This window comes from Lottia gigantea (genome assembly GCF_000327385.1).
Source record: "Lottia gigantea unplaced genomic scaffold LOTGIsca_4, whole genome shotgun sequence".
NCBI lineage: Eukaryota > Metazoa > Mollusca > Gastropoda > Lottiidae > Lottia > Lottia gigantea.
The window spans coordinates 500,250-564,697 of record NW_008709379.1 but is presented as its reverse complement, the minus strand read 5'-3'; the positions used below and the strand labels follow the sequence as shown (position 1 = coordinate 564,697).

At 32.0% G+C, this 64,448-nt stretch overlaps 11 protein-coding genes across 11 annotated transcripts in view; 5 read left to right on the top strand and 6 right to left on the bottom strand.

Annotated features, from left to right (window-relative positions):
* Nucleotides 1–11,397: 11,397 nt before the first annotated feature.
* Nucleotides 11,398–13,788, top strand: LOTGIDRAFT_228706 (hypothetical protein; the record flags this gene model as incomplete). Its single annotated transcript, XM_009059614.1, has 3 exons — nt 11,398–11,698; nt 12,083–12,268; nt 13,027–13,788. 3 exons carry the CDS (start codon nt 11,398–11,400, stop codon nt 13,287–13,289), a joined length of 750 nt encoding a protein of 249 aa, XP_009057862.1. The 3' UTR covers nt 13,290–13,788.
* A 998-nt stretch (nt 13,789–14,786) lies between these two features.
* On the bottom strand, nt 14,787–16,423 carry LOTGIDRAFT_228705 (hypothetical protein). Its single transcript, XM_009059613.1, has 4 exons — nt 16,400–16,423; nt 15,905–16,052; nt 15,557–15,592; nt 14,787–15,033 (listed from the first exon to the last, which is right to left on the bottom strand). The coding sequence occupies exons 2-4, from the start codon at nt 16,041–16,043 to the stop codon at nt 14,873–14,875; spliced, it is 336 nt and encodes a 111-aa protein (XP_009057861.1). The 5' UTR covers nt 16,044–16,052; nt 16,400–16,423; the 3' UTR covers nt 14,787–14,872.
* A 1,298-nt stretch (nt 16,424–17,721) lies between these two features.
* On the top strand, nt 17,722–22,224 carry LOTGIDRAFT_153583 (hypothetical protein; the record flags this gene model as incomplete). Its single annotated transcript, XM_009059612.1, has 8 exons — nt 17,722–17,731; nt 17,858–17,911; nt 18,164–18,266; nt 18,557–18,664; nt 19,250–19,349; nt 19,875–20,007; nt 20,766–20,899; nt 22,021–22,224. The coding sequence occupies 8 exons, from the start codon at nt 17,722–17,724 to the stop codon at nt 22,222–22,224; spliced, it is 846 nt and encodes a 281-aa protein (XP_009057860.1).
* A 1,377-nt stretch (nt 22,225–23,601) lies between these two features.
* Nucleotides 23,602–27,950, top strand: LOTGIDRAFT_228704 (hypothetical protein; the record flags this gene model as incomplete). Its single annotated transcript, XM_009059611.1, has 9 exons — nt 23,602–23,619; nt 24,065–24,220; nt 24,458–24,537; nt 25,141–25,373; nt 25,621–25,916; nt 26,167–26,280; nt 26,522–26,590; nt 26,804–26,902; nt 27,543–27,950. The coding sequence occupies 9 exons, from the start codon at nt 23,602–23,604 to the stop codon at nt 27,597–27,599; spliced, it is 1,122 nt and encodes a 373-aa protein (XP_009057859.1). The 3' UTR covers nt 27,600–27,950.
* Nucleotides 27,951–29,700: 1,750 nt separating this feature from the next.
* LOTGIDRAFT_228703 (hypothetical protein) lies at nt 29,701–37,088 on the bottom strand (the record flags this gene model as incomplete). The annotated part of the gene is made up of 13 exons (XM_009059610.1): nt 29,701–30,785; nt 31,000–31,133; nt 31,640–31,697; nt 32,056–32,190; nt 32,675–32,797; nt 33,302–33,330; nt 33,618–33,740; nt 34,114–34,238; nt 34,526–34,632; nt 35,179–35,274; nt 35,935–35,983; nt 36,209–36,277; nt 37,015–37,088. 13 exons carry the CDS (start codon nt 37,086–37,088, stop codon nt 30,675–30,677), a joined length of 1,233 nt encoding a protein of 410 aa, XP_009057858.1. The 3' UTR covers nt 29,701–30,674.
* A 504-nt stretch (nt 37,089–37,592) lies between these two features.
* Nucleotides 37,593–38,375, top strand: LOTGIDRAFT_177308 (hypothetical protein; the record flags this gene model as incomplete). Its single annotated transcript, XM_009059609.1, has 1 exon — nt 37,593–38,375. The coding sequence occupies one exon, from the start codon at nt 37,593–37,595 to the stop codon at nt 38,373–38,375; it is 783 nt and encodes a 260-aa protein (XP_009057857.1).
* A 5,268-nt stretch (nt 38,376–43,643) lies between these two features.
* On the bottom strand, nt 43,644–48,780 carry LOTGIDRAFT_153579 (hypothetical protein; the record flags this gene model as incomplete). The annotated part of the gene is made up of 4 exons (XM_009059608.1): nt 43,644–43,855; nt 44,417–44,596; nt 46,853–47,094; nt 48,713–48,780. 4 exons carry the CDS (start codon nt 48,778–48,780, stop codon nt 43,644–43,646), a joined length of 702 nt encoding a protein of 233 aa, XP_009057856.1.
* A 2,915-nt stretch (nt 48,781–51,695) lies between these two features.
* On the top strand, nt 51,696–52,583 carry LOTGIDRAFT_153578 (hypothetical protein; the record flags this gene model as incomplete). The annotated part of the gene is made up of 2 exons (XM_009059607.1): nt 51,696–51,836; nt 52,284–52,583. The coding sequence occupies 2 exons, from the start codon at nt 51,696–51,698 to the stop codon at nt 52,581–52,583; spliced, it is 441 nt and encodes a 146-aa protein (XP_009057855.1).
* Nucleotides 52,584–53,604: 1,021 nt separating this feature from the next.
* LOTGIDRAFT_153577 (hypothetical protein) lies at nt 53,605–54,333 on the bottom strand (the record flags this gene model as incomplete). The annotated part of the gene is made up of 2 exons (XM_009059606.1): nt 53,605–53,699; nt 53,883–54,333. 2 exons carry the CDS (start codon nt 54,331–54,333, stop codon nt 53,605–53,607), a joined length of 546 nt encoding a protein of 181 aa, XP_009057854.1.
* Nucleotides 54,334–54,603: 270 nt separating this feature from the next.
* LOTGIDRAFT_153576 (hypothetical protein) lies at nt 54,604–57,540 on the bottom strand (the record flags this gene model as incomplete). Its single annotated transcript, XM_009059605.1, has 4 exons — nt 54,604–55,079; nt 56,629–56,790; nt 56,929–57,086; nt 57,269–57,540. 4 exons carry the CDS (start codon nt 57,538–57,540, stop codon nt 54,604–54,606), a joined length of 1,068 nt encoding a protein of 355 aa, XP_009057853.1.
* Nucleotides 57,541–59,831: 2,291 nt separating this feature from the next.
* The window catches only part of LOTGIDRAFT_153575 (hypothetical protein), a gene marked incomplete at both ends in the record, with an annotated part of 5,816 nt that continues 1,199 nt past the window's right edge, over nt 59,832–64,448 (bottom strand). Inside the window, 2 exons of the mRNA XM_009059604.1 lie at nt 59,832–60,064; nt 64,356–64,448. The exon at nt 64,356–64,448 is cut by the window's right edge and continues 87 nt beyond it. Of these exons, the coding sequence (XP_009057852.1) occupies nt 59,832–60,064; nt 64,356–64,448 (326 nt within the window). The remainder of the gene's footprint in view (nt 60,065–64,355) is intronic.

The window sequence follows — 64,448 nt, the reverse complement described above, 5'->3', positions numbered from 1 at the left end:
ACCGTACTTACTTCTTTATTAGGTGTGTCTAGATGCCAAGTAAAGTCTATAGAGTGTTGGTCAATAGGATCAACATTTCCTGTCTCCGGTACTTGTCCTTGATAGTTATATAGTAAATAAAACAACATCTCATGTATCAGCTGGTATCGTTTGAACTTAGGTACTAAACCATACCTACGCCAACTTTGCTGAAACATAATGGAATCATTCTTTCATTATTAAAGGAATATTAATGAGCCTTTCTTAACTTTTATGTGTATTGGGGACATATATTGGAATAGCAGTTTCATTTGATCCATGTAAAATAAAGCAATGTTTATTATCATTAATCAAACTAATGATTATTGTATTTTTTTGTTTTTAATTTTTGTTCTTACAGAGTACAATGCTACGTATTCCGTTAATAAAGACTTTAAAATTAATCTGTTGATAAACACTGCAATACTTTAAATATTCCTCAATAGAACATACCATATCATAAACCATGGGTGTATTGGATTTTATTCTGTTCCTATATTCTTGGAAACGTTGTATGCTTTCTGTTACCGATGGAATGGAGTGGATGGTTGGCTAGAAATATATATAAAAAGTTGTCAATGAAATTAAATGGAGTTTTACATATCAAAGTCTTGTAAAATACTGAAATTCTACTTCCTGTTTTCAGCATGAATATAAAAAAAGACAATCCATATGTAAATGGCTCACAGGCACAGCAACAAATGCAATAACTTATTCTGATATTCCATTGCATTCCATTAACAAATCACTATAGCTAAGTCATGGGAAATATCTGAGTATTCTCATCAATCATCAATTTGCTATTGACTCAGCTGGTAGACAACATTATTCTTGAGGTATTCTTTATCCTTTCTTTAAGAACATCTCTTGGTCCAGGACCTCATTATTATAATCATATGTTGATAGCAGGTCAGATTAAAACTGACCATTCTCTACACCTGATGCTATTGTTACAGGGTTTGTCAACTTGACGTCCCTATCATAGCTGTTGCTTGAGGGTTATTTAAAAGAAAAAATTATTTCATACAAACCTGTGATGGAGTCTTGTGTTCTTCTCCCTGTTTTTTATGTACCTCCATACTTTCTTTGCGGACTCCTATTAGACGTAGTTTAGCTTGTTCTATAGCCAGTTTTACAGCAGGGTCACTTGGTACTATTTCAGGCAGACAGATAATAATCAACTAGAATAAAATATAACTGCTATATACTAACAAATAGCTTCATTTAAAGGATTCAATACATCAATTATAGAGAACTATTAAAACAGACCCTGAAACATGTTACAGAGTTACAGGCTTCTCACCTATTTCAATACAGCATGAAACCCTTGAGTAAGTCCTGTTTTAATTTTCTACGATACTTGTAATACACTTAGTTTAATTCTAAATGTTACTCTACAGCAGACAACTAACTGTCAATCATTTCCATCTTGATTGGGTCAGGAAAGATTTTTGAATCATTTCATGCCATGAATTCGTTCTTGATTTTGATTTACTGGATTACTGCTTTGATAAGTTTGTCATTTTCTCTGTGTAATTTAACTGCTTGTTTGATTTCAAATGAATTACTATTCTTAAACCTTATCAATCTCTTTTATCTTCAAAAACATCAGAGTCATTTGTGTACATTGCTCTAGGAAGAAACACCCCCCTTCATAACCCCATTCAAGTGCAGAAAAAAGGGACGTAAAACTCCATATTGTGTCATTTTATGAGAGGAATCAATAATTTCTGAATACTTGTCATACTCAAATTAAGATAATAATAAATTTACTTACATCAATAGCTTGTCCTTCTTTATAAATAACACTTTTTAATAACTGTATTCTACCTTCTTGTTGTAACCAGTGTAAAATACGTTTTAATGAGCGTTTATCCATCTTCTCTTGAATACCTTGAGCAGACTCACGCTGCCATATTTCCTACAAAAATAACACAATTATTACTTTACTACAGTTTCATATTCAAAATTTACAGAGTGTTTACAACATGAAATTTAAAGTTTTGAAACTCCTTTTAACATAAATGCATTAATACCCTGGGCAAAATCAGGACAAAATATTATCAAATATTTCCAAAATGATACTTTTACCTTTAAAATATGAAATTCATTTTCTATCACTCTCGATTCTTGAACAGATTCTAAAATCCAGTTGGTTCTTCTCAATAGCCGAGATGATGTTTTACCTGGAAGTAGAAAGGCAACGATGAAAGTATATGTGACCAGAATTTTTTCCTGCTTCAACTAGTCTGTTGAAAAAAAATTCTATGTCGCCACATTTCTCAAACAAGATCATAAGATGAGATCTAAACAATCAATGCAAAATAGCATATTACTAATCCAATATTAAAATGAATACTTTCATCAACCAAAAATAAACAAAACACAAAGCGACACAATGTCAACTTCAACTTACGTTCATATGGATTTGTGAGCCATTTTAACTTTCGTTTTTGAACCTCATCTAAAGCAGCATAGCCTGAGTTATCTGCTCTTTTCTGAGGTGAATCACTATCTCCAGTCTCATCTTGACTTTCAGTTGCTAGAAAACAATAAATATATAATATATAACATAAAATCTATGATATACATAGTACTTTTAGTGCGTGGGCATTGTTATCTTTGAACCACAGAATTTGTCATAATTCAGATGTGATATTATGTTTACTGAAGACAAAACTATAGAAGATACATCCAGTCTATAACAAAAAAGCCAATGAAATGACCTGGTATCAGATCTGAGATCTTAGTAAATAGAGCAATCTCAAACATCAGAGATTACAGTGATAGATATTAATTCTGATTAATCAGAGATAAAGTTTGATCACAATAGAAGTCGTTTCTACTTAAAAACTGTGATGATGTCATTCAATGTTATATTGAACACTACAAGTCCTATCAAGGGTTGTTCACTAACGACATGAAATCTTTCCATGTAAAAAATAGAATGTAAACTATAAACTAACCAATATCTATAGGCTCTCCTATTAATGTCATATTTTTCTGTAGAGCTGATTGTTCTGCTTCATATTCTTTTAACACCTCCGAATTCTTGTACAGTCTCGCAGACACAAAACTTAAAATATTAATTTTCCATTTTGTCATGATTAAGAAAATACATTTTGAACAAATGTTGAAAATTAATCCCTTATACATGTAATAACTCCAATAAAAAAAAGTACTAACGATCGAAATCCAAAACAACATTTTGGCAATTCCGGTACATTGAAGAAGTAAATCAATCACAAGTGAGTAGGTATTTCATAAAGTGGTATCAGTTGTCTAGAAGAGTAAGCATACCCTGTTTTTTTGTGCCTATAATAATAAGCTAATTTAACACAATTTCTACATTTAATTGGTCAGTAACTTATAATAATAATAATAATAAAAATAAAAATAATAATAAATAATAATGATAAAAATAATAAATAGTAATAATAAAAATAATAAAAATAATAATAATAATAATAATAGTAATAATAATGGTAATAATAATAATAAATAGTAATGATAAAAATAATGGTAATAATAATAATAAATAGTAATGATAATAATAATGGTAACAACCACAACCACAACCACAACCACAACCACAACACCAAACCAAACCAAACCAAACCAAACCAAACCAAACCAAACCAAACCAAACCAAACCAAACCAAACCAAAACAAAACAAAACAAAACAAAACAAAACAAAACAAAACAAAACAAAACAAAACAAAACAAAACAAAACAAAACAAAACAAAACAAAACAAAACAAAACAAAACAAAACAAAACAAACAACAAATAATAAATAACAATAATAAATATTTATAATATAGTGATAATGATAATAATAATAATAATGATAATAATAATAAATAATAATAATAATAATAATAATAATAATAATAATAATAATAATAATAATAAATAATAATAATAATAAATAATTCTAATAATAAATATTTATAATATAATGATAATAATAAATAAATAAATAATAATAATAATAATAATAATAATAATAATAATAATAATAATAATAATAATAATAACAATAATAATAATAATAACAACAATAACAATAATAATAATAATAATAATAATAATAATAATAAATAATTATAATAATAAATATTTATAATATAATGATAATAATAAATAAATAATAATAATAATAATAATATTTGAATCACATTACGGTTGCAAAAGAACTAAATAAAAAATCTTACATATTTTTCCTCTGTCGTCCACAATCCATTTTATAAGTATGACACATATCAAGCCTGGACATTTTGCGTAAGACTGATCTAGCTTCGAGACGAGTAAACCCCATTACAACACCAAACTGAGACTGTGAGAGACCTGTAGAACCACCTGTTTCTAGTCCTGCTAGACATTGATGTAACATAGTCTTACCAAACTCCCATTCCATTGGCGTCACTGAAATTATAGAAACCAGATGAATCTTGTCATGAAATCTCAGGCTTGCTAGAGCCGCCCCTCACAGCCACGAAAGCATAAAAATGGTTCCAAAAATTAAATGATTGTCAAATGAAACAAAATACCTTATATGAAATAAGATAAGCATTGGAAGAGGTTCCATACTAACAGAACCTATCTGTTACAACATTCAAACCCCTCTTAGTCCCCTACCTTCAGTATCATCTTCATCAGAATCTGAATTATCAGAATCAGCTATATCATCAACACTAACACGGAATGGTTGGAGTAGAGTTATTACTCGTAGCTGTTTCTCTTTATCATTACCAGTTCTATAACAATGAAATACAGGAATAATAATAACTTGGCAAGAAACTTAACAACAAGACTTTAACAACGAAATAAAATTTACATTTTCAATATAGGTGTAGGAGACAGGGGGGTCAAATGATGCAATTTGATGCTATTCAATATATGTCCCACCCCACAAATATTACCTTTTCGGGCAGCAAAAATAATCAACTTAATATAATACTGTTTAAAATTCTTACTTGCAGAGATATTCTTTAGGTGTAGCATTAGGTCGTACATCAGTATACTTCATTACACTAGTCTTTATATACTTAGGATAGCTAGTTAATAATGATTTAAACGATTTCTTCATAAAACCCTGAAAAAAATATTATAGTTTGTTTTAACAAAAGTCCATGAGAAATAAACATAGAATGGTGAAATTTTTTTTGTATAAACAATATTTATTTACATAATAGGATTAGGGAACAAGCTTTCGCCTATAGTACCCTCTCCTTATGGTGAAATAACTTGCTAGATGACATCTGTCGAAAAGATTAGAAACCAGCTTGTTTTAAATGCAGCTATAACATTAAAATGATACAATAATGGTATTCTAAAAGCTAGGTTGGAGAGTTCTGAACAGGGTTCCGTCTACCTCCAATCAAACAGTATGAAAGCGGATATGTCACATTCTAAGTTTTCCCATCTATTTTCTTCACCATCGCTTTAAGTCTGTCTATTTTTTTGGCACATTTGGAATGTGTTCTGTACACTGTTCCAACTTCTTTTATTGAACGTTCTGTCCATAAATCCTGAAGTGCAGAACACACCAATCAAGCAGCCCCATAATGTCTACCTATTTCTAAAGCAATATTGTTAATACGTACCATATCTGATTTAAATACATTATAAACTTCAGTGTTATTTGGTTTATCTTCCAGATAGACTGACACTCTCTCCATTAACTGAGCATATTTATTTTTTATTGGTGTGTAAAAATGTTTGAGATGTATCAGTCTAACATTCAAATTCTTATGATTTTCAACTTGGGTTAAAAATTGCTAAAAAGAATCAATATAAATTGAATCAATACCTGAGGAAATGTTTATGTTATAAATCTTCTAGTCCAAGAGACATGCTTAATTTTCTGATTTTTATTTTCAATTTGACAATATTCTCTTTCTGTGATGTTTTTTTCTGAAATATCTCATCTGTTTCATGTTAATTTAATATTTATTTTAGTCTGCACACTTTTTAAGTAAGTATTTTTGCTTGGACAAGGTTTCCATATCGAAATGATTGAGCTTTTACAAGAAACCAAAAAAAAAACAAAGTACAATAATTTACATACCTGTTTGGTAATATAACCAAACTCTTGTAATTTTTTACACAGGTAATAAATCTGTGAGGGTATGTTGATAAAAAATACTTTACTTAAAGCATGGCTTGTTTCACCAGAATAACGCATTCTACAAAATATACACATAATATTTTATATCTCATTTGACTAAACTCTATAAAAATACTGAGTATCAAAGGATAAAGGCAATGGATCACATTCAAAAACCCCTACAAACCCAACCTCCCCGCCCACCCCCTCCCACAGTATTTTTTTCCTGTAATTCAATTGTGCTACATTAATATATATATATTCTTGAGCATAAAACAGCCAAATTCACGTAAGATGTAGAAATAAAAATATGAGTAATAGGTGAGACCACTTTTAAAACACATCCCATTATATATTATTTGGTTGATTTCATCTAGTTTTAAGAAAATTAGAAAAATGTGCGTGATCATACAAAAATTACCTGCCAACTCTTTCTAAGACACAATACATCATGTGAGTTAACTCTATTCTAGGGTCACGTTCATGTACCAAGACATCATATCTAGTCTTCTGATTGGCCACTAGTACAAACTTCTGACCCCATCTAAAATAATGAAAAAAATATGTATTAATTCAAATATTTTGGTTCCCTTCCCCATGAGGTGCACCATCTTGTCAATTCTGATTTATTAGATATGTTATGTGCATAAATTACTGTAATAAACACACTTAAGAGGTTTAAGAGTTGTTTTGAGAGGATATATAATCTGTTTGACAACACAGAGCAATTCATCATTCCATCATGGATTGAGGCTTTATATTTCAATAGAGAGTTGTCATTAAATTTTGCACATTCAGACATTGAAAGCCATGGAATGGTTAACCTATACTTGATGTCCAATAGAGGATATTGACCGTCGGACATTTTAGCATCCCTGTCGGTCATGTCCGGCATATAGAGCCAAATCAACAGCCCTGATTCCATGTAACATAAAAACATAAAAATAGAAATTCAAAATGATATTAACTGATTTTTGCTAAAACCAATTCATTTGCTCTCTAGTAATTCTATGCCAAAACTTTCATGATTTTACAGGTTTTAAAAACAAAACTTACTTAGCTAAGATCTCCTCCAGTGACATATTAACCTTTTTATTTTTAAGTGATCGAACCTTCATGGTAACATTCTTTCTCCTATCAAAATAAAAACACGAGCCCTGCAGACCTGGTTTATTTTCTATTATCTTTAATGGGTAAATATTCTGTTCTGCTACCTACAATACCAAATCTAGTAACATTAAATAAAGTAGGATTAATTATTGATGGCAAATGATGGTACTGTTACTTTTAATATTCTTGTGAATATCAAAGCCAAATCAACAAAAAAATCTATAGCTCTAATAAGGCAAGACACATGACAATATAAAATTTCATTTATCATTATTCCTTTACACAAATCAATAAAATATCATTTTATGTAGCCTATCAATTGATGTATTGAGTACTATTTCAACAGTGGTATTTCTATATCACTCTACAATTGATGTATTGAGTACTATTTTAACAGTGGTATTTCTATATCTCTCTACTATTGATGTATTGAGCACTATTTTAACAGTGGTATTTCTATATCGCTCTACAATTGATGAATTGAGTACTATTTTAACAGTGGTATTTCTATATCGCTGTACTATTGATGTATTGAGCACTATTTTAACAGTGGTATTTCTATATCGCTGAACTATTGATGTATTGAGCACTATTTTAACAGTGGTATTTCTATATTGCTCTATAATTGATGTATTGAGTACTATTTTAACAGTGGCATTTCTATATCACTTTATAATTGATGTATTGAGCACTATTTTAACAGTGGTATTTCTATATCTCTCTACAATTGATGTATTGAGTGATATTTTAACAGTGGTATTTCTATATTGCTCTACAATTGATGTATTGAACACTATTTTAACAGTGGTATTTCTATATCGCTCTACAATTGATGTATTGAACACTATTTTAACAGTGGTATTTCTATATCGCTCTACAATTGATGTATTGAGCACTATTTTAACAGTGGTATTTCTATATCGCTCTACAATTGATGTATTGAGCACTATTTTAACAGTGGTATTTCTATATCGCTCTACAATTGATGTATTGAGCACTATTTTAACAGTGGTATTTCTATATCGCTCTACAATTGATGTATTGAGTACTATTTTAACAGTGGTATTTCTATATCTCTCTACAATGTATTGAGCATTATTTTAACAGTGAAAATTTTATTCTATTGTATAAAGCTATCATATTGTATGTGTTTTGTTAAAATATTGTTTGTAAAAAGTACCGAGATGTGTTTTAAAGTAATATACATTGGGTATTATTATTATTATCATGTAAAATACTTACATTATGAACCCAGATACCAGTAGTAGGATCTTTAAAATCAAATCTATCATAGGGTAAGAGATCTTCTCTAGCTTCAGGCATCACATAGAACTCTAGGTTCGGATTCACTCCTACATTCTTCCAGATAAATTCCTTACTCTTCGGATCCAGTTTCAAACTAAACTCTTTTCGAGCTTCTAATCTCACCCATAGTGCATTGAATGTTATTCCTACAAGCAAATATTAGTTTGTATAAGTCTTTAATTTTTACTAGTCAAAATTTGTAATGCTGCTTTTATGTTAAGTAAAACTACATTTTGAGAAAAAAGTAAAAACATCTCACCATCCAAACCCTCTAAGGCAATCTCCTCAACCACATCAGCTGCAAAATTCATCTTCTTCAATTTTACTATGCCATTTTCTGAAGAAGGAATAAAGTTGTAATTTTGAAGATCATATTACAATGAAATCACAAATAATTAGTATAGTGGTGTAACCTATTTTCACGTAATTAGGTCACTCGACTGTATAGTAATGGCAGGATGCATCAGTGAACGTAGCGGCTACCTCATGATACCACATGCCTTAATTTTCATATCATATCATATTGTGTGTTCATCAAAAAATACAATATAAGGAATATCAGACAAATATCATAACTTGATATTTTAATGCAAAGGAAATCTAAAGCTGTAGTTCCATTTGTCGATAATAAATCAAACAGATAGGTAGCCTACAGTATAGGCCCTACACCTCATATAATTTTTATGATTATTTATCAACAAATATGCAGTTATAAATATAAATTCATAATAAGTTATAGTTTTTTCTATTAAATGCCATATCCAGATGCATATTGTATTGTTGCCTTTGTGTTGTGACATGCGTTGTATCGTGGCCATGGCATGATTGGCAAAACAAGCACTACATCGAAATAATGGACAAATCATGTTCAGTAGATTCGCTGACAGTAAAGATGTAACACACGGATGAGGTCCGGAGTACCGGACAATGAGAAAAATGCAGATTTCAAAGGCGTGTGTGTAAAAACAGGCGTGAATTAGTTCACATGACATTGAGCGGAGCGTGTTGGGCTTCGGGTTGCACCACTGTCATTTATAGCAAATGAATATACTTACAATGAGAGACGATCAAATCAAACTTTTTAAATCTCAAGCTTCTTTCATCAGCCATATTGTTTACTTCGGGAGACTACTCTAAGGTTATCTTAAATGGAGTTATCTCCCTTCGACCATAAATAAGAGAGAAAAGTGTTTGGTCGTTGTCATAAAAATCAAGGGTCCAAGTTTGCCCGAAATTCTCCACGAATTTTACATTTATTTTCCTGTGTTTTGGGTTGTTGCCCCATATTTTTCGGCGGATTTTCATTATTTTTTTATTTTATTATTTTTAGAGCATCACCGAAAGCACTCTACCCCCCCTCCTACGCCTGGACATGGGGCATGCCCAACCTATAGAAACACTTAATACTACCCTGTTTTAACTCAAAATCCTATTGAAGAGATTAATTACTAGATCTATACACTAGTCTCTGTTGAGTTTATCAACTATTATAGTATATATTTAAGGAAGTTCACTCAGCTAGTACTGTTTATTGAGCAATATTATTATCGGCTATCAATATAACTAAGATGTTCAATAATTTAAACAGATCAACATTACTTATTGTATTTTATATTGAAATAATGAAACTAGTCCATTGATTAATTGATGTACTTAACGAGGACCAATTGTTTACCATTACCTTCTTTTGCATTAAAGATTCCTCGGCAGATGAAAATCGAAAATGAATACGTTCATCATCTTCATGTTCAAAAAGGTTTCTCCCATTGCATACTTTATTTTCTTAATAATCTGAAGTTCTGAAAAGTCGAATTGGCCCTATTGCGATCGACAAAGCCCAATACATCTTTAGAATCAGATACAGAACGGGTGAAAATTTTAAGAAATATAATTTACTATTTAAATATGAGGATAATATTGGGCAGACACCCCGAGCCCTTTTTCAGGGTATTGATACCTTTAAACAACTATCTTATTCCAATATTGAAATAATAAGAAAGTATGAAAATATAACTTGTCCTGTGAATATTTAGCCTACAGATACAACGCAACTATTGCATTATTAACATTGGAAATAACTGAACGCTCTTATAGAGAGAATTGAATATTGCATATTTGAATCAATAAGGATAGCTCAGACAATTCTTCAATTATCAGCTCGCGTGACGCGTGCAATGATTTTTTGGTGGATTGACTTTATTAACTGTTTGCGAATTTTGCGAGGATCGGAGCATTTGAGTATAAGTAAACTTAATAAATGGATATTTTCAATACATTGTTTTGTTTGTGGACATTCTAAAAGGAAATAAGCTAGTTATCGTACAGTATTTTATGAGAGGAGAAGGTTGGATTTCAGTTTGATTATCCTGGGTACGCAGAACGGATTTTAGCTAAACATAGTACCACATCTTGGATAATTTAGGTAGACATTTTACGACATCCTGGATATTTGATATTTTAGCCAGACATTGTACCACATCTTGGATATTGAATATTTTAGCCAGACATATTGTACCACATCCTGGATATTTTAGCCAGACATATTGTACCACATCCTGGAAATTGGATATTCTAGCCAGACATATTGTACCACATCCTGGATATTGGATATTTTAGCCAGACATTGTACCACATCTTGGATATTGAATATTTTAGCCAGACATTGTACCACATCTTGGATATTGAATAGTTTAGCCAGACATATTGTACCACATCCTGGATATTGAATAGTTTAGCCAGACATTGTACCACATCTTGGATATTTTAGCAAGACAGTATAATTTATCTTAGAATCTGAGATATACTTTCATTGACCGGAGAAATTCACCACAGGTGTGTCTTTCTAATTGACAATGCTGTATTTAGTCCTTACCCTCCTTGCATCTTCCAGATTTGTTGTTTCTGACGACTGTAACGAGTTTTATACCGATAGCGGTGTGAATAATGTACAATATGACAACCCTACGGAGACCCATTCTAATCTCACAGTTGGCGAATGTACCAAGATTTGTATGAAATTACAGAAGACTGACCAATGTCTATCGTATGGGTATCAAACCATTACCAAGGAATGTTACATCTACAACCAGTTTGCTTCTGTTGGTGATGAAACAAAGCCTTCTGAGGGTCTCGTCTTTTTTTGGACTTATTCAAGTAAGTTTGCTCAAGAGGTCACGGTTGAAATGGACGCGTATAAATTTGTGTAAAGTCAGTCGCTTGGAAGATTTCAGAACGGTTATAAGTTATGATTGAGGTTCCGTAGACGGATCACGGAATTTTTTTATTTTCCTATAGATCAATTCGACCCAGATGAAAATGTACTTGGATGTCGATAGATTTGGTCAAAAGCTACATATACGTGATTTTTCAATATTATGGTTTCTCGATAGTTTGGAGGTAAGTCGAGTAGATGCATTGGAACAGTTTTGTGCTTGCAAAATACTCCCCATTGCACACTGCTTGGAGTTGTTTATATTATCTAAATTAGCTGTTGCAACACGGAATTTAATATCATTTATATTTTTCCCATCTTTTTAGGACCTTGCCCGCTTGATAAAGGTTATGAATTGATAGGAAGTGATGGATCCTGTGTAAAATTTTATAATCTGGAATTAAATGGTTGGGAAGCAAAAGAACACTGTCGCCGGGAAGGCGGTCATCTGATGATAATGAATACTGAAGCCAAACGACAATATCTTATTTCTAAATATACATCATACAAAGGTAAGGTTTTTTTTTAATTATATCAAGAATATTTCCATTTAAAGGTTCACTACTACCTCTTAGGATGGCCAAAAAATTGAAAATTTTAAACTTGGTCTTTGTTCATCAGTGGATTTACCTGGTGTCAAAACTATACAAAAGAATCTCTCTATAATCCAATAAATCCATAAAACGAAGTAATAATTCATTTAAACTAAGTCATTTTGAAACATGCTTAGCAACGAAAATCCAAAATTACTAATTAGTTTTATGCATATATCGTCTTCAATGGAGATTCCATTCTAATTAATCATGACAGTGATAAGTGATATAATTGATCAAGTTTGAGATATGTCCATTTCGAGGTAGTATTACTTTAAGGTTAAAAAGGTTTCAAGTATGTTCATTAAGAGCACTTAGAAGGATTCAAAAGAGATTTTCACAATTTAACAAAAAATAAGTATAGTGTGTAGTAGTAATTGAAACTAATAGCAAGTCGTATTTCCTCCAAATTAAAAACAAAAGTATATATATCATTCATTCAGAATTTCTTTTTTATTATCCATTCTTCGAGATAGTATTCCTTTAAGGTTCCGTGTATGTTTATCAGAGCACATATAGGGCTTGAAGAGACTTCTTCTCAATCTATTCTCTCTTAATTCAAAAAATTTAACCAAAAATATTGAAAGTACAGTGTTAAGTAGTAATTGAAACTAATAGCAAATCGTGGAATCACCTTCCGCCAAAACAAAAGTAGATGTAGAATTTGTTATTTACAGAGTATGTCTATGTTGGTGGAACTGACGTGCATGAGGAAGGGAACTGGTTATGGTTCGATGGAAGAAAGATAGACAAATTTTGGATGGAAGGAGAACCGAATAACTTTGGTCACGAATATGGTGAAGGGGAAGAATGTCTTCAATTGAGACATGATTTATCTGGAGATAAAAAATTCGATTCAGTTCTCAATGACTCGGGATGTTCTTCTAGACATAAATTGGCCTGTGAAGTGCCTCAACCTAAACAAAGATTTAATTATTAACACTGATTCAATGTTTTATTATCCCACCAGTTTGAACCCTATTTAATATACTGCTTGTTGTAAATTATATTGTTAAAGAAACCCCATAGTATGATGTTTGTAATAAATCATTTAGTTGAAAAACCTTATTTTAAGAAACACTATTATATGTAATAATTATAGTAAATAATTTAGTAAGAGAAACCTAATAAGTATGATGTCTGTTATAAACTATTTAGTAAAAGAAAGCTATGAAATATGATGTCTATTGTAAATCATTTAGTAAAAGAAACGTATGGAATGATGATTGTTGTAAATCATTTATTGAGAAAAACCTATTAAGTATGATGTCAGCTGTAAATCATATAGTGAGAGAAACCTAAGGAATGTGATGTCTGTTGTCAATCATTTATAGAAAAAACCTATGGAATGATGCATGTTGTAAATCATTTATTGAGAGAAAGCTATGGATGTGATGTCTCTTGTAAATCATTTAGTAAAAGAAAGCTAAGGAATATGATGTCTCTTGTAAATCATTTAGTAAAAGAAACCAAAGGAATGTGATGTCTGTTGTCAATCATTTATAGAAACAAGTGGTTGCCTATCAAGATACACCCACTCTTCTGATACATTTTAAGTATATCAAGGGCAGTCACCTATCTGTGTTAAATCATACCAAAAATCTAATTTGTGCAAGATATTGTTGATATAAACAAACACACATTATTTAATAAAATTCTGACATAAACTGTCACCTCTATCGCTAAGAAATTTTGACGCGTTTTTACTAAGTCATGGGCAATAACTCAAATTCTGTTGATGGAAAAATTTTCAAATTTAATCTTGACAAAGATCTCATCATTATAAATATTCACACCAAATTTCATTGAAATTGGATGAAAGCTGTAGTCTCTATTGTGTTCACAAACAAATTTTGACGTGTTTTTCATAAGTCAAGGGCAATAACTCAAAAACCTTTCATCGAAAGATAGCCAAATTTGAACTTGTCCAAGATATCATCATTATAAATATTCACGGCAAATTTCATTGAAATTGGATAAAAACTGTAGTCTCTATTGTGTTCACAACCAAATTTTGACACGTTTTTCGTAAGTCAAGGGCAATAATGTGGTCGTATAAAAACCTATGGAATAATGCTTGTTATAAATCATTTATTGAGAGAAAGCTATGGATGTGATGTCTCTTGTAAATCATTTAGTAAAAGAAACCTAAGGAATGTGATGCATGTTGTAAATCATTTATTGAGAGAAAGCTATGGAATATGATGTCTGTTGTAAATCATTTATTGAGAGAAAGCTATGGAATATGATGTCTGTTGTAAATCATTTAGTAGGAGAAAGATATGGAATATGATGTCTGTAGTAAATAATGTAGAATATCAGAAATATTTCATGTTCCCCTTTATATGGTAAATAAAAAGAAATGCCCCTTTTTGTTGCAATTTAGACAATTTTTTTTTCACCTGTTTATACTACATAAAGTCACATAAATCAAGCTAATAAAAAGAAAACAATTGAATTTAATGACAGAATTTTTTTCCCATATTTACAATTTGTACAATAAGCAATACGTTGTGTAGAATCTCAGGTAGGCCTGTACATTGGAGGCAATATTTTACCCTTGGCCTCACGACGTAACTTCTTCTTAGTTCTACTGTTCATCCAACTAGGGTATTTCCCTTTCTCATCTTTATATGTTTTAGGATCATATTGTTTAGCTGGTTTATCTGTTTCCATCGCTGTGTCTATAATAAATAAATACTTTATGAAAGCCACAGTAGATCTGTAAGCTGCTGCCATATGCCACTTGTGACCTTTGGAAAACACAACCAAGGATTATTCAGTTAACCACCAAGATAGAATAACAGCTTAATGTTTGACAGAAGTCTAATTTTGTGACTGATGTTAGTGCATGTAGTTGTGATCGATCTCTATTGCATAACAGTCAATATTTTGAACAATTTTCATCGCTATTATAAATCTATCCTCATTCTGGAGGCAATGATTTCCTTCTTTAAGTTCAGACAAACCCATGCTATAAATTCTCTCAAGGCTCTGTAATCCGTCATCAAGTATGTGAGACACAGAATTTTGTTTCACCTATAAAACACAGCTCTGACAGTACTATTCAAAGTTTGAAACTACACTTAACAAAACAACAAGGCATATTTTCACTGTTTATAAAGTTCTCAGTATTAATATAGGCCTACAATCCAACTTGGGCCTAAATCATGTTTCATTTTTATACAATTTAACCAGAACACTTACCTTCTTTGTCTTTTCTTAACTGGTATCCAGACTTCACTGAAAAATCAACAATTATTTATCAATTCAAAACAATGAAATATATACTAAACAGATACTAGAATAGTGAGTTGAACATTTATTTACAGTCAAACAAACCACAGTACTAGACCAACTATTTTATTCTTGCATAACTTGGCTAATATAAGAACCAAATTGAAGAAATATACCGAAATCCAATAAAATTGTAAAACTAAATTTAAAATCAATGTTAATGGTTGACCAAACAGATAGATGGCTGGAACACGATCTTAAAATAAGTTTTCACTTGTTTTGGGAGATAAGAAAGAGAGTGAGAGATTTTGTTGTTACCTGTACATGTGTCCAATCCCAAAGCCTTTTCTCTGATGGCTGCTAATCTTTTCAATCTGTCAATTTCTTTGTGTGCATTTTTTTCTCTTTTTATTCTACGATTAGTTCTCTTCCTCTTACTTCTTAAACTCTTCGCCATTTTCTGAAATTTTTAAAGAAAGAAATGTCAGTATTTTTAACTGAAGCAATACTACTTATGATACAAATACCTGTATTTATAATGATACCAGTGTATTGATCATCCCTGCCCTAAATATAGACTGTAAATAAGTACTCAATCAGTAGAGAAGACTCAGCAACTACTCGGGTTATCATTTCAGACTGTGTTGGTATGATATTACCATTGAATTATCAAATTCAAATACCTCAACGTTTATCAGGCAAAGATCACCAACTCTTACTCTCAAATTGCTACAAGTATCGGGAAATAGGCAGATATAATTCCATGCAAAACAGATTCTAAAATTCAAACAAATTATTGGCTTTTACCTTAAAAGTTTTTGTGTCTTCGACAAAAATATGTAAACAACTACACGTGCTTCCGGTATTTTGAGATGGTACTTCCGGTTATAAAAGTTAACAAAAAAGTCCGAATCATTCTTAAAGTTAGAGAAATTCTAATCAAAACTCAATAATATAGAGAAATCATCTTGTTATCTAATAAGAAGGCGATGTTATCTTTACAATAAACAGTTCGTTATATCTTTTAACAGCCGATGAAATAAATGACGACTTCCATACGTAAAATTTTAAAGTTAACTTTTCGGATTATAATATATATTCTACTTTCGTTTTATGGTAAGTATTGGAAGTTATAGTTTTTCAGTTTAGATCACCTATTCTGTTAGTCTATTGCACTTTATTATCCGTTGATGAACATTTAGTGCACAGTGATAAATGCAAATAATGATTAAAAAAACATTTAGGTTTGAGGGGGTGGACTTGACATTCAAATGGGAAGAGAATGAGATGTATATCCCATGCCCATCCATGGCACAGGTACTTGCAATTGTTTCTTCAAGACCTGTCGGCCCGAACTACCTCGGTACTTGTGGCAACGGTACAGTGTAACCTTTGGTGAAGCGTTTGAGCCTTTGTCGGTCGACTGATATGCATTATACTTATAAACAGTCCAACGACAAAATCTCAAAAAAGAGTCTCAACAAAGACTATGCCCTTGTTGGATGCCTTGGGTCTTCTTCAAATCAGCCCCTACTCTACCCCATAATACTAATAGCCATGTATTCATGTTTTGATTTGAATTTCTTAAGAATGGTTATGATAATATTTACACTTATAGGACAACGAATGATAACAATCAATTGACAATGACCTTGTTGAGAAGGTTGTCTAAGCTATACCTTCATCAGGGCTGTCGATTAATGTCACTATCTACAGCCCCAGACTGTAACATGACCGATTATTATGGTTTCAACAAGAATGATATATGTCAGAAAGATTTTCTCATCAACTGGTGTAAAGATAATGTTCTCTATGAAGATGGTGGGTTGAACTTTTTAAAAACTTTAAATTTGTCATAAGTAGGGGAGACCTATTAATCTAATGTCTGATGCAGCAAATCACTTTAGTAAGAGAAACTTAGTAACTTTGATATCTGTTGTAAATCATGTATTTTGTTTATGAATCTTTTTAGTTTTTTTTTTCAATAGCCTTGCGATTGCAAATGATTTTAGCAGCTTCCAAAATTGCCTTATAAGCCATCACTATATTCAATTAAGAAACATGTCTAAGAAAATAGATTGAAATGTAGGTTTAAATGTGAATTAGTAGTCTATATTGACAGACAAGTTGGCAGAATGGCATCAGGTATTTCATGTAGACATTTCCTCCCTCACTAGCATCATTATCCATCAATCAAAATTTATTAATGGAGAAAAAATTCAATAAAGATTTTAGGTTTAATATGAATGATTTTTATTTTTTTTGTTGTAGAAAATCTGATTGGTGTAAATAAACCTCCAATGACCCCACAGTTCAGAAGACCAGGTATGTTCCCCTCACGTTTTTGTAATGTCTTCTTATTTGTTCACCTTTTATTTCATTCTCATATATTATTAGGTTTCAGATGAATTGTCTTAATTAACCATAGATATAGCTTATAGTACTTATCTTTATAGTTTATTGAATAACTGTTTTTAAAAAATCATTTTCCATTTGTAAAAATTTTACAATAAAAAAAAAAAAATTTGGTTACTGTGTTTATACAAATGAGTAAATATACCATGTTGTTTTTTTCAGGAACAATATATAATGATAATTTGGTAACAATGGAGGAAATATTTCCACAGTTAACCAAGATCTGGAAAGCTGAAAAACTTGATATAGGTCTTCCATTCTCTAGGTAACATCTTTTATTCTCAGATTGAAAAATGTCGTAGCTCCCTTGCCAGCTGGGAATTGTGTAAGAGTGTCTTTTTGCATATAAAAAAATGGAACTGCCTGTTCATATCAAGAGGAAGATTTATGTAAACTCCATTAGATATTATTTCATAAAAAAATATCCTATCATAGCTCTATCTCTAGCTCTAGTATTGTGATTCATATAGTATCATTGTACGATTGGCAATACCTAGCACTAGTTTATAGCCAGAAACCATCACAATGTACATTATGAATTATAATCGGCTCTAGGATGCAGTCAGGAGTATTGGTGTTCACTAAAAACCAGAAATCTTACGAAAGATTAAAACAGATTCAACAAACAGCCAAAGTTTTAAAACATACTTTAATGTCACACATGTAAGTTGACAGATAATTCTATATAGGAATAGGGTTATTGATGATATTGTTAATGGACCAGTCAGGCATCTACTCCCTTCCGGCAATGTGCAATATCATAGTTTAGAGTTCGGCTCACATTTATTGATTTTTTGATGTAACACTATACAGCTTCAAATTATTGGACGTACTTTCAGCGCACACATACCGATTTTTGTCCCACTGGGGTGACTTGATTTGCTTTTTGTAGATCTACCGTAAACAATATGTCATCCAGAAGTGAGCATGTGATACTAGGTCACGACAATTTATCGGAAACACATGCACTCTTGCCGACAGGACACGCCAGATATCTCCTGATCACTCCTGATTTTGTCATAGGGCTGTTGTACACCTATGCACACTGGCCAATTTTTTTCGACTCTGATATTATCAAACATCAAAAAGTGTGGTCCAGCCTTAAGACATTCAACTGGATTCTCTTCATTTTGAGGCTTTTCTATCTATCCAAAAACATTTTGAAACAAATATTACCATATTGAAATAAAAATGGCATGGAATTAGAGAACCAAGGATTATATGGCCAAGGATGTATTTTTTTTATAGTATAGTAACAGTAGGGTTACCAAAGATAAACAAACCATTAGAAGAGACAGTCATTGTTCAGAAATCTCAAGTTAAAAAATATGGAAAAGTTATTCAAGAGGTAATCTATTAATCTGATTAAAATACATATTTGGATGTTTTGTTTTGTGTTTTATCTGCATATAACTCCATCTCTCATTCATGATCTGACGAGATCTGTCATGAAATCCTTTTCTGGGTTATGCTGGGTCATGTAATATTTACATTTTTTCAGTGATTGTTAACTTTGCTCAAACACAACAAATCTTAGTAATAGGGTGTATTGAGACTAGTATGAATGTCTTAGTATAAGAAAGATAACTACCTGCCCTGATAGGAACTTTATAACAATTATTTATATTTTTAAAGATATGTTGATAGCAACAAACGAAATTGTGACAAATTGGTTTTAAACATATCACAAAATAAAATACCACATAATTAGTGGAAACTGGCTCATTTCATTCAGAAAGGGATATAATAACAGGCAAAAATTTTGAATACTGCCCCTTTAGAATTATCACATATTGTAGGAAACAAACATAGATAGCAAAGAGCTCATTTATGTATAATAGTGATAAAACCTTTATTAAAAACTATTTTTCAGACAAATATTATACCATATCAATCTACAGCAGGTAAAAGAAGTGGAACACAGGTACAAGTTCACTATAAAAGTCAGTTGCTAGCAGCTAATGATAAATTAGGGGTTGCTGCACTACAGGTTCAATGTAACAGAAGTAAGTGTTAGTTTGCTATTCCCTAATCTGATTAATAGAATATCTTGATGTTTTGTTTTAAGCAATTTTTCTGTGGATGACTGCACTTGCAATTCTAGTCCAAAACATTTTAATATATTCCAACCTTTGATGGATATTTTGACAGTTGTCAGCTGGAGTAGAGTCAGAAAAAAAAAGACCCTGTTAAATAGGGATTTTCCACACCTCCGAAGATGCATTTTTTCTAACATAATATTAAATTACCTTTACGATGATTGTAAATTAGTGTTGTGCATCATTGTTACATTCATGTTGTTAGTATCATTTGACTCTGTGACCTTTGAAGTTTTGAATGCTAGATCATTTTCATGAAAAAAACTTTAATGGAACCGGAGATGTGACATAAATGGTGATGGTATGACTGAACTACAAAACTTTCCATCTCTCCAAATATATCTGGGTTTTGCAGAACCAAGTTAGTTAAATAGGTAAAAATACCTGCACCTGCGGAATGTTCCCATTTAACAGGGTCTACTTTTTCTGTCTCTACACCAGCCGACATCTGTCCAAAAAGCCATCAGAGGTTGAAATAGAGACAGATGTTTCAGTCTATTGCCATCCATGATCTGTCTATATGTATATCCTGTTCTGGGTCATAAAACTACTTAACATCCTACAGGTGGTTTGGAGCTCCATACTGTGACCTATACAAAAATTAAACTAGCCTAGCAGAATAGTACGTCTAAACTACATTAAAGAATATATTTTGTGCGTTGCAGATAGTTGGCATAGTTTAGAAGAATATTTACGTTGGAAGAGATGTCTAGTATTAGGAGATGTATATAATATGACTAGGATGAAAACCGTTTTAGGAGAGACGATTCCTGTAGACAGTAATACAGTGGAAGATACGGTAGGCTCAGTTTAATTGAAATTAGACTAATCTTATGTTCCCTCTTTTATTAACTTCAGCAAATAAACGTTTTGCCCTCTCCAAAGTTTGTGACACAAACAAACGGTGCATTCAGTGTCTAATCTTTCTCAGAATACACCTTCGTTTTTTGCCGTGTTAGGGCAGGAATTTGATTGGCTTGCTGTATGATCAAACTAACAAATATTCAAGAGGCCCATCTTTAGACTCTCACTGAAGTGGCTGAATAGATGTGAATACATCAGAATGCATTTGAATAGATGGGGGTAGATTTGAATTTATCAGGGTAGATTTGAATATAAAGGTAGATTAGAGTAGATTTGAATACATCAGAATGATTTTGAATAGATGAGGGTAGAATTGAATGTAAAGGAAGATTTGAATGTAAAGGAAGATTTGAATTTATCTGGGTAGATTTGAATTTATCTGGGTAGATTTGAATTTATCTGGGAAGATTTGAATTTTTCTGGGAAGATTTGAATTCATCCGGGTAGATTTGAATTTTTCTGGGAAAATTTGAATTTATCTGGGTGGATTTGAGTAGATTTTAATAAATCAGAATAAATTTGAATATATCAGAGTAGATTTGAATTGCCCAAAGTAGATTTGAAATAGATCAGAGTAGATTTGAATAGCTTAGAGTGGATTTTTATAGTTCAGAGTCAATTTGAATTTCTCAGATTTGAATAGATTAGAGTAGATTTGAATAGATTAGAGTAGATTTGAATAGCTCAGAGTAGACTTTAATAGTTCAGAGTTGATTTGAATTGCTCAGATTTGAATATATCATTGTAAATTTGAACAGAGATTGTGGATTTGAATAGACCAGAGTGGTTTTGAATAGCTCAGAGTAGATTTGAATAGCTCAGAGTAGATTTGAATACATCATTGTAGATTTGAACAGAGCATTGTGGATTTGAATAGATCAGGGTGAATGTGAAATCTTCTTATCCTTCTTCCTTGAACTTTTGAATTTTTCTCAAAATATCTCAAAAGAAAGGAAAAATGTAATTCAAAGCATTACAATAAAGGCACTCTTTGAGATGAAAAATTACTGTTTTTAACCAATCTTCATCTTTATTAGTGATATTTTTTTATTGCAGGGGAAATTTGAGCCAATATTCAAAACTTTAGGAATAACAAAAGAAACATCAGAAATAATGCCAGAACACATCCATCGACATGAGATCCATCTCCTACAGTTTCCACACAAAACTGCTAAACCTATCACCATCTCAGCTCCATTGCTTCCTTACTTTCTGACAACCTTGAAAAAATTAGACTTATATGATGAACATGTTCCTTAAAATTGGATGTGCCAGTAAAAGACAGTCAGGACTTGATTTATGTTTTTGTCGGACATGTTTTAACAACCTGTGAAAGCTGACTTTTATTTTCTAATAAGAATGTGTATTAGATATTGATACAGTGTTTGATAGTCCAATATTAGTGACTGGACACTTTATCAACAGCACTCTTTAACTTTGTCTTAGACTTCTTATCATGTGCTAGGTTAAAGCATGTCATAGACAAATTGGTAAAACTTTTTAAATGGGCATAAACAGATATGAAAGAAGAACTATCAGGGAATAGCACAAGATGCTCTGGAAGGTTCAGAATGTCTTATCATCAATCATATTGTAGTTATTTTAAACTATCCTATTAAAATTTTCAATTTGTATTAGCAACTTTTGCCATGGTGCAAATTGTTGCTATTGGTGTTCCTAATAGACACAAGAAGATCTCTTTACACTAAGTTAGGAAAAAGAAAGTCACTGACAAATTAAAGATAATTTTATTACACTAGTATTTGGGTTCATTTTGTCAGTAAAATAAATAAAATATTTATTTATAATAGAATTTGTCCAATCCATTGTAAACAAAAATCGTATAATTATTGTATGTAGTGATCTACAAATCAGTGGAATTCAATAGGTATATTATTACTGTATACAGCTTATTGTTAGTCTAGTATAGAATGAATGAATTACTTCCCTTGAGTGACCCCTGTCTATTGTTCTGGTTGAATAGACAGGGTGATAGTGTCTTGCCTAACAAAAAGTCATATAGGTGGGAAAGGTTTACAAACAAGCAAACCAATAAAATGTGTTAGGCAAATTATGCTTACTGTCTCTTAAGTTGTGCTTATTGTAGAAAATTAATATCGATAACCAATATATTGTTACCCTTTGTGGACAGGGTAAGAATTGGAGAACGGTAAGGCCTGTACGAAGGTTTTTCATAGAGTTATATAGTGTGATACCTCTGATCTTTGATATTGATCTGGAATTCATGAGATCTATCCAGTGTCGTCAGGATTATTCGTAATACAGCTTTGAAGTGGTAACAAATGGCATAATCACATAAAACTGTGCTATATAAATGAATGGAAACAAAGTCTGCCTTAGTCATAACCTAGCAACTAACAATATCACAAAATTGACAACAGCCAAACCCTCAAAGATAAACTTGAGCCCAGAGAGCTTGAAATCATTATTTGACTGTATCCCAGTAAAGTTATAAAGCTTATTGAATGGTTATACTATTTCCTTGATTTGTAAGTTTGTAAAAGAAGCCCACCTGAATACCACCAACTGATTGAGAGATTAGTTATGATTAGAAGTTATATTACAAGTTATTATTGTTATAGTGATTGAGATTAACTTTACACACTTTCTAACAAAATGGCAGGCAGTTTAAAGGTATGTCGAAAAATATTTCTTATTTTGCCCACATAAACTAAGTAGTTATTTAAATTTAAGATTCAAAGGTCCAAATTATAAGTTTATATTTCTTTATTTGATCAGGTCTTTCTCAGAAGAAAACTATCAAACATTATTATTTAAAATTCAAAAAAGCAATTATCCTACACCTTCTCACTCACATTGTCAAGCTATTACGACTCTTGTCTTATACCTTGACTGTAATAGCCTCCTTTCTTGTTTCATTGAATGCAGCAATGATTGCTGTATAAGATGAAGTTTGTCATAGCTTGACATTGTGAAGATGACACCTAAAATATTCACTGTGCATCTTCTAAGATAATTACTGATTATTATGCCTGTATATCAGATGGCCAGGTGGGTTGTCAGAGACCATTCCAAATTTATATTTTCATCAATGATTTACATTATATACAACTTGTAGAGCCTAAAGAATCAGCTGGATGTAATAGCCAGTAGATCTCAAGCTATTGAAAATGACATCAAGAAATTAGATTCAGCTAAAAAAGACAAGGATAAAAAAACAGCGACTGATAGTTTGTTAAAACAAGTTTCACAAAGTATACCAGTCGTTCAAAAGGTAGGCAAACTTCTTTATTCAGCAAAAACTCTTTCAGTTTACTGTTTTTATCAACATTTTTGAATAGGTCATAGATTTAACAAATTTCTGTGTTTTAGCTAGGTGACTAGGTGCACCAGCACAATCTCTCAATAAATTGCTTAAGACAAGGTTAAAAAGAATGTACTGCATTTGTATTCATGTGTACATGTTATTAAGTATGAAGTTAATTTCTATTTCGTTTCATTCTTTTCATAGCTAGAAGACAGATTAAAGAAATGTAAAAAAGAATTGGAAAATAATCAGAATGATGAAGAAACTACCAAAGACAAGACAAGGTTGGTAAAAGCCTATATATGAAGTATTTAAAGGGCTGATATTGTAATTGATTTTCCATGGCTGAATGTTATTTGGACAGATTTCCTTTCGATATATTCCAAATTGAATGAAAAGTTCCATTTGTGAAAATAAATTTGGAAATTCAACAATAAATTTACTGAACTAAGTTACTTATATACAGTAGTAAAAAAAAATCATTGATGCTTTGAAGATAAAGTGCTACTTTTTATCTATTGAAGATGGGTTTCATTATTTTTTAGTGTCAAATTAAGCAAACTATTTGATTAATTGGAGTTTCTAATGAATTATCATGTATTCTTAATCATATCATTATGTTCTTATTAAATAAGAGTTTTAACCAGCCATAAATGTCCCAGTATGTACAGTCTCAATAAACAAAAACAGACTTTTTGACCTTTCTTGATTGGTCACTTATTGGAATTCTGCTGGTATTTCTCTTGTAATTTTGCTCATTATGAATAAGTATGGACATGTGAGACAAACTGGTATTTGTCTAAGTCATTAGAACACCTCTACTAGCATTTTCATACATGAATATAAGGGAACCCATCTTTAATGCATATCACATTAATGTATTTCAGAAAAAATGAAAAGAGTGCAGAAGAATCAGAGTTAGAAAGTGAATTAAAGGCACAGTTAATGAGAAACGTTGAAGTTCATAATGAGAAACTGAAAGTAGAATTAGCGTTACAAGAAAAGATCCGAGAGTTAAAGTATATAAAACAAGAAAATGAGAGGCTGCAAGATGATTGTAAACATTCTCAGTCACAGGCTGTTAAATTTGTACAAAATTTTGAAAAGAAAGCCAAAGAAGGTAAGATCACCATCTTAATATTTGAAGTATTGCATTAATGTAATCATTTAAAAACTGAACAACACTCAATCGATTACATGAACTTATATATTTGATTTTGAATAATGAATATGCCAAATAAACATTGTTTGCTATGTGGACTTAATTCTCAAATTAAGACAGAGTTGCTAAGTTTTAATAGCTTAGAGCTTTAAGCTACAATAATTATACAATTTCAGACAAAACTCTCTTTAATCTTTAATTACAGCAAGTGCCAAATTAATCTCAATGCAAGAAGAGTTAAAGAAATCACAAGAGCTGACTAATCGATATAGAGATCTGTATGATACTGAGCGGCAAAAATATCGAACGCAGCCTTACGGCAAACCAGGTGGAGCCAGTGGTAGTAAAGAAAATGTTAAATCAGCCAATAGCGGTAAAGAATCTTTCCGACACAAAGATGATCGGTCAGTGGAATCCAGAAGTAGTTCTGAAGATCCCCCGAATTCACAGTCAATGTTGGCACATGGTGTCAGTGTCAATGATATTATTAGAAAAAATCAGGTATGAGTCTAAGGGTTTATATTTCATTAGCTTAATTGACTTAATTTTATTTTTAAGAATTTAAATTAGTTCTAAATTAATTAAATTAGTCAAAAAGTACCCAATTATCAATTATAATTTTTTGTGATTTACCGTATATTTGAGTGTATTTTTAGCAGTTTTTTACCCTTAAAAGAGCTTGCCAAACTTGGGGTGAGCAATATACACAGACACAAAATTTCTATGTTATTTGTGAATATTTCTATAACAGAGTCTATCAAGAGAAAAGAAAAGTCTAGAACAAGAAATAAAAGACTTGAGAAAAGAGAACCAAGATTTAATGAAGAGAGCCAAAGAAACCTTTTCTGATAGAGACAGTTTATTGGTATGTTCTGTCATAATATAGTCTGCTTTTCTCAAGTAATGACTGGAGGGCCTGCCATGAGAAAAGTCCTTTCAGAAGAGACCATAAATTGAGGACCCATGTGCTAAAGACCATGCAAGTTAAAGATACCTGAACAGATTGAAATTGTAAAGGGTAACCTTATGCCCCCGTCAAGGCAAAAGTTTCTTCACTGCAAGCATCATTTTGATTTGAATATTATTGTTATATTTTTTTTATTCAGCACCAGTTGAATTCCAGTGAAAAAGCTAAACAAGAAATCAGTAAACAATTACAGAAGGAAAAGGCACAGGTAATTAACATTTTCTTTAACAAATAAATATAAAATTCTTCCAAGTGAGCTGTTAAAATTAGAATTCTTGTGGATCATACACAGTTTTCATTTCCATTTATCAAACATCAAAAGGTTTTAGAAAAGGCTGAAATACTACATTGAATTTTTTCATCAATTCTGTTAGGATTTGGACAGATGTGTTTAATTTAAATGTTTATCGTTATATTTTAGAAACAGCAACTTGAAAAAAGTTTAACAAAACAAGCATCAGACTGGATACAGCGTAGAAAACAGGTACAACAATATGAAGATGAATATAGATGGAGTTTGGTAAGTTAGCTTCATCGGAATAATATCATGGGGTTTAATTAAATGATTTTATGTATTGATGACCAGGGTTTGATGAGGAGGGATGGCTGTGTATATCAAATAATAGGTCATTTGAGAGCAATGAGAGTAAATTTTATTGCGAGTAACTATCAGAGAGTTTGTGCTATCAACTAATATGAGAAATAGAACACTGTTCTATTCTTTGAGAGCACTCTCAAACAGAAATCGGTATTCGACAGTTTGTAGCAGACCCCCACTTGATAGAAAATCACTCGCCACAGTTCTATAGACAGCTGAGTTCGGATGCCTGACATTTTATAGGAGACCCCCTTACAGAAATCGCTCTCAGCAGTTCTATCGAGAGTTAGTTGTGACTGTCCAGCAGTTTCTCTCGCGAGTACTCTCGGAGAGCGAACTCGTGCTATAAAACACCCGGCTTAAGGAGATATCCCTGTATTCTCAAAGGAAGTCTGGTTCTCCAAACTAGCACAGATATACATTTGAGAATCAGTCTGTGATATTTATTCTTAAAACATGGCTGATATAGCAGGTACAGCACATCTATAAAATATATCCTTGTATTGTATTGTTACCATTTACAAGTCAGCCATTTTCATTTTTGTTTAAAAATCTTTTTTAGGTTAATCAAGACAGTAAAGATCAGAAATCAGAATCACCATACAAGTCTCTTCAATAATGTTCTATATTACCATCATAGCTGATATTAGTTACAACTCTTCTACAAGTCACTTCAATAACATCAATAGTTGAAATCTCTCCTGTATTTATATCATAGCTACCACTCTTTCATAGCATCCTGATGTTCAGACAGACAGATTTGATCATTATAAATGTCCAGCACAAAATTTCTAGAGTAACGAAGGATGTAGTCATTTTATATATTTGCTTTTTTAAGCTGAAAAAACTTGATCTCTGAACAGAGACTTCTTAGGCAGCATTTATTCTTATTATTTACAATTACCATGTTGTACTTTATGACTTTGTTTGTGATTGCTCAATCATTAGATTCAAAATAAAACTTAGCCACAAAGTAATACATTTTTTGGGGTGCCTATAGTTTTGGCAAATGACAAATGACAGGACCTAAACCATTTTCATTATTAGGAATTTTAGGTTGTAGCATTGTTGTTAAAAAATGTTTGAAAAGCACAGGCACTGGCATAACCTCTTGTGATTATTAGGAGGATTATAAGTTTCTAAACTTGACCATCATTTTAATAGCCCACATGAAAATTTGGACATATATAGCCACTATCCAATCTGATCAATATTTTTTGTATCTAATTACTCCACAGTGTTTACAAGATAATGTGAACAGAAAGCTTAAAAACATACATGTACAGTAACCGAAATAGACATGGACAGCATATATAAAGCATTAGGTATGCCAGGGTATGTAATGAGATATCACAGGGAATCCAATAATGACACGAAGCCCAATGATTGAAATAAATAACTCAAAATAATAATAAATTAATGTTATTACAAGAAAAGATAAAATACAAAATAAAAATATCTTAGTCCATGAAATAAAGCTATAAGTATTACAACAAAAAAACCTCATAAAATGTCTGTTTCTAACAATACTGTGTTCGTGAGAGTTTTATTCATCTGGGTGTCTTATTCTCGAAAACTTAATCTAACAAGATTTTAGTGTTCCTGTCATCTGATTGGTCGATCAGTAAAATTAATTTTGAATTAAGTCTTATTATCCAATCAGATTACTGTATTTTCTAAAATCTGAATTTTTATCTTAATTAAGTTTTCTAAAATAAGGCCACCTTGCTATTTATATAATTCCCTTACAAAAAATGTTTTAAATAGTTGGGATACCAAATGTACTTCTGTTAAGTCAAACCAACACATTTATCACATCTGAGTGCAATTTAAAAATTAAGAAAGGCAGTGTATTTCATTTTAAGGTTTTTAAGTCCAGTCTAGCTGCACTATTACTATACATCATTAGTATTATGTAGAGAATCTACCTACATGTGAATAAATGGTCTTTCACATTCCATCAAATCAAATTTTTAAACACTTTTCCATCTGAGCAGTTAAAAACCAGTAGTTTTGATGAACAGCCCTATGTCTATTCTCATACTCTCCCTAATCTAAGGATGCCCAGTATCTCTAATACAATCATGGACTTCTTTATTTACGACATACTAATAAGTGGAAAACATTTAAAATAACAGAAATCAAACTGGGAAATCAATTGAAATATAAAATAATGTATACTTGTTTATAAAATATATAAAAATATTTTCACAAAATCATGATTTGAGGTTTAGAAAAAACAGATTTATTCTTAAAGTGATAAACTGTCTAAATATTTTTAAGCTGATAGAGCTATCCATGTCACTTTTCAGATTTTTTAGGGTATTGCCTATTTTCATTTTAAACGGACATGTCTGGCAAATATAGCAAAATCAACAGCCCTATAGACCTTGTTCATGCCTCGTTTTTTTATTTTTTCATTACTTTATCCATTAATAAGATGGTGTCGTCATATAAATGAATGAATTATGTGATGTCACTAAACACTGGATCAACAGTGAGAAAATAGGCTTAAAACTGGCCTTTCTCAATAATGTATGATGGTAAAATTCATCTGAAATCATCATCAAATAGCTTCATCAATTCCAAATTTAATGATGTATAATATGATTAGTTTTGAATTAAAGGGATTGGTGATTTTATGCAGTGACACAAAATTACGTGTGTTTGCTTTGAATTATGAACCTTGTTCTGGATTCAACATGGCTAACTTGTGAATAAGGTCTATTAGGTAATGAATAATTCATCTATATTTTAACATGCTGGAAATGATGACAGTCTTAGCAGGCAATTTTGTGAAAATTTTAAATCTGAAAAGTGGTCTGAAAAGCTCTATCAGGCACCAAAGAGACGCAACAGTATCCCTTTAAGTCATAATGATTTATTTCAGCTGACCAAAGTGCAAAAATCTCATTTCTTCATTACAGACAAATTTATCTTTGGATAAGTTGGCATTCAGCATATGTTAGATGGTATTTTCAGAATTCCGGTGTCCATATGTGTGAACAACAAATTTTGGGCTCAATATTTCACAGAGAGAATTTGTAAATAAGTGCTGTTAGAGATAATAAGTCTTTGCTTTGGGGTAACTGTTAGGGTGTACTGAGACTCGTCTCAATGAAAGCACCGGTCTAGGTCACAGAGCAATAGATAAGTCTATTAATTATGTGAAAATTAATTAGTGTGAGCTATTCTACACTAAACAGTGAGGTTCTATTTGATAATATATTACGGTGAAATCAACAAGAACACCAATTGTATAAATTATACAAATTTGGCTGTCAGTAGCCTATATATATTTGTCATATGATTTTAATGATAAAATTTGACAATGCTCAGTGGAAATTACTAAAAATTTAATATGAAATATTGGTAAAAAATATTAAAAAATACATTTGGTTCTGATTTTTAATGTTTGTAATATAAAAACAATATTAAGATATTCCTGATTTTAACCATTGAAGAAAATGGAAATATATCCAAAGATATGTCACAAGACATTGGCAACACAATCCAAAGTTAGGTAGTACTTGATGCTTTAATCATCCAAGAACAGTACAACAGTGAACCATCTTGATTATAACCCAGAGCTAGATAATTGTACAACAGTCCAACTATCTTGAGTACCATCTAGAGCCAGGTGGTACTTTATGCTTTCATCAACTAAGAACAGTACAACAGTGAACCATCTTGATTATAACCCAGAGCTAGATAGTTGTACAACAGTCCAACCATCTTGAGTACCATCTAGAGCCAGGTGGTATTTTATGCTTTCATCAACTAAGAATAGTACAACAGTGAACATCTTGAATATAACCCACAGATAGGTAGCTGTACAACAGTGAACCATCTTGATTACAACCTAGAGCTAGGTGGTACCTTATGTTTTGTCAACCAAGAATAGTACAACAGTGAACCATCTTGATTACAACCTAGAGCTAGGTGGTACCTTATGATTTGTCAACCAAGAATAGTACAACAGTGAACCATCTTGATTACAACCTACACCTAGGTGGTACCTTATGTTTTGTCAACCAAGAATAGTACAACACTGAACCTTCTTGATCATAACTCAGAGCTTGGTGGTTGTACAACAGTGAACCATCTTGATTATAACCCAAAGCAAAATGTTTGGGCAGAGATGCCAGTATGACTAGAAGGAAAAAGCAAGAATTGAGCACACACTGTCATAGATATAAGCAGCATATTGTATTAGTGTTTGCCAAGTTTTTACCGTTCAAGCATGCACCTAAATGTAAATTTACTATCATTAATGTCATTACCAGTAATCATCTGTGATACCAACTGAGCTCATTATTTTGTCAAAATACATACCACAAAACAGTAGCCATTTTGAAATTGTAAGATTTACGAGTACGTTTGTGATTAGTTGGTTCTGTTTAAGAAAAATCTCATCGTAATCCATTAACAGACAATAGATTCTCCATTTTGAATCTGTGTACAAGATTTCCATAACTTTAAGCTAAATGTCTCAATGAACACTGTAGACTTTTGTGTAATGTCTCTGCAGATAATTTCTGCACAGTCATGGAACAGCAGCCATTTTGAATCTGTGTGCAAGATTTCCATTGGTCAGTAACTGAGTATAACTAAAACAGCAGAGATAAACAGGGAGTAAAATCTACGTTGCTACGTTACCACCATCATCATCTTCATCGTCAGGGTGATAGTTGTAGTCTTGAAAACTGTCTGGATTCTACATGAAAATGACAGAAATGAAATAAATTCAAGATAAACTTTCTATTTCTAGACTACATGTTGGCATTTAAAGGAATACTACCTCTTAGAATGAACATAAAACTTGGCCATAAAGAATGTACATGTATATAAGCAATTTTCAGTAATTACATTTTTTCATGGGTTTATCAGATTATACAGGGATTCCATGGTATATTTATGACACCAGGTAAGTCCTTACCATTTAAATGATCAGATGCAACTCATATAATAGTTGCCATCAATTGAGCATAATCTTACTATTTCTGATGTCATTGTGCTATTATCAGCACACCATGAAGAGACAAGAGGAGACATAAAAGGGGGAAAATACTCACCAAGGAGAGAAATTCCATAAGTTTAGCAGGATCATGACCTGAGGCCAGATCACGGAAGTCTACAGGCATACCATAACCAGCATACGGATTGGGTTGCAGAGAATCTTTAGATTTCACATAGCGAAATGCTGGTTGCTGTAAACGAATCAATTTGGGGTTTGAGATTGGTTGCATAAATAGTATGTCTTTAAGATTTGTACCAATTATTTATCACAGGCCCTTTATTTCTACCATTAGCCTATTTTGACATGTTTTATCCTCTTAATGAAATAACTATTTACTACACTTCAAAAGCTTTTGCTCATGTTATTGTTTGATCAGTGAAAAATTGGAAAAAAAAATTGTTGCACTCCCACATTCCAACAAAGAAAGACTTGATACACAAAGCATTTTACTATAATCCATGACGTTCTATCAAAAAATTGGTAAATCAAAGAAAAATTAAGGTATTGGGTTTTATAGAAGATATTCTCCTATAAAAGCATTGGCTGAGGTCACAAGAAGAGAACATACATAAGGTGTAAAAACTAACAACAAAGTTACAGCTTGGTCGTATAATTTGTGGCTCTCTAACAAAAAGACGGTATATTAAAGAAAGAGTTAAAGTGTAAAAACTAACGTCTGGTTCTGTAGGACCATCACTACTATCAGGTACTGTCTCACTGGTTAACTCTTTCCATTTAAATAGCTGAGAATCTGTCACATGACCAAATGGATTGAAATCTAATAATATGACTTTACCCTGTAACAAACAAGATATGCTCTGAATGCCTAGAAATAACTCCATTCTGGAGGTTGTACCAAAATCTCGTGGACTTGGCGCTTTGAGGTATATTGAGAAAATTGAGAAGATATTAGATATTTTGAGAAACTTCACTGCTAATCAAACCAATAAGAAGTGCTCTTTCTTAGATTACAGTTCACAGACAAACCAAGATTAGAACACAAACCACAATCTCATGAACACCATCAAAGAAATGATTATTAATGATCAAATAACAATTGCTCTTTTTGACTTTTGGCTAATAGCATGCAGTGTAAAACAAGAATATACAGAAGGTGGATCACTGTTCATGAATTGTAAGTTCAGAAATTGTCTTCTGAAGTTCAGAAATTGTCTTCTGAAGTTCAGAAATTGTCTTCTGAAGTTCAGAAATTGTCTTCTGAAGTATAGATTTGACGTACGTTTAATCTTTATGAGTAGATAATATGTATTGAAAGCTCTAGTAAATATACACAAAATTACCTTGTCCTGTCTGTACACATCAAAAACAACTGAAATATCAAGAATCAAACAGTAAAACTAGTTTGTATATTTCACAGCATCAAATCAATCATTCATTACAAAAAACTTTTAACTCATGAGTTATAGAAATTTGAAACATCTGATTACTTCATTTGAAAAGGCATTTGAGTGTTTGTTAGAGTGTAAGGGTCATATTTCTGTTAAATATATGTTATTTCTTTTATGAAACACTAAGATGCTTCGGCCAGTGTTTTAAAGACAATTATGTTCTCATCACCATCTAACAAGATTTTCAAACACAAACATAAAAACTTACAGCTGTCATCTTTAAATTTTCCTTGAATATTCTCTTTATAAAATGATTGTATATCTGTTACTATATCTTTACTATCTTTACCTATAAACTCGTAGAATTGTGTGTGATGTCGTTGGCTAATAGCTGAAATATAACCAATAATAACACTAAAAAGTGGCTGAGGAGTTAGTTTGTTGTTTCAAGGGGATTAGGTGGTGCAGGCTCAAATCTTTCATAAAGTAAGAAAAATTATGCTAGCATGACTTGTCAGTAACATCAAAGCTGTGAAATAATATTTGTATTTAATTAGTTTCCCAAATTTGGTGTAATAACAACACCAGGAGCTTCAGTAAGATGCTGACCATTTGAAAACTGACTTCCAATTCATAAAGGTATTGGTCTATACTTTTGGATTTCAGATACTCCCCACAAAGATATTGCTTTTATCAGAAAACAACCAGAACCATTTTCCAAGTCAGAGCAATTTTTGTTCACATCAAAAATAAAAGTTACTCACCTATAAGATTTTTATCTCTAACAAAACAACGAAATTCCATTCCAGTTTGTATATCCATCCATTTTCTTAACACCAGTTCATATTGGATAGGTTCTTGATTCCCACAGTCTTCACAATGAATAAATCTAAAACAAAAGAAATGGAACACATGTTTCCATAATTCTAATTGGGTCTATAGAAATATTGAAACATTTCTTCCACTGTCATAAAATAAAAGATCAGCTGTCTGAAGATCGCATAGCGTGAAACTCTGAGTAACAACATGTTCTGTTATAATACTTTTAATTGGGACAATAGATATATCAAATAACCTTAATTACAAGTATTTATTGTGATGTTGATGTATATCCCATCTAGATCCTGCATTTTATAAAATAGTATAGAATCGAAAGTAAGAAATTCAGAAACTTACGGTTCAGTTAGATCATGTGCTATAAAATCCGAACTTTTTAACAATAAATAAAGATCACAGGGACAGGTACATTTCAATGTTTTATCAAATGATATCCATGTAGCATCCTGAAAATTTAATCAAAAGAATTCCCTTAATTATTGAGGTGCTATTTCTTGGAGGGAAATCTTAGAAATGATACACAATTGAAATTTTTATTTCAAAATTTTGTGAAATAAAGGGAAAAATTCAATTAAGACCTCTCTGTTGTTTGAGAGTAATGGTAGGAATTGATTCAAATACATGACAACTTAACCCTTAGCATACTAGCTACTGAAAAACTCAACGCACTACCAGAGTAAGCTGTAACAGTGAAATTACGTGTATACCATTATAGTTAAATAGCATGCAAAATACTAGAAACACAGATTGACGTCTGAAATCACTTGATAGATATTCTTCCTCATATGGAAAGTTCATTAAACGCTACGAATGTATTGGTAATCTGTTATTTTGGATTGAAGGTTTTGTTTTGTGGTTCTGATTAGTAGATCTTGTTTTTCTTTTATAGGCAACATTCTCAAAAACTGAATAAAAATGTTTTTATTCAAATTCCAACATATGTAAAGAATTTCAAACATTAAACAATATAAGGTCAATTAAATATTAAATACCTGAGGAGAGCTCCAGTTTAATTTGGGAAAAACTTTTCCACCAAGTTTATCAATGTTTTCTTGGATTTGAGCTTCAAATTCAGGGAAAGCTGGGACCTTTAAACGGAAATACCATAATCATTTTGAGATGTTCTTGTTAGAGGGAAACAATTATCTAAAATTGCCTCTCCTCAGACTGATAATATGTCTACAATTCATGATATTCTGCCGACATAAGCCTATTTCTTATATACACAAGACAAGAATTATATATCTCATGGTCTGCCTGTTTGTAAATATTATTTGAAGATTATCTTATTTTTCTTACATCTGGGAAGCAATTTCATTCTTCTCAATTTAGGTTCACTATTAAATTATGATCAGAAGAATTTTGTGGGGTCTAATCTCTAGTATCTAATACTTGCCTCTGCTTTTGCTGCATCATAACCACCCCATGAATCCTGAAAAATATGTGATAAAAATAAACCTTGATGTCAGATTTCAAAACTAGTGGTAGGGTAAGAAAAAAACCTGTAATTTTACTGGCACAAGTACTGTGATATGCTATAAAGAGCATGCTTCCCTCCTAGATTACCTGAGTTCGAATATATAATTTATTGATTAGATGTTTTATAATACCTGAATATGACTCAAGAGAAAAATAATGACACTTAATTATTGGATTATTTATGAAGTATTGAAGTCAGCACCACAATATTTGACTTCATAATCAGGGTGAATCAATAAGAGTTTGTATGAAAACTAAAATAAACTTACTTGGCCATCATCTCCAGTAAAATCTGCCCCACCACTGTCATAGATAGCACTAAAATAATATAAAATCATAATCAATTTATGCAATGGAAATCAATTTCCTAAGTTTTTGTATGTTAATATCACAAAGTCCCATATTCATATTTCCAAAACTAAAATAATTTTTAGGAATTATTTAAAGGCTTCTTTCAGGCTATCATTTAAATATTTCAAAATATAAGTTCTAATTCCCTGTTATGTACATATACTGGTATACTTTAATCTGTTCAGAACATACCTGTCAGGTAGTGCCACACCTTCAGAATTGAGATATTCTATAAATTCTTTAGGTAAGGGTATGTACACACTGAAACAAAAATATCAAATTTTTAGAAACTTTATTGGTTTAGTTAAGAAATCAAAAAATTACTATAAAGTAGGTCGAGATGAACTACTTTTACCATCAGTTATTTTGAATACCTAAAAATAATTTCATTTTATAATGCATTGATTTTAAAGTAAAAGGGAAAAGGAATGACATAGAACAAGAGTTGATAAGATCAAAGATATAAGCCAAGAACTCTTGTACATGTCTGACATAGCCTACTTATAGCATCAGTTATTAATAATACTTAATATTGTTATTAATTAACACAAGACAGACTTAATTACATCATTATGACGCCAGCTAATAGTTTCAATAAACCTTTGGCATTATCAAACAGAGGCTACCACTGTTAGATTCATTTTGCTACCTTGTATGTAACCTAACAGAATGGTCATATTTCAAGAGAATCTACATCACAATTTCAAAAAATTATACAGCCATTACATTTATTCATAATTCATTCAAAGCTAGTCAGAGAAAAAAGCCAACAAAATGTAACTTGATGAAATCAAAGTTCAAATAATCTTGTCTGATCAAGTTCAGTCATTTGTAGTGAATATAATATTCTGAAGAAAACGAAGATAAAGAAATATAGGAGACATGATTTCCAATTCAAAATTGAAGGATGACAGGACTACATCGCAAAAAATATCAGATAATGAATCACTGAAATGGTCATGGCACTCATCGTGGAATGATGTCATAAAATATCTCACCTCGGGATGCTGATGTCTTTAAAATTTGGATACCAGGACGAAAAACTACAATTCAAAACTTGTGAGACTTTCATTTTGTAGTCGAAAATTATCTAGTTGCGGAGCAAAGTCGAAAATTACACGAAATACTGAACCAATATTACTTTTCCTTGAAGAAAACTGGGTTTGTTTTCATCAGATAACTGATTTTACCTCTAATTAAAAATTTTTGAAGAGCTACATCCGGTGAGGTTGTTTGATTCATACAATATCTCTGTAATGGTTAGGTCTGTTTGATTCCGTCTGTAATTACTTTTATTTAAAGTACAATATTGTAAAATACGACCACGTTTAATTTTCTTCATAAAAATGACTAGAATCATAGGTCAATCTGTAGTATTTGTCACTGCCGGTTTTTATCCCAAGAGAAGAAAAAACAATTCACTATGAACACTACAAAAACCTTTCCAAATCGCCTTCTCCTTGTACCAGTAAGGGGCTACGGAGAAATGATACGACTGCTAGGTTTACCACAGTTTGTATTAGTGAAAACTGTTTGTGATACAGACCAAGATTTAACCTTGAATACTAAAGTTCAAATGACAAAACATATTGACAAGAAAACTTTCCATTGTGGTATTTGTGGAATAGGTTTTGAGAGGACAAGAACACTTTGTAATAACATAAAAGTACATATGCCTGAGAAACCCTACGAATGTGATGTTTGTGGAAAATGTTTTTCAAAACTGTCACGTCACACCTATCATAAAAGAATACATATGAAAGAAAAACCATTCAAATGTGATGTTTGTAAAAAGAAATTTACTACTGCGTATGATTTTAAAGTTCACATCAGAATTCACACTGGAGAAAAACCTTACAAATGTGATGTGTGTGATAAATGTTTTTCTACATCAAGTCAATATAAACTTCACGCGAGAAAACATACTGGAGAGAAACCACACAAATGTGAAGTTTGTTTCAAGAGTTTTAGTGCACCAGGAAATCTTATAGTTCACATGAGAATGCATACTGGAGAAAAACCTTACAAATGTGATGTTTGTGAAAAGTGTTTTACACTGTCTACTAAACTTAAGATTCACATAAGAACACATACACACGAAAAGCCTTATCTATGTGAAGATTGTGGAAAATGTTTTATAACGATATCAAAGCATAACATTCACATGAGATCTCATACTGGAGACAAACCCTACAAATGTGATGTTTGTCGAAAATCTTTTATTACTGCATCGCATCGTAAAGTTCACATGAGAATACATACCGGAGAGAAACCATATAAATGTGATGTTTGTGAAATGAGTTTCTCACATTCTTTGGGCATAAAATTGCATACTAAAACACATTTGAAAAAATCATAGAAATTTATTTGGTTTTTTTTTCGAAGTGTCTTGTCATAATTTTGACAGGAAAATACATGGCAAACCTACAAATAAGCAGGTTGAACTCGCCATGAGGAACTTTATCTGTCATATCCTCATATTTAGGCAGTATGTGCCATTTACATGGTAGATAGTTGAAAATTCATTTCACAGTTGTAATGAAGAATTTGGAAACTTTTAAAGTATTGAAGATGCCTTCCCTTATTATTATTTTTATATATATTTGAATATAGAAAAAAGAGGTGTTCAAATGATTGGGAAAAGTAAGAAACATCTCAGTAATAACCTAATTAGCTAATTACGAAGGGATTCCAACGATCAATCGGTCCCTTAATAAAGACTTTCTATTAGGGAGGTAACTCTATTTTTTCAGCCAAATGATGTCAAGACTACCAAATGGTTATATTCAACAAGTGGTTGCCTAGCAAGATACGCCCACTTTCCTGATACATTTTCATTATATCAAGGGTGGTCACATTTTACCAAAAATTTAATTTGTGCAAGATATTGTTGATTTAATGAAACACATTAAACACACAAGATTCTGATATAAACTTACACCTCTATTCCGTTAACAAGCGTTAATGCGTATTTACCAAGTCAAGGGCAATAACTCAAATTCCGTTAATCGAAAAGTCGTCAAATTCGAACTTGTCTAAGATCTCATCATTACACCAAATTTCATTTAAATTGGCTGAAAACTGTAGTCTCTATTGTGTTCACAAACAAATTTTGACCTGTTTCGTCTTAAGTCAAGGGCAATAACTCATAAACAGTTCATCGAAAGATTGTAAAACTCGAACTTGTCCAAGATCTCATTAATATAAATCATCACATCAAATTTTATTAAAATCAGATAAAAACTGTTGTCTCTATTGCGTTCACAAGCCAATTATGGTCGAATGGACCGACGAACAGGGGCGACGACCTTATAATTATTATAATGTGGGCCTATAAAAATAGGGGAAAAGACGTTGTTTTTTTCCTAAATACAGAGTGTTTTTAATTACTTTATTTCTAACTTATAATTATGTCTTTTAATTTCAGTTTGGATAATAAATATTAGGCTATTACGAAAATGTGGCAAGATTATCACAGTCTATTTTGGTCATTGAATACACAAAGTATCTATTTTTAGCTCTTTCATTCCTTCTGATTCCCCATGCTTTTCTACATCCCCGATCAAAATCAAGGATACTTGAATTATTCATTAGAAACATCAATTAACCCTACAATAAGCATGATACGAACAAGAACAATAAGAAGACACATCTTGAATGATTTATTCAAAGTATATCAGTAGGCCTACCGATTTGAACACCGGGAGAAAGTATTTAGTTTATTTAATTCCCTTTTAGGAAGCTAAATTTATATACCGTCCTTGTAAAACGGAACACAATTTTATGGTAGGCCCCTAAACTCCGTTTGTGTGTAGTAGACCTATGCCATAAGATTGTGTTCCATTATTTAATGTGATCTCTTCTCCTAAATGTTCTCAAGGTAGGAAAAATTCTGATGCCGGTGCTTTCGAGAGTCACTAATACCCAAATATTTTCTTGAAGGGGACCAAGTCTGTCAGGAACTAAATGATTACTTAATCTTTTGTTTCGCTTATAGTTGGTCACGAGTTGCTTGGTGTTCACGTGGGGATACTTTTCTTGAAGGTCCTATATTGGTTTTTAACAATTACGGGTGCATTTGTTGCAGTGTGATTATTTGTTACTACGAATGGGATAATTTGATTATCATGCTGGATATTCAGTCTGTTAGGATATACTGTGCCGAGTTGGTCCATCCAATAATTTTCGCGCTATAATCTCCGGTCTGATATTGAGAATAGCTGCTACACATTCGGCATAATCAGGTCATCAATGGAGTGGTCGGAAACGGGTTCGCAACGCATTTTGAGTTTCGCCAACATATTAAAGATGGGTTTTCTTATTTTTTAGTGTCAAATTCAGCAAATTATTCGATTAACTTGTGTTTCTTATCATGTATTCTTAATCATATTATGTTCTCATTGCATATACATGTAATTACAAGTTTTAACCAATCATAAACGTCCATGTTGGCCTATGTACAGTCTGAATAAACAAAAAAAGACTTTTGACCTTTCTTGATCGGTCACTCATTGGTGGTAATTCTGTTCAAATTTAGCTAATTATGAATTATTTATGGACATGTGCGACAAACTGGTATTTTCACAAGTCGTGAGAACACTTGTACTTTCCGTTCATGTAAGTATTAGCAGTTTCATTTTCATAAATGAAAAAAAGGGAACCCATCTTTAATCAAGTTAATTTTTTCTGCAAGCATAATTAGTGTGTAAATGCCACGTCTTTTGCCAAATTTTTATTGATATTGCCGAAAATACTGTAGATTTCCGAAGAGCTGGTTTTACAAACCGGTCTTGACCTTGAATTTTGAAAAGAAACCCACGTGTGGGCTGACTGTTGCTTGCCTTATTTGAAATTTCTGAAGCACGATGTCAGCACGATTGAGGTGGTCTGGCGAAATTGTCGATAGTTGGGTTGACGATCATAAAAGCGAGAGTGTTGCTTTTAGGGTGATAGTTTGGATGACGTGGAGGGTAAAACCAGTTAGTATTATAGTCCATGGCAGTAAAACTGGTAAGAAGACTGCAGAAACTAAGATGCAAAATTTGGAAATTAAATTTTAATGTAAATACAAGGGTGGAGATAAATACCTGATTAACAAAAAAAAAAAAAAATAAAATAACGATAAATTGCAAAAATATACAACAATAATTACTTATATTTCTAAAAAGTTTATCCTCATATATAACGCGATTTGTAACAACTATGCATCAAAATCTAAAGAAGTATGTCCCTTAACGTACCTGAAAGTTTGAATTAAAAAAAAAAGCCAGTCCTTAATTTTTTACCGCCAATACTATTTACAGGGGATTCGTTATGCCTTTTTGGAATCTGTTAAAAACTACTTTATGGGTTTGAGTAAAATAAATGTCTAATTGTAGAGAAACATGTCTCCTACATATTCTAAAGGTTTCAACTAATAATATCGAGCCATTATAGAGCCAAATACCAAAACTAGGTCAAACTGCTTAATTAACAATAAGTACTCTCCGTTTTTAATTAACCCTTTTAAAACAAATTCAGTTTGATCAAGTAGAAACATAAATATAAATAGCATGCGTTAGAAATATTTCAGGTATAATTTACAACGTTTTTGATTATGCAAATTTTGCATTGCATACTGTCTCTTTAACTTTCTTTGATTTTGTAATGAAATAATTAAGATAACAATCAATAGACCAAATTAATCTCAGAATTGAAATCAGAGATAAAAAAACTATTTCAGAATTTTGTTCCAGATCACCTCTCAGTGAAAGGAAAATACTTAAAGTCATTTATTATCCTATATGTTTATTCTCGATTGGTTACGGTTCTTAACATTAAATAAAATGCAAAGAGATTTTCTTCACATTTAAAGTGTACTGGGGGCATTGTCAGCATTGATTTGCATCAATCTAATTTCATTCTGACGTCTGTGGAATTTGTAATTTTAAGCATATTGAAAAACCTGTACAATCCGACATATTTTTGAAGTGCCGATTGCACTGTTCCATGTATATATCGAAGTATCAGTTTCTCTTTGAATTGGTAATGATCAAAATATCAAAAAGGATAATTATCACGGGCATCTGTTTCTATCAATATATATACTATTATAGAGAGAGACGACTATTGATAGAAACAGATGCCTGTGGTAATCATGGTTCTTTTTCGGGCCTTGTTTGGTAATAAAGTCTCTGAATAATTGATTTAGGCTGAAATAATGGAAGTCAAACATTGTGTTTGGAGAATGTTTTGTTCTGTATCTCGTGTCAACTGGACCGGATTCGTGCAGTACAAGCAGACGTTTGATACACTAAATGCAATCGCCCAAATCTAAATCTGGTCTTTTCTGGCGGACAGTTTATTTAACTTGACAGTTTTTCCCAACAAGGCAGACAAAGTGGTAAATGAATGAATAAAGGAAGGAAGAAAAGGAATGTTTTAAAAAAAATTTTTTAAAGCTTTTCGACTTCTGTTTGAATAATGAAAAAAATTGTACAAAAAGTGATCATCGGCAGAAGGTAAAACGAGTATCGTTATTTAAAGGGACAGTTGTGGCTTTTTGGTGGGTCTTGAATATATATAAATAGTCTTCATGAGTACTGGAATGTACGAAAACCACATAATTCCTTTAAAAATATCTCAAACTAGGAATTTTACTCACTATTTCAATATATATCTTTTCTTTATATCACAGAGTATCTTAAATTGACGAGTCGTTATTTTAACATTCAAACCATATACATGGATACACAAAGATTTTGAAGGCTCAATTTCGACGGTGAGCTGTGAACACTATTACTGTTTAACTTAGCTAATAAATTCCAGTTTCTGAGACTAAAGTATGATTGGCCCAAAAAATGCCCTACTTGTCCCTTAAAGTTTACCCACTTATTTATCGGGAAAGAGCGATACGATCTCATTATAACAAGTGACGGAGGTTAAAGACTGAGTAAGCTATATTTCTAGATGCATTTCTTAAAGGTCATGGTTTATCACTTTTTGAAGTTGATTTGGGCCTTGAATAGAATATTCAAAAAGTGTTCAGAATAACAAAAAACTGTGGGAATATAGCAGAATTCCTCAAAAAATACCGTGTAGCGGAGATATACGGAACTGAAAAAAAGGCCGATAAAACGGAGCTGAAAAATATATACACACAAATAATATTACAACCCAATTTTGCAAGATTTCAGATGTCGGCTTACCATTGATTAACAATTCTCTATTTTGTTCACTTTAAATATTAAATTTAAGGAACTTATATTTAAAATCCTTTAATTAATATGAACTGGAGGTTTTAAATATATATAATGTATAAACATGAAATCATATCTAGTAAAACTTTTAAAAGTATGAGCTATGTATTATACTATTACCATAAGATGTACAAATCTAATTTCTAGTTAACTGGTATATTAACACATCCGGCATGTCACTGACATTACCATCATTTATAGTGATTAGAATATGTCGAAGTGTAGACATGATAAAAAGTTCTACTTCAATAACTTTAGTAGGGACGCAGGCTGAAAATAGGTCAGTTGTCTCTGAAGATAACATAATGTGAAACTCTGAGTACCAACACTATGTATTTTAGGTTTTTTTTACTACTTCTAACCGATATTTAAAGTGATTATCGGATCAATTATAATATTTGACAAACAAAGTGATAATGTAGTAGGCATGAGATATCATTTAATGTTCCATTTTCTCGCACGAATACACACCATTCTTCACGCTTGTGATTGTTTGGTTCACCAAAATTCCAAAAAGATTCATGTATTGTTCCACCAATTATCCAATCCAATTTAGTACCATCCAATGTTCTGTGGCCTCCAATAAATACTATTGTGTCATCTGAAGAAAACAGAAGAATATCATTTTTTTAAAGTTCAATATCATCTTATTATGTTCCAGGAGTCAACATTGTATTTTCAGTGTTTTTTTTGTCACATTTTCAGTTTTTGTTTTTGATAAAGTTATAAATGATTACTACAATTACTGACATAAACTGAAGTTCACTTTACAATATCAATATAAATATAAACTAGTCTATCATTGGACAGCAGGAGAGACGGGGATTATATTTTAACTATTACCAAATTGTTGCATCCTGTATGGTTTTTAGTTGGGAATTATCCGATCCGGACATGTTCACAGAATTATTTCACAGAATTGCAATAATTATTTTGTATCGTGGTTTAATGACAATTCTGCAAAAATGACGAATCTCTACTACGATTGCTGCTCAACAAAACATGGAAATTAATTATTTCAATCTTGTGGGTACAGATACTCAAGGAAAGATTAATGCTTTGATTTGGTATAGACAACGACCAGCTAGTAGACGGGAACATTGTAAATCAAATATTTGTCTTTTTTTTACCACAGTTTCTTTTCTACATCTGATTTACTTACTTGTATACAGTGATCTCAAATTAGTTAAATCTTGTTGAGTATAAAGTGAAACTAAATGACCACCATCTTGTCGACAAGTTGATTCAGCGTGATACCAAGTTGATTTTCGTGAAAAATATTTCAAACAATATCTGTGGTCTGAAAATATCGTGTATCCCCTCTCGGTACAATAGCTGACATCTGAAAAGATAGAATAGTTAACATAATTATATCATGTGTCATTTATCATATATCATAATCTTGTATCATTTATCATTTATTATCGCTATGGAAGCATGGAGGGAACACGAGAAGAATAAAATATAACTTTTGACCACTACATCTCGTCGCATCTCGTGATTACGACTTATCATGTCGTGGCTACGGCTTTGTATCTCGTGACAACTACTTAGCATCTCGTGGCCGCAAACGAACATCTCGTGGCCACGACTTAGAAAATCGTGATCACGACATAGCATCACACGGCATCTCGTGGTTACGACTTAGCAACTCGTGGTTACGACTTAGCAACTCGTGGTTACGACTTTGTATCTCGTGTCAATATAGAGTTATATATAGAAACTAGAGTCCACACTTATCACGTGACTCCCATTGGCTCAACGTTAAAGATTCGTGCCGTCATGAAGCGACGTCAGCCATCATGATTCCGGGGAGTTTCCGGAGTGAATACCCGGATGTACCAATGGATTTACATTTACAATGGACGATCTTCGAAAGACAAACTTATTTCATGTCTATTTCCCTTAGATGAAAAATATAAAAAAAAGTTTCATTTCATTATTTCGGAGAATAAAGCTTTTTTCTATCTATTCGTCTATTTCATTATATTAATTTTTAGGTTATGAAGAGTTAATAGTCTTAAAGTGCCCGGTGGGTAAAGCTTATTTTGCCTATACCCACCTCTAACATAATCTTTATTGTGGAAATGTTCACTACAAACTACGATGTTTACGTGGAACAAAATTTTCTATCCGGATATTAGCAACCCAGTTAGCAGATAATTCTTGGTCTTTAAGTGGAAATCTGGATTGAAACATATCTCATTATTAAGTATCGATCTTAATAGCCTTCCAGTAGCCTACGTACATAGGCCTAGCCTTGGCCTATTAAGACTTATGTTAAAGTAGAAACATGAAAGGCAGATTCATTTATCTATTTATCTGTTTATTTATTTGATTGCTTGTCTAGGCTAGGTGGCGAAGAGGAATTGATTCGAGAGTTACAGGTTTGTGTGAAGGGTTAGGCCTAGGTCTAGTAAGCCGTAGGTATTAGTTGTCAGGGAGTTGAGGCCTATAATATAAAAGAGACTTTCAGACTTTTTAGATATAATCAATCATATATAAACTGATGGCTACATAGCCTAAACATTATAGTTATAGGCAGTAGCAGTGGGCCAATTCTATAGAGTCTATAGACCTAGAGCCTAGACGTCTAGTTTCTAATTCTAGCCCGTAGAGCCTTCATTGGCTTCGTCATAGAATAGGCTAGGCCGAATTTGTTTGAAAGAGGGATTAAATCACGATAATAGACTTGCCTATGGAATGCTAAGCCATTCCTTTTCTTTCTCGTGTTAGAACACCCGTAACAACAGCAACTTTCAGGCATATTGTGTACATAAACAATAAGTAGGTCAAGCTTTAACGTCAAGTCCCCGGACTCGCGATGGCTGACAAGGCTACTTGTCGGCCCGCGGTCACGTGATCAGTGTAGACTCTAGTTTCTCTATATAACTCTATGCGTGACAACTACTTAGCATCTACTGGTTACGACTTAGCATCTCGTGACCACGACTTAGAAAATCGTTATCACGACATAGCATCACATGGCATCTCGTGGTTACAACTTAGCAACCCGTGGTTACGACTTTGTATCTCGTGACAACTACTTAGCACCTACTGGTTACGACTTAGCATCTCGTGACCACGACTTAGAAAATCGTTATCATGACATAGCATCACACGGCATCTCGTGGTTAGGACTTAGCAACTCGTGGTTACGACTTTGTATCTCGTGACAACTACTTAGCATCTACTGGTTACGACTTAGCATCTCGTGGCCAAGACTTAGAAAATCGTTATCACGACATAGCATGACACGGCATCTCGTGGTTACGACTTAGTATCTCGTGGTCACAACTTAGAAAATACGATTTTGCAACTTAGCCAATGCGACTCCCAAGATGTGTCTAATTGACAAATCCAGTCCCAGTCATAGTGAGCCGGTCGCAGTGTCCAGGAGATTGAGCATTCACTCGCTCGAAGGTGACAATCACCATATCAGGCCTACTTATCATACTGATGATCGAATTCAAGTTTTGGAACTAAGATTCAAGATAATACGGTTAATAGTTTGAAGAATAATCTTGTGGATAATTTTGTCAATCAACATTAGAATCAAAACGGACCATGAAAATCCACATGAAATAATACAACATACCTTGACGAATCGTCCAAAATTCTCTATTGGTCGTAACCGTTCCAGAAACCAGACTGGATTCTTCATAAACTGGTGCTAAACAATAACAATCCTCTCCTTGATAATAAATCAGATCCGAGTTGTAGAGAGATGAACAAGTTCTTGCACATCGGCCTAAACCAGAAGTTGGTATTAATCTATAATAATTTAATGTAACAGGTCCAGTGTAGTCAAATGGCCTCCAATAACTTTCATATGTACACCTGCATGATATTGATATCGAAAATATCAAAATATGAAACAAAACTCTACGACTATCAGACATCGCACTTCAACTCAAAATGAAGTTTGTGAAAGTTACTTGATTATTCTATCATTTGTTAATTTGGAATTATTGAAATAAGAATCACTAGACTGTTTTAATCCTCGTTCCAGATCGCTTCTCACTAAACGAAATGAAGTAAAAATGATAGAATTTTACGTCCTACTTTTCTGCACCATTTGGGCTAATGAAGACCGGCAACGCCATGCAGGGTACAATGAGGGAAATTTTGCCAGGACAGCGGCATTAGCCTGCTCTTTTTCGATTTCCAACTGTCGAGGGATCTTTATCGTGCACAACCTGTAGCACACGGGCCTCCATTTATTGTCCCATTCGAATGACTAGGAGCTTTTTCCATGTCAGCCCATCTTACCTACATCAGTGGCAGGGGGAAACCGGGTTGAAAAATCCGAAGGTATTTTTATCGACCTATGCCGGGATTGAATCCTGGACCTTCAGGTTAGCGAGCAGGTGCCTAACTCACTGAGCCACCGGGGCTCCCGAAATGAAGTAAAGGAGATGGAATTAACTGAAGAAAACTTATTGTATTGTCGAGGAAACTAACAAATTACCTACTCCTAATGGTCAAGGTATTATGTATTCATCGTATACCTTGACTGCAATGACCCACTTTCTTGTTTTACGGAAGTTTGTGAATGGAGAAATTACATAGCTAATGCTTCCAATCTTAGCCCTATACAGTAAGACTGTAAAAAATAATTACGCATGGAATCGAGGTCACTGATTGGCTGTATTTGCTGGCGTACAATCCAATCCATTAAATGATAATTTTTTTGAGACTGTGTGTATATTGAGAGCAGACGTTGGGCCAGCAAGACACTCCCAATAAAAGGTATATGGCCAAATTAGATTTAATTGAAAACCTAGGGGTTGTCAATAAAACCCCACCCCTGAGTGTTTAGACTTATATATATTATTAATATGTTTCAAAACGCGAATGGTTCAAATTAACCAGCAAGGGAACTGGGATAGACAAATGGGCAGTTGGGGTATTTTTTAGGGCAAATCAAATCTTTCATTAGATAAATGGCCACAAGCCTCGGGATAATTACTATGAACTAGTAATCTCCTCATAAGAGAACAATTTAATGCCTTATTAGTCGAACTGACGGTACGAAGACATAGGAGAAAAATGATTTGAGCATTCTCAGCAAGCACAAAGTGGTCATAGGCATATTAAATTCAAATTCAAAATTCAAAAGATAAAAGACATGTCGTAATTGAGCATCCGTAGGTACTAGTTGTTCTATTAAAAAAAATACATAGAAACAGCATTTCTCCCCATTGTACACTGAAATATATTAGATTGGCATCTCAGAACCTCACTGGCACCATAATTCATCCATAATTCCAAAGGAAACCATAAGAAAAAAGTGGCCGTTTTTCAAAAATTGGCCATGTAGAGGCTTTGCCATTGACTGGCCAGTAACACAGGTAGGCATGAAAATACCACTATGTTGGAATTTTAGCGATATTTACAGATCTGAAGACACCATGTGATTGAGTTTGTGCCAATTCCACCCAAAAATCTGCCCCACCCCTTTACCGTGGACTGTGCAAAAATTGGCCATGTAGGGGCTTCGTCTTTGACTAGCCAGTCCGCCATTTTGGATATCCGTCACTGGCCATATTTTAGAAATTATAATTTCTCCCCATTGTACACTTAAATATATCAGATTGGCATCTCAGGACTTTGCTGGCACCAAAAATTTTATTCATATTTCCTAAGTAGACCACCGGAAAAAAAATCGGCCATTTATCAAAAATTGGAATGTAGAGGCTTCGTCATTGACTGGCCTGTAACACAGTTGAGCATAAAAAAAAACCCCCATTATATTGGAATTTTAGCGATATTCACAGGTCTGAATGCACCGTGTGATTGAGTCTGTGCCAATTCCACCCAAAAATCTGCCCCACCCCAATTACTGTGAACTAGTAGTACATGAGTATATGGATTGGGCGCACCCCTTGTTTTTACTTGAAAACTACAGTTTTTTTTAAGCATCCACACTCCTTTCAGTCATGTTAATACTTAAAAAAAAACTGTAGGTTTCAAGTAAAAACAAGGGGTGGGCCCAATCCATATACTCATGTACTACTCAACCCTCGGTTTTTGCTTGAAAAACTATAATTTTTCAAGCAAAAACCGAGGGTTGGTGCCTGAATACATATACTTCTTTGCTCAATAGATTTCGTCATTAAATCAACTCATTTAAAAACAGAATGAGTTTAAGAAACAGAATTTTTAAAACACGAACAAAAAAAATTCGAAGGAGACGGTTTCTTCTCAGCTCTATCATCTCTCATCCCAAACAAATCCCTTATTTCCTCAGAGGCCCAAGCTGATGGGTCTGTTGCAAAAGCAGGAGTAAATATAAAAGCGAAACAGTGAAAAGATCAAACGAGTTGAAAGAATTACAACATATAAGAGAAATGCGAAATAAAAGATTAGAAAATAAAAAAGGTAATGGTTTTAAAATTATTGGATAAAAATCTCAACTGATTAATGGGAGGTAACACTGTTTTTTTATTTACTTCAGAGTAAAATAACAACTAGTTTATACACAGTTAGTTTTTTAGAGTATTATTGATTTAATAAATACCTTTAACGCCTAGTAACTGTCAGTCAGACTATTGTTGACTGGATATATGTCACACTATGAATAACAGACGGTTATATTAACATATAACATACCATGCGTGCAACGTAAGCATAGACAGACTAAACTCTCAACTATTAACACTGTCTCAATTTTGTTACGCTGAAAGATTATGAATTTAATCATGCAAAATCAAGGTATGTTCTTAGTTTAATTTAATCATAAGACGACGGGGTGGAATTAAGATTATTTGTTGTTTTCAAAATATCTCTTTTTTTTGTTTTTATTCCAGACACAAGTTAAATAGATGCCAACATTGCTTAACACGTAGAACATTTAAACCATTACAGGCAATTGAAGGATATATTGTTAACTGATGGATACCAAGAGGCCAAGAATTTTCTGGAGAAAAATTTGAAGAACTTATTAAAAAGCCTAAAAATCTAACATTTAGTGAAAATCTTACTCACAATGAGGGTTGTTAAAAGAACTTAAAGCCCATCTATATGATATAGAAATTTCCATAACAATAGAACCATATGACCTTACAAAAACTGGGGATGAAACTGTCAAAAATATTGTGATCAACTGCGATCGATTTATAAAACAAGCCACCTCCCGCTCCATTAAAGAATATGTTACTTTTGGATTATGGTTACAGAAATTATATATCTTAACTCACGGGAATTTCGAATCAATTGTGAAAAATGAGTTAACAATATCAGTAAGTTGGAGTAGAAAATTACATAAACTTGCCAAACTCTGTGACAAATATCCGAGGTTTCAAAATTGTTGATACAGATTTCGAAAATAGAACAAGCGTTTTGGAAAAGGATATAATTCATGTGACGTATATCTACCGATTCTCTAGGAGCGGTCATCACCTTGAACTATGTCTACTACCTTTTTTTGTACGAGGGGAGATAACTCTGAAGTATATCTACTGATTCTCTAGGAGCGGTTATGACCTTGAACTATATCTACCGATTCTCTAGGAGCGGTAATGACCTTGAACTATGTCTACCGATTCTCTAGGAGAGGTCAAGACCCTAAAGTATATCTACCGATTCTGAAGGAGCGGTCGTGAGGTGAACCTTACCAATCCTAGTAGAAGTGTATATCAATATAATTGTTTATGTTTTAAATTTCCGTGTATTTATTAAAACTTACTTTGGTTTTTGTTATTCTTCCTGGATTTCCATGGGGTAAATGGTTTCAAATAATAGGGTAAAACCTATCTTTAAAAATGGCAGAAAAATTACAGATTAGATCCGATCTTTCAATTATATGATCTAATTCATTATTCGTTTAATAAGAAAAAAGAGGATTACATTATCATATCACCAACCGTAGGCTCTAGGTCCCAACTAAATGATGGAATGATGGGGGTAATCACTTTCGAGATTAATTCATTATCGAATTGGTTGCTTCTGTCTGATGCCTATTTCAGATGCGATTTCAAAATCAAAGACAGAACTCCCAGTGAGAATCGTGTACCACAAACCAACACAACGTTAGAAAACAATTTCTTCCCATCTTTATTTACTGAAATGGTTTTGGAAGCTGGTTCAAATCCCATAGAAACCATTATACACCCCGGAGAATTTGACACAATGTTGAAAACAGTTCTATATCCCAAAAACAACGATTCTGTTTTCGGATGGATACCCGATGTTGGTGATGGAAGTGTTTAAAAGAACCGGTAAGAAATGTTCCAAATGATGCAAATGAAGATATTCTTTGGAGAGAATTCTTCAGATGCAAAATTAGAAATAACGAATCTCCAACTTTACATACCCGTAATAACACCATCAATTGAAGTAGAAACGAGAATATTCAACTCATTAACTAAAGATATTGAAATAGCTTTTCTTCATCGTAATACGGTAGGTAGCATGACTTTAACTGGAGAATCCACTACATGGCCAATCACTATACTATTAAACCAGCAAGATATTTAATGGTTGGTTTCAAGAACTTACAGGATTCTCAAACGAATAACAATAATATCTTAAGAGTAGCAATGAACCAAACTCGAGATCCTATAATCCGTAAAGTTCAAGTAAGATGAAACAATGATAGTTATCCTAACCAACCTTTAACAATTAATCCAACCGCAAAGGATTATAATTAATTGTAGAGAAACTATAAAAATATGTGTGAATTATTTTGCAATTAATCACCCAATCTTCTGTTTTGATCTATCAGCTCATCAAGAAGATATAATTAATAAATATAAATATTTATATTGAAAAAACACAAGGAGATGTAACCGGTTATTGTTTATTATTGGAAGAAGCAAAACATCTAATTAAAATATCCGACAGACGGATGATTCGTATAGAAAAATCATTTAAATTATACCCTCTTAAAAATGAAACCAGAAACTTTAGTAAAAAGAATAATAGAAGCTATCGAAACGGAATCACCAACTACAATAACTTACAATGGTAAAAGGATTAAAATATCTAAAAAAAATTATCGATAAATAAAAACATTGTAAAGTTAGAGATTATTAGATTTGGAAAGAATTGACAAGAGTGTAAAGGAAGGTGGATTTTTACCTTTCCTACATTTGATATTTGCTGGTCTGGCCGCAGCAGCTGCGACTGCTGGTGGGGCGGCTGAAATAACACAAGCCATCAACGCCAAGAAAGCAGCTGACGCTGAAAAAAGTGAACAACGTAGACATAATATGGAAATGGAAAAGATAGCACAAGGTTCAGGAGTAGTAGATATATTAGGGACAGTTAAAGAATTTGGAATCGATTTAGTGAAGAAACCAAGAAAACTGTTAAAGAGGAATTAAGTAATCTAATAGATAAAATCGACACTGGAGAAATGAAGGTCAAACATAGGGGGAATGCCATAGTTTTTAAAAACAAACGTTCTGGAGAGGGAATCTTTCTTTCAAAGTATAAATGAGAAGTAGTGATTTTTGGAACAAATATATAGAATAGAAAAAAAAAAAGAATTTAATCATTCAGAAATATTTCCTAGTAACCCAATGCTTATGTGTATTTGTGGAAGCTCAGGTTCTGGGAAGACTTATTTGTCCTTTAACATGTTGACAACACCAAAACTTTTAGATTTCGATTCATTATATATCTACACAACAACGCCAGAGCAATCAAATTACCAATTCCTCAAAGCTTTAGAATATATACCAAAGAAAGATGTTCAAGACATATTTAAATATAATGAAGACAACGATGAGATAGAAATAAAAGATATCTTAGATACATATATAAAAGAAAAGAATCCATCTTTCAATCCAACAGACATAAAAGTTTTTCTTAAGCAAAATTATGCAATATATTCGTTAATACTAGAAAACCTGCGGGTGAAAGAGTTATGACAGATATATGTTAATTTCATTTCTTTAAAAATGGGTGATTGGAATAATATTATAAAAAGAAATAGACAGTATATCAAAGCATCATCCTTTGGAATAACCATTCCATTTGTGAAACTTTTTTCCCATTTTTTATTAAATTCATTCGACACATCATGTCCACTAGCCAACCGAATATAATCTTCTACACTTGTCTAATCATCATTAGAATAACCCTTAAACGTTTTCTTTTCTTTTAAAACACCATCAGAAGTTAGAATGATATTATATTTGATTTTTGGCGCTAAATATAAACCAAATATGATTCCACCATCACCGTAATCATTCTTGCCTTTACAATATTCATTTTCAGATACCAACCCAGCTCGATTTAATTTATCCCATTTCTAGATGAAAGGTATGAACTATCAGTATCGGTATAGTATATTTCATGTTTATAAAATGCATTTATTACATGAATGAAATTATTCATTATTTATTTACTGTGAGATAAAACGAATGATCCCAAATGACTAGGTGTTAGTCGTGTAGATTTACTATCTTCAGCAGTAATCTCTTTTTCCTCAATTTCTATCTCAACGAAATATTGAGTATCATTTATTTTTTAATAGTTTTTAACATGTGAGTCGAAGTTAGCTTGAAAAGTTACTTCATTCCACAAATGATTACTCGTGATTCTATCCTTCTGAATAGATTTACCAAACAAGGCTTAATTACCTAACAATTTCATGCAATTACTACCCACAATATTACCTTCTCGTTTATATTTATTTCTAAGATCTCTTAAAATTAAAATATAATCTCTATATGGTGGAGTTTTAAAATTTTCTTCGTATACTATACCATCTAATATCCTGAGTATTTTTCCACCGGCTTTAACTATTTCTTGAATATCAACCGATGTTAAAACTTCTGAACAGAAACCATTTCTAAACCTGATTTTAGTGCCAGTTTCCTGTTTACCTTCTTTATTCGTGAAAGTGATTTTATCTTTAGCTGGTATCGGTTGGAAGAACATGTTTTTGGGATAGTCAAACCACACTGTTAAAATAGTTGTTCTAGGTCTAATTTTTTGTTTATTGAAGAGTTTTACAAATTCTTTTTCTCCTTCTGGTAGAAACGGTCTAGCACTTTCTGCTTTTGGATATTCACTGTCTAAATCTGACATTGCTGAAGCGTACAAACCGTTAGCATCAAATGCCATTAGTTTATTACAGTTTATTTTTTTAAGTTTTCAATTAACTTCTTTTTGCGCTGTATTCTTTGAGTAAATCAATAATGTTATCACTTCGTGTTTCACTTGGTGTATCACTTCGTGTATCACTTGGTGAAATACTTTCTGTATCACTTGGTGTTTCACTTTGTGAAACAAATTCCTTTAATACATTACAAATGTCATCCATTTTGTTCGTCTCAAATAATTTTCTATTTGCCGAAACTCTTCCTCCTTTAATAGATCGTCTGATAAAATGTCTTATAAAAGGGTGTGAATGCGAATAAACATTTCTATATTTTCTTTTTCTGTATGTTTCGGAACCATTCTAGTAGTTTCATACCATTCTTCTTCAACCATTTCTTTATCGTAATGATACAAATAATACCAACCCTTAAAAGATAAAGCGGGAGTCGTTAGATTATTGGACATATTCTGGTTTACAACTTCTTTCGTGACTTGGTTATATTTTATCAAACAAGCTCCAAGACATAGGGTATCTCTTTTAGCATAAGGTTCCCATTCCTGTCTTAAAGATTCCCAATTATCTTCGGTGTAATTTGCAATATTGATATCAGTGATCTTTCTCAAATTCATTGGTAGATTAGATGAATTACCCCATGCCGCTAAACTAGATGTTTCATGTTTATAGAAACATGTGAAATTATTATGTTGTAAATAATTATTATTGCTTGTTATTTCTTTCTGTCTTTTCCATTTTTTCTGTAAATCTTCATCTGTGTATGGATTAGATAAAGGTAAAGATAGAATTCCTCTGGGTGTTTTTCAACGACAATGCGTTAGTTTTTTTTATAATTTTATATATGCTTTTTTAATTATCTATTTTTTTAAGTATTTTTTTAAACTTTTATTGTTGATATTTCCATCTCAAATTTATCTAAAATTTCATTGAATTTTTCCAATTCGTCAACGGTTATGTTCTTATCTTCTCTTGATCTTTCGAAAAATATAAATAATTTATTAAGATAGGCATTTAAGATTTCTGTTTTCTTTTTATAATAAGATTTCTGTTTTGATGTATAACCTATAGCAATCAAGCCACAAGATGAAGTTTGAATAGCAGTAATTGTGGCTAATACAGTTGGGATAAGTACTGGAACCATTAATCCACCAGTTACGGATGTTGCAAGTGTTGTTCCTACTGTTAGAACTACACTCAGTGTTTTGAAAACAGAATCAACTCTAATCCATCTTTTCTTACATTTATTATATTGTTCTAGTTTTACTTTTAACTCGTTTTGTTTGTCTATCATATATATTGTTGTCTACTTTCGAGTTCCATTTTCAAGACATTAAATTAAGTGAATTTCTGATAACTTAAAAGATGGATAATTTTTATCTAAAATATCCATCTCAACCGCTGATCCATGATAAATTTCTATAGTTTTAAAAATAGCAACTTCTACAGTTACTATAGATATTTCTTCTTTCGAATCATTAATCTTATTCAGATGAACTGAAATTTTTCGTTTTTTGATATTGATTATTATCATACATGTATAAGTATATATACCACCAACTTTTTCACTTTCAATTATTGATGAAAATATTATAAATTTGTTATCTTGTTGACTTTTATGAATATCAATTGAGGTAAATAAATCAGTTGAAGAGGTATGTTCGAATGAATAACTATTATTAACAAAATATAGTTTTACGTATTCAAAGTCTTTCGTTCGTAAAAGTCATAACTCCTTGTTTCCCCTTTATTTTGTGGTTCTGGATTTCTAATAATACTTACTGATGGTGGAGTTTCTGTCTCCAATTTCATATGAAATTTACCCAATCCAAATAAACCTTACTGTTTTCATCGTTAATTTCCAATTCTTTGGTTTCTACACTTTCTCTACCATTGATAAACTGAATAACTTTATGAGCTTTAAATTGATTAGATGTTTCTGATTTTTGTGTGAAGAATATTGAATCAACTTTTACCTGCCAAGGAAAAGTAATTATAATTTAAAGTTTTCCTCGGAAAATAAAATATGATGAATTTTCTTCATTAAAAATACCTTGGAGGAACATAAAATCTTGAACAGAATATCCTTTAACGGTTGCTGTAAATCCAATTTTTTTATATTCATAATCTTTTGTTTTATCAATATTATTAGTAATAGAAACATGTTTTCCAACAATATTTTTAAATGGAAGATTGAAATAATATGATTTTTTTATTTTCCTTGAGTTTGTTTTCTAATGTGGGTATATTTTTTTCCTGTTTTAAAACTTCATTATTATTAGTAGTTATCTGTTGTTGAAACTCACTATCATCAATATTTTCTATCTGTTGTTGAATTTGTTGTTTAATATTTGTTAGTTCTTGTTGTAATTCGGTTTCTAATTCAGTTAATTTATCTTCACTTATACCTGGATTAATATTATCTATTACTTCTTTAAGATCTATTTTTTGTTTTGGTATCTTATCATCTAAATTAGATATTAATGAAGTCAAAGATTGTAACTGAGTTTTATCTACTAGATTGAGTAATTGTTTTTGAATAGTTACTATTTCACTATTATCATTAAGTTTAGTTTCTAATGCGGCTAATTTATCTTAATTCACACCTGGTTTAATATTATCTATTAGTTGTTTAAGATCTATTTTTTGCTTTGCTGTCTTATCATCTAATTTAGATATTAATGAACTTAAAGTTTGTAATTGAGTTTTATCTACTAGATTTAGTAATTGTTGTTTAATACCAACTATTTGTTTTTGTATTTCACTATTATCAATAAGTATAGTTTCTAATTTTGTTAATCTATCTTCACTTATACCTGGATTAATATTGGCTATTAGTTGTATCAGATCTATTTTTTGTTTTGTAATCTTGTCATCTAGATCAGATATTAATGAACTTAAAGTTTGTAATTGATGTAATCTACTAGATTGTCTTGTATTTGTTACTTCTTGTTCACATCATTTACTCTTTCTTTTAAATGGCCTTTATTTACTTCAATTAAATTTAATTGATCCATTAAATATTTCTTGTGAACAGCATCATAATCATTTTCTGGTAACTTTAAATTAGTTATGGTAAAATTATTCATATCTAAATCACCTTGAAGTGTGTCTCCAATTTGTTCCACAAAATAAGGTTTTGCTTTATTTATCCACGCTGTTGTGTTAGGTTTTGTAGTTTCTAAATATAAAGAACCCAATCCAAATTTATTCGCCATTTTTATTAAGTTAAATTTATTATAATTTCTTCAAATTGTTTTCCTAAACTCAACTGATATAAAACCCAAAGTGAAAGCTGTCCACAAAACTTTTGTCCTGGTAATTGAATTTGAAACGTAGATAATTTGATTGCTTTCACTAATTGCATTATCTCTTCAGTTGGTTCTAATCCAAAAGAATCGAAGAAATAAAAGTTATTTAAAGAGTCTTTGTATAAAGCAGAGCGATGAACTCCGTTTTGATCTGAAGTATGTATATTTGTTATCATAGTTATGTTGTGCGTTAATTGACTTTATATTTGGATTATTTGTGGCTTGTGTTGGTGTGACACCTAAAGATGAGTGAATTTTGTTATTGTATTCATCTACAACCTCTGGTAATATTTTAAGTCATTTTTGGGATTTCAATTCCGTGAACTTTTTGAATAATTTATAAGTTCTATTATATCTCTCAATAATTACAGCCTTACCCTAGTTATGCGTGCTGTAAATTTCAAATCCTAGAGATTTCATATTTTTGTTATAAAATTCACTTCCTTTATCTACCCATATCTGTCGTCTGTCGGATTGTTTCATTATTGTTTTAAATGTGTGTTTGACTTATAAACCTGTTTTATTTTTGAGAGGAATACCCCAGGTATATCTTGTGTACAAATCTATAACGAGTCAACAAAATTTATATCCTCTTTCAACAGGCATATTAATTAAATCTGCTGACCATATTTCATCTTTATCAAACACTTTGATTTTTAAAAAGTTTTTAGTTTTTCAAAATTCTTTGTGAATTTCATCCGCTAATCCCATGCCCAATTTCATCTTTGTTTTTAACAGTTTAATCATTAATGCTCTTTGCATTCTCTCTTTGAAAGTTGGATTTGAAATATTTTTAAGTTCGATTATCATTTGTCTGTCTGCTTCATGTCTGGATGTTATGTCTTTATTTCTGTATAAAATATCATGTTTAAGTGCAGCAGCGTAAGGGATTTGTTGTTCGAGACAAAGTTGGCTACTTTTGGGATGAGAGATGATAGAAGAAACCGTTTCCTTCGAATTTTTTCCTGTTTTTTCCTGTTTTCCTGAGTTAATTTAATGAAGAAATCTATTGAGCAAAGAAGTATATGTATTAGGGCACCAACCCTTGGTTTTTGCTTGAAAATTATAGTTTTAAGTGTTAACACGACCGAAGGTTGTGTTAATGCTTAAAAAAACTATAATTTTTCAAGCAAAAGCCGAGGGTTGAGTAGTACATGAGTATATGGATTTGGCGCACCCCTTTTTTTTTTACTTGAAAACTATAGTTTTTAAGTATTAACACGACCGTAGGAGTGTTGATGCTTAATAACACTGTAGTTTTCAGTCCGCCATATTGGATATCAGTCACTGGCCATATTTTAGAAATTATAGGAATAAAGAGCGTTTGTCCCCATTGTACACTTAAATATGTTAGATTGGCATCTCAGAACATCACTGGCACATTTCATCCATAATTCCAAAGTAGATCGTTTTTAAAAAATTGGCCATGTAGAGGCTTCGTCATTGACTGGCCAGTAACACAGTTAGGCATGAAAATACCATTATGTTGGAATTTTAGCGATATTCACAGATCTGAAGACACCATGTGATTGAGTTTGTGCCAATTCCATCAAAAAATCTGCCCCACCCCCTTACTGTGGACTGTGCAAAAATTGGTCATGTAGGGGCTTCGTCTTTGACTAGCCAGTCGGCCATATTGAATATCCGTCACTGGCCATATTTCAGAAATTATAGGAATAAAAAGGATTTTTCCTATCTTACACCTAAATATGCCAGAATCGCATCTCAGAACCTAACTGGCACAAAACATTCCATCCATAATTGCATAGGAGACCACCGAAAAAAATTTGCCATTTATCAAAAATTGGCCATGTAGAGGTATCGTCATTGACTGGCCAGTAACACAGTCTGGCATAAAAATACCATTATATTGGAATTTTAGAGATATTCACAGGCCTGAAGGCACCATGTGATCGAGTCTGTGCAAATTCCATCCAAAATCTGCCCCACCCCCAATACGCCTACTGTGAACTGTGCAAGGCTTTGTCTTTTACTGGCCAGTCCGCCATATTGGATATCCGTCACTGGCCAAAGAAATGTTGATAAATATGTAATGATTCTATTTATTACACCACTTTTTAGCGGTTTTATTTGAATAACAAATGAATTACAATATTTTTTTTGATTTAATTTTAACAATTACAATCAATCCAAAAATTGGCCGGCCACTGAAGTAATTACGAAGTGTCAATTGATATTTATAGTGATAATCGGAACAATTCTAATATTTGGCAAATAAAGTGATGACGTAGTCGGCATAAGCTATCATTTAATTCTCCTTTTTCTCGTACGACTACACACCGTTCTCCACGACCGGAATTGTTTGGTTCACCACGACCCCAAAACGATTTGTGTACAGTTCCACCAGTTATCCAATCCAATTTAGTACCATCCAATGTTCTGTGGCCTCCAATAAATACTATTGTGTCATCTGAAGAAAAACACAACAATATCATATTTTTAAAGTTCAACATCATCTTATTATGTTCCTGATGACGGCATCTAAATATCAAAATACTTCTAGCCTTCTGGAATGTTTACAAGCAATATGTGTGACACTAATTACGCTTCACATTTTCATTTTTAATGAGGATACAAAATTGTATTTTCAGTTGTTCTTGGTCACACTTTCAGTTTTTGTTTTTGATAAAGTTAAAAGCCAAATGTATTTCATGAAACAATGATTACTTCAATTACTGACATTAATAAACTGAAGTTCACTTTACAATATCAATATAAATATAAACTAGAACCGTTATAACGGTACCGAAGCAGTGCGCATCCAACCTGATACATCGATAAAACGTTGCATTTTAAAGTGACAATGGGATTTCTTACCGGAAAGAAAAGCATGTAAACGTTCAATAGTAGAAAAAATCGTTTAAACCGTTTACCGTTCGGTAGTGAAATGACGCATAAATTTGATACCATTCGGTACTAAAAGGTGTTAACATTCGGTAGTAAAAAGTCTTTTCAAATAGCTGTAAAGTTAAAAGTTCAATTCGCACAACAAAAATGAAAATATTTTTGGAAAGGTACAATAATTTGTGTTTCGGCCAAGCGGTCAACAAAAGTGAAATAAAAGAGAATATAAGCCTTAAAAGTGCTGAAAATTGCTGTTTTGGGACGTTTGTAAAAGCGAAAATATATGTCGGACATCAAAGATAAAAGTATGAATGGACATCGTAGATCAATAACCTTTGACCTTCTAAAGACCAAGATTATGCATGTAAATGGTCAAAATATCAAAATTTTATAAATTGTAAATCCTATTCTCTTTTTTAAAGTAAAAGGCCTAAACAAAATGTAACTCTATCAGATATTGTCCCAAATGGTGCTTTAATTTTTTGTAAAATTTTGATGGTGAAAAATGCAAACTTTTCGAGTTATAACAATTTGGATTATTTATGGTAAAGGTAAAAGTAACCCGGATTTGCCACGCCCACTGCAAAAATTTTGTGTTGTCTGTAATAATGTGTACAATGTCAAATAATGTTCAAAATTACAAGTGTTTACAATCATTAGATCATGAGATATTCGTAGTTTTTTTTAAGGCAACGGTGACTGTCGGTGGATTATAGAAACCGTTAAAATTACGCAAAGTTACTATAGAAGTCAATACAAAATTTTCAAATTCAATTTTAATCAAAATACCAAGTGTTATATATCATTTGAAAGAATAGATTGCGTGTAATAAGGACAAAAGATAAATTTCGCTTATATAAATTAGGTCACGTGATAGACCTTTTTTTAAAGTTAAAAATCGCGATTTTCAATGTGCTGTAGAACCGGAAGTTAACGGAGCTCGACAAAAGTGAAAATATTATCGGATATATCTCGTAAAGGGCAACAACCTTTGTTCAGGTCAAAACGTCAACAAAGGTTAAATAAAAGTAATATGAGCCTTTGAAGTTTCGAAAATTGCTGTTTTCGGACGTCTGTAAAACCGGAAGTATATGTTGCACATCAAAAATCAAAGTAAGAATGGTCATCTTAGATCAATGACCTTTGACCATGCAAAGGTCAAGGTCATTTACGTTAAAGTTCAAAAATAAAAAATTTTAAAATTGTTAAACCTGTTCCCTTTTTTAAAGTAAAGAATGCAAACAACTGTAATCTTATCACAAATTGTCCTAAGCAGTGATCTACTTTCATGCAAAATTTCTAGGATGACAATTACAAACTTTGCGAGTTATGACAATTTCAAATATTTCAGGTAAAGGTAAATGCACACAGGATGTGCCACGCCCACTTCAAAAATTTTAATTTGTCTGTGATAATGTCTACATTGTTAAATAATGTTCAAAATTTCAAGTCTTTACAATCATTAGATCATGAGATATTCGTAGTTAAACTTTTTTTTAGGGCAACGGTGACTGTCGGTAAATTATAGACACCGTGATTTTACGCACAGTTACTATAGAAGTCAATACAAAATTTTCAATTTTTAAAACGCGCAATTTTGATCAAAATATCAAGTGTGATATATCGCCAAAAAGGAGAGATCATGCACTCTAAGAATATATAAGAAATTTTGTTATATGTTAATTAGGTCACGTGACAGAGCTCTTCAAAGTTAAAAATCGCGATTTTCAAATTGCTGTAGAACCGGAAGTTAACAATGCACAACAAAAGTGAAGATATTATCGGATATATCTCGTAAGGGGCAACAACTTTTGTTCAGGTCAAAAGGTCAACAAATGTCAAATAAAAGTAATATGAGCCTTTGAAGTTTCGAAAATTGCTGTTTTGGACGTCTGCAAAACCGGAAGTATATATCGGACATCAAAGATCAAAGTAAGAATGGTCATCCTTAGCCAATGACCTTTGACCATGCAAAGGTCAAGGTCATTCATGCTAAAGATCAAAAATGAAAATTTTTAAAATTGTTAAACCTATTCCCTTTTTTAAAGTAAAGAATGCAAACAACTGTAATCTTATCACAAATTGTCCTAAGCAGTGATCTATTTTCATGCAAAATTTCTAGGGTGACAATTGAAAACTGTGAGAGTTATAACAATTGCAAATATTTCAGGTAAAGTTAAATGCACACCGGATGTGCCACGCCCACTTCAAAAATTTTAATTTGTCTGTGATGATGTGTACATTGTTAAATAATGTTCAAAATTTCAAGTCTTTACAATCATTAGATCATGAGATATTCGTAGTTAAACTTTTTTTAGGGCAACGGTGACTGTCGGTAAATTATAGCCACCGTGATTTTACGCACAGTTACTATAGAAGTCAGTACAAAATTTTCAATTCTTAAAACGCGCAATCTTGATCAAAATACCAAGTGTGATATATCACCAAAAAGTAGATTTTATGCACTCAAAGAATATATAAGAATTTTTGTCGTATGTTAATTAGGTCACGTGACACAGCTCTTCAAAGTTAAAAATCGTGATTTTCTAATAGCTATAGAACCGGAAGTTAACGATGCACAACAAAAGTGAGGATATCATCGGATATATCTCGTAAGGGGCAACAACTTTTGCTCAGGTCACAAGGTCACCAAAGGTCAAAGTCACTAGATATGAGCCTTAATATTTTTGACAATTACTGAAAACATAAAACCGGAAATAAAAAAAATACGAATCCAAAATTCAAAAATCGGCTTCCTAAGTTTTGTTAGCAATCGATTGTAGATTCTTTAGACACCAAAATTACACAAATCAGATTTACCCCTGAAGCCTAATATCGATTTTTACAAAAATTGGTCACATCAAGATGGCGTCTGACACGTTACTTCCGGTTCAAATTTTTTCATTCCAAAATTGTTATAGGGATAATTTTAACTAATTTCAAAAAGAATTTTTCAAATACCTACAAAATTCCGGAAGTTGAAATTTCAAGTTGAGAGGCGAATGACGTCAAAACCGGAAGTGATATTGAAATTTTGAAAATAGTTTTTTGTCAGGAATCATAATGCTTATCTACTGTTAAATTTTTAGATCGATTGAAATAAAATTGTAGAAGTTGAAAAAAACGCTAAAATTAAAACAAAAAAAGTCAGCGACAAAAGTCAAAATCTGAAATTTTATAAAGTGCTATCTTTTAGTCATTGGTTTAAAGTAATGAACAAAACAAAAGTTACGGTCAAAATAGATGCAGAATTAGAGCAGAAATTCGAAATACGTAATGAATGGTTATCGTCATACGTCATTTCCGGTTGGAAGAAAATGCGTCATTTTACATTTAAACAGTAGCGACACGCAAAGTATAAGAAATAATAGTTTCAAACAATGTGTGACATGTGCAGTTTTGGCTGGGGAGCGTGACCAGAAGTAGACAAAAAAAAAAAAAAAAAAAAAAAAATAGTCATTTGCAAAACAATGCAGTGCGTTTGAAGAACGCACTGCAACTAGTCTATCATTGGACAGCAGGAGAGACAGGGATTATATTTTAACTATTACCAAATTGTTGCATCCTGTTTTTAGTTGGGCATTATCCGATCCGGATATGTTCACAGAATTATTTCACAGAATTGCAATAATTATTTTAAATCGTGGTTTAATGACAATTCTGCAAAAATGACGAATCTCTTCTACGATTGCTGCTCAACAAAACATGGAAATTAATTATTTCAGTCTTGTGGGTACAGATATTCAAGGAAAGATTAATGCTTTGATTTGGTATAGACAACGACAATCTAGTAGACAGGAACATTGTAAATCAAAAATTATTTACCACAGTTTCTTTTCTGCATCTGATTTACTTACCTGTATACAGTGATCTCAAATTAGTTAAATCTTGTTGAGTATAAAGTGAAACTAAATGACCACCATCTTGTCGACAAGTTGATTCAGCGTGAT

Bases quoted from the DNA above. Each gene is read 5' to 3' on its own strand.
- LOTGIDRAFT_228705 (XM_009059613.1), bottom strand. From the start codon at position 16,043: ATGGCGAAGAGTTTAAGAAGTAAGAGGAAGAGAACTAATCGTAGAATA. The intron at 15,593-15,904 runs GTAACAACAAAA...TTGATTTTTCAG, and splicing joins GGGATTGGACACATGTACAG to TGAAGTCTGGATACCAGTTA. The intron at 15,034-15,556 runs GTAAGTGTTCTG...TATTTATTATAG, and splicing joins GTTAAGAAAAGACAAAGAAG to ACACAGCGATGGAAACAGAT.